The sequence below is a fragment of the Rhipicephalus microplus genome, chromosome 3, assembly GCF_043290135.1.
Source record: "Rhipicephalus microplus isolate Deutch F79 chromosome 3, USDA_Rmic, whole genome shotgun sequence".
Classification (NCBI taxonomy): domain Eukaryota; kingdom Metazoa; phylum Arthropoda; class Arachnida; order Ixodida; family Ixodidae; genus Rhipicephalus; species Rhipicephalus microplus.
Genome location: NC_134702.1, coordinates 33,277,483 through 33,349,571, shown reverse-complemented (window position 1 = coordinate 33,349,571; position 72,089 = coordinate 33,277,483). Strand labels below are relative to the sequence as shown.

Below are 72,089 nucleotides of genomic sequence, written 5' to 3'. Positions count from 1 at the left end.
ACTCGGTACTCTACTATGGGAGAGCTGAATGCCGTCCCTCGGGCGAAGGTATTAAAACATCGTCGAACAGGAAGTGAATATAGATAGATAGATAGATAGATAGATAGATAGATAGATAGATAGATAGATAGATAGATAGATAGATAGATAGATAGATAGATAGATAGATAGACACGTTAAGAAGAAGTGCTTAACGGTTTGAGTACTCGGTACTCTACTATGGGAGAGCTGAATGCCGTCCCTCGGGCGAAGGTATTAAAACATCGTCGAACAGGAAGTGAATATAGATAGATAGATAGATAGATAGATAGATAGATACGTTAAGAAGAAGTGCTTAACGATTTGAGTACTCGGTACTCTACTATGGGAGAGCTGAATGCCGTCCCTCGGGCGAAGGTATTAAAACATCGTCGAACAGGAAGTGAATATAGATAGATAGATAGATAGATAGACACGTATTGATAAAGAAATATGGATATATATATATATAGATAGATAGACACGTTAAGAAGAAGTGCTTAACGATTTGAGTACTCGGTACTCTACTATGGTGGAGCTGAATGCCGTCCCTCGGGCGAAGGTATTAAAACATCGTCGAACAGGAAGTGAATATACATAGATAGATAGATAGATAGACACGTATTGATAAAGAAATATGGATATACATATATAGACAGATAGACACGTTAAGAAGAAGTGCTTAACGATTTGAGTACTCGGTACTCTACTATGGGAGAGCTGAATGCCGTCCCTCGGGCGAAGGTATTAAAACATCGTCGAACAGGAAGTGAATATAGATAGATAGATAGATAGATAGACACGTATTGATAAAGAAATATGGATATATATATATATAGATAGATAGACACGTTAAGAAGAAGTGCTTAACGATTTGAGTACTCGGTATTCTACTATGGGAGAGCTGAATGCCGTCCCTCGGGCGAAGGTATTAAAACATCGTCGAACAGGAAGTGAATATAGATAGATAGATAGATAGATAGATAGATAGACACGTATTGATAAAGAAATATGGATATATATATATATATATATATATAGATAGACACGTTAAGAAGAAGTGCTTAACGATTTGAGTACTCGGTACTCTACTATGGTGGAGCTGAATGCCGTCCCTCGGGCGAAGGTATTAAAACATCGTCGAACAGGAAGTGAATATACATAGATAGATAGATAGATAGATAGATAGATAGATAGATAGACACGTATTGATAAAGAAATATGGATATACATATATAGATAGATAGACACGTTAAGAAGAAGTGCTTAACGATTTGAGTACTCGGTACTCTACTATGGGAGAGCTGAATGCCGTCCCTCGGGCGAAGGTATTAAAACATCGTCGAACAGGAAGTGAATATAGATAGATAGATAGATAGATAGATAGATAGATAGATAGATAGATAGATAGATAGACACGTATTGATAAAGAAATATGGATATATATATATAGATAGATAGACACGTTAAGAAGAAGTGCTTAACGATTTGAGTACTCGGTACTCTACTATGGGAGAGCTGAATGCCGTCCCTCGGGCGAAGGTATTAAAACATCGTCGAACAGGAAGTGAATATAGATAGATAGATAGACACGTATTGATAAAGAAATATGGATATATATATATATAGATAGATAGACACGTTAAGAAGAAGTGCTTAACGATTTGAGTACTCGGTACTCTACTATGGGAGAGCTGAATGCCGTCCCTCGGGCGAAGGTATTAAAACATCGTCGAACAGGAAGTGAATATAGATAGATAGATAGATAGATAGATAGATAGACACGTATTGATAAAGAAATATGGATATATATATATATAGATAGATAGACATGTTAAGAAGAAGTGCTTAACGATTTGAGTACTCGGTACTCTACTATGGGAGAGCTGAATGCCGTCCCTCGGGTGAAGGTATTAAAACATCGTCGAACAGGAAGTGAATATAGATAGATAGATAGATATATAGATAGATAGATAGATAGATAGATAGACACGTATTGATAAAGAAATATGGATATATATATATAGATAGATAGACATGTTAAGAAGAAGTGCTTAACGATTTGAGTACTCGGTACTCCACTTGGGAGAGCTGAATGCCGTCCCTCGGGCGAAGGTATTAAAACATCGTCGAACAGGAAGTGTAGATAGATAGATAGATAGATAGATATTATTCGTAGTAAAAATTAATTAGTATTTCTAAAGATGCCGTAAAATATCAGCGTGGCCTCTCGACCAGCCCACGTGCAGCTCCCCGCGGGCTGTTTTTCGGTGCATGCCTTGGCAGTACCCAGACGCGTCCCGCGAAATTTCTTCAATAGAACGTTTACGTATACTTAGAGACTTTGAAACCAAGCTTTCAGTTCAGCTGCTGAGAAACCGATGCTGTTTGGACTCTTCATGACACACTTTTGGCCTTAGATGAGAGAAACATCACGATTATCCCCTTTACAATGACACCACTGCTACAATTATTATCTGCGGTTATTATATGTAAAACTAGACGAGAGAAGCATCGCGGTTGTCCCCTTCACAATAACAGCACTGCTACAAATAGAATCTGCGGTTATTACATGTGAAAATCACGATCAATATGACTATGGCGAATGTCGTTGTATTGTTTCCGGAATTTTGGACCTTCGGGTGTTTACCGTGCAGTGAGATTTCACCGAATTTATCTTTGGGGCGCTTGTGAAGGATGGCTTTGAGACAGACGGGAGACGGGCGTGACAAAACAGACACACTTTATACAAAGGACGGATGACGGAAATACACAAAACTCGCGTTAAAGCACTCAATAGCACTCAAAAACTATAAATATTTGAACAACGATTCGCATACATGGGCAAACGCGAACTGTGTGTATCTCAGTTCCAATTAATTGCTACTTCTAGCCGCTAGCCCCTAAGCCAATATGACGTCAACAATCGTGACTCATTGGTCCTTGCTGTGTCGACGTTTCATCGAGTCCTCCGTCGTTGACGGGCAGTTCTACTTCTTTGTGGCCTTTACACGTGCTACCCACACAGCCGCGACGCACGTGCAGGGACCCCTGCCGCATGCAAGTGGGGGACAAATAGGCCAAATGGCGACGCTCTTTCACCCTCCGCTTGGGTGCGGCAGGCGTGCCGGCACGTTCGTTGCGGCTCTGCGGCGAGCGCATGGAACGGCCCTCATGTCGCTCTTGGTTGCTCCCGCTGTACGAACCGCTCGTCCTCATCGCTGGTGTCCGGGGCCTCGTCGCATTATCGGGCTCGTCAACGGCGTCTTGACTGTTCCAACAAGAATGAGAACTGTCGTACACCGGCGCCCAATTTATGCCCACTTTGATGTAGTTGATATTTTGGAGTAATAAAGAAGTATTCATGTTTACAAATGACTAATTGATTCGATGATAAAATATAAGAAAACACTGTTTCATTTTGATATCAAAATATTTGAATACTCGCGCACACACCCCGTAACTACGTCCTTGCAAGTAATGTACCCACTGCATTCCATTTCACAAAAAATGGCAAGGTGTCTTTTTTTATGTTTATTGCTGGTGCTTGATTTTGTAGGCTTTTCGTCACTCCACGTGTTTGGAGTTCGATTGACCGTTATGACATCTTAAGATGGTTTGTGCATATGCTGGTGATAAATATGAACCCGTTCTATTGAGAAACGATACGAAGGTACACGCCATGTGCGGTGTTTGCCTTGAATTTTATAATTGTTTTTCATGCCCTGTCTTACGTGATGTTTATGTTTTTATAACGCCGAGGTATGACTAAAACGCGCGTTTACTCAAGCCAATTCAAATTAAAGCATCCACTGCATCGAGGTAACCATCATCATCATCATCATCATCATCATCATCATCAGCCTGTCTACGTCCACTGCAGGACAAAGGCCTCTCCCATGTTCCGCCAGTTAACCCGGTCCTGTGCTTGCTGTTGCCAATTTATACCCGCAAACTTCTTAATCTCATCTGCCCACCTAACCTTCTGTCTCCCCCTACCCCGCTTCCCTTCTCTGGGAATCCAGTTGGTGACCCTTAATGACCAGCGGTTATCCTGTCTACGTGCTACATGCCCGGCCCATGTCCATTTCCTCTTCTTTATTGCAGCTATGATATCCTTAACTCCCGTTTGTCCCCTAATCCACTCTGCTCTCTTCTTGTCTCTTAAGGTTACACCTACCATTTTTCTTTCCATTGCTCGCTGCGTCGTCCTCAATTTAAGTTGAACCCTCTTTGTGAGTCTCCAGGTTTCTGCTCCGTAGCTAAGTACCGGCAAGATACAGCTGTTATATACCTTCCTCTTGAGGGACAGTGGCAATCTACTTGTCATAATTTGAGAGTGCCTGCCGAATGTGCTCCACCCCATTCTTATTCTTCTAGTTACTTCAATCTCGTGGTTAGGCTCTGCGGTTATTACCTGCCCTAAATAGAGGTAACCATCGATTCCTAAAGAAAGTAGTGCAGCAGCAGACCACCTACCGAGACCAATTCCAACGCGACCGCTGCGCCCCATCTACTTGGCAATGGCGGAGAGCCGCTCCGCAACACTGGAAAGCCACGCTCTTTGCCAACTGAGTTAATCCAGAAACGGTACCTAATGGAGGCGGAAATGTTGTAGGCCCGTGTGCTCAGATTTGGGTGCACGTTAAAGAACCCCAGGTGGTCGAAATTTCCGGAGCCCTCCACTACGGCGTCTCTCATAATCATATAGTGATTTTGGGACGTTAGACCCCACATATCAATCATCAGAAACGGTACCTACTAGACAAATGTGATATCACCGCGATGTGGCCGATAAACACTACGCCATGCTGTAGATTTAACGCAAGCTAGCACGCTTACGCGCTTGCGCTGTGAGAACAACGCCGAAAGAACATGTTCGTGTCTTTAATCAAAGGTACCCTGTTCCTGAAGCAATGCCGTCACTTTCTTTCACTTTTTTCGGTGCCCAGGTAAACACCATCGAAGCCGTCAACTTCACCAAATGGAACGGCTTTCCTTCTCTAGCAGTGTCTGTGTCCATGTGCACACGCGTCTACAAGGCAGAGATGACTGTTGCAATGGACGCCCCCTGCGTGCGCAGCAAGTGGGGTGTCAACACAACTCTCAGTGTGAGCAGTTTGCAAATGTTATTCCATGCTACCGGCTATTGTGGGCGGTATATTGAAGACTGCCGCTCTCGATTTATTGAAATGATTCTTTTAGAAAAAATGGGATGGTGCAGGCCCTCTTCGAAAGAAAAACAACGCGTCACCAGACCACAAAAGAATTCACAGAGTTACACAACTTCTTGGTTATGGCTTGAAGTCGTTGAAGTAGTTATCGCATCTAGGCACATCGCACTGTCGTGCGCCAGATCAGGCTTGCACTCTAGTAGAGTACAGGGCATAACGAATACGCAGATCATAACACGTAATCCATCGTTTGGCAAATAACAACGAATGATTGATAATTGATTGTTAAGTTGATGGATAGATTGAAAGTATGAATTCAGTAACGACGGCATTTTGAAATCACTGTTGAAACAGGATCTTTAAGCATCTGCTCCAAGTTACCATGACTCTAAATGATTACATTATTGCGCCTCAATAGAAAATGAAGTCTTCTTGTATTAAACATCGCCCTCGCATCAGCATACGTAGCGATGGTTAGTTTACGAATACTCAAAATAGACCTCATCGATCGGCTTTGCAGGAAAAATAGTGAGCCTATATAAACAATGTAGTTGGCATATGTTGTAAGTCCATCTTGTTGCGTTTTATGTATCGCAGTACTGCATGTCACTGGAGCCATACGAAAATCCAACTGTCGACGCCACACAAAACGTGGTGGTCGGAACGTCTAAGGGCATCAGGGCCAAGGACGCTTTAAGCACCTTTGAATCCCGACTCACCATCATCTCGAAGGTAAAGCAAGAACACATTGCATGTATGCGGCTTTCATATATTGCTGCTGAGTCCGGTGTGTTATCACAAAGGTGGGAAATGGAGAAGTCGTGCCAATCTATGTCAGAAGCGTTATTGAAAGCGTGATCAGTTGTGCATATAATTACTGGGATCATGATTGCTTAAACTTAACGTACCAGCTATAACAAACACTATTCATTATTTCAGTAAATCTTTTTCGTGTTACTTTTAGGGGCGAAGCCTATCGAGACTGCATAATGTTCGTGAAGTACCTTCCTGCTTTTACTGCACATGTAGCGCAGGTTAACGTGAACAAACTGAGTGAGCTGTGAACAACGAAAGAGTTATCACAGGGCTGTTAACCACAACATGCAAATATAAGTCCACAACGCCGTGAAAACGCCGCAATTCAACCAGACACAAATAAGAGCATGTGACAGAAGAAAGTGTTAACAGGAGCAACATAAAACGTTGTTATGCAGAGCAAAACTATGTTCACAGCACCATCAAAGTGGCGAAGAAGCAACGCCAACAAGTGAACAAACCGAAACATCTAAACAACATAAAGATTATGAAAAGAATGTTAACCTGGATAAATCAACTTAAAAGGCCGAAACACTGTACGAACACTGACATTTATTCAGCCATCAAACAAAACGTAAAACAGAAAGAAAGGTCTACAAAAACATGACAAAGTGCCATGACTCATATTCCGATGCCCATTGGTTCACGCCATCACCAGCCTTCACTTGGTGGAAAGAGTAAATTTTTTGTTTGTTCTTTATTTAGTGAGCTAGTTAATTTGTTTGTTTGTTTGTGGGCTTACACCAACCTTGGATATTGCGAAATTTTGCTGATCTCACTGATTGAATGCAGGTCTGAAAAAATTGCCTGCTGTATATATATATATATATATATATATATATATATATATATATATATATATATATATATATATATATATATATATATATATATATATATATATATATATATATATATATATATATATATATATATATATATATATATATATACGTGCACGTAGGGCAAACGTTTCTTGACTCATCACTTCTACTCTCTCAGTACAGTGCACTAACAGGAAAGGAAAGGCTGAACGGCGAACTCTAACGATGCATCTCCTTTCAGAGGCCTCCCCACCTTTACATGCGCCCACGCATGCGCACTCCTGCTTTTTGTCAAGCTCTCTCTTGTAAACTGGAAGGATGTATGAAGAATCGCCGGTGCGCATAATGATAGTTTAGAAGTAGGGCCCGTTATCCCTTTATCACACTCCCGCGATAATGTTTATAGGCTTAGAAACGAGTCTTCGTCTAAAGCACACAGAAAACCGCGAAGCTGGCTTCTCAACACACAGTGTCTTATTTCGGAGAAGTTAACCTCCACAGGCGACGCTGGCCTTCGCCAAGTGTGAATGAAATGGTAAACGGGTGTTGAAAACTTCCCGCAAAAGTTTTTCTCGAGAAAAATATCAGGTAAGGTTAGTCCGAGTTCATATGTCGTGAATTTAGTGAGGAAGAGTTAAATGAAGAACACAGTGCTTCTATTCGGGGCATGAACCACACATTTAGCTTTTTCACTCTTCAGTTATTCGCACTGAAATCAAACCGTGGTAAGGAATAAGCCCTGAAATCGGTTAGACACTGAAAGCCTCAAATACGTCTTTGCCATTTTGGTCCTTAGGCATGACGCAGAAAAAACAACAGCAAAAATGTGTGCTTACTTGTGCAACTTTCTGAAGACACCCGAGAATACCGCGTTACCGTTTTTTCCGGCTAAAGCCATGAGCCGTTCCGCCGCGTCGTAAGGTGCATTCGTCCGTACAATCAGTACAATAGACTTTTCTCAGCAGATGATTTGCGCACGTGCGGGTTTCCGAGAGCGACGCTGCCGCCATCTTAGTTGGAGTACAGCCACGGTCACGTCTCTGTAGTGCGCGCCATTTGTCGCTCGGCGGCGCGACACCTTGAGGTGGTCTCGGGCGTTTTGGGCTCTCAGGTGGTGTGTCGGGTGCCTGCACGGCCAAGTAGTCGGGCTGATTACGTCAGAGCCCAAAACTGCCTCAATATGTCGCCTCGCAGAGCAAGAACCAGTCGCTCGCGCGCCACACAAACGTAACCGCGTGGCTGTACTTGAGGCGCTGCTGGGGCGGCTGCTTGCTGCGTAATTCTAGTATATTGGCGTTTGGCACGAGTGCTATGCGTATAAAACGAGTCAGCGAGGTGAAAACTTTAGCCCGGGCCTCCGGTGCATGCTGCTGCATTTCAGGTTACAGTTTACGTCATTGTGTTAAAAAAAAAGCAGACGGAGCTCACATGTGGCTACGTCATCCAGGTGTGTTGAACCGCTTGCGTCGCTTCACCGAAGTTATAATTAAAAAAAGGTAATTCAGTTCCAGTTGCCACATGAAAAAAAAACGTCTTTAATTAACGTCAGCACCCGAGTGATACAAGGTACAATATGTGGAATAGAACTACCCCAAACAGCGTGATGCCAAGACTGGGAGAAAACAAATTGATAGGACAAAAAAGAAATGAAGCTTTTCGCACTTATTTTTTGTACAAGCAACACCTTTCAAGTACGCCGTGCTGTCAACGCAGGTCTTCTATCGCAGTGATACGTTAAATGTGAATGATTATGAAACGGTCTCCGTCAAGCAAGTAATGGAAGCGCGTCTATGGGACGGTGACTGGCCACATGCCGTTTCAAGATTTTACCATCGCACAAATCTTGTGAACGGCAAAATATTGCCCATTGCACAAGGGGAGGATCAATCAGTAATAAGGTACGGCGACGAACAGGGCGGATGAGCTGTACTCCGCCGCGCTACTGGCAATAAGCTGAGCAGATCAACGGCTCGACGCTGATATCGCCGCTCGGTCATCCGCTTCACAACTGCAGTTCGCCCACGCTCGCATAAGACGCAAAGCTTTGCTGTCGCGTTCGTGATATCCCATTTTGAAAGGATTGGGGGGGCCATTACGGCAACGTCATTGGCTGCAATGCTAGCACGGCATAATTTTTGCTGTGCACATGCATGACGTTCAGCGGTATACCGGCACAGCAAGTCCTTAGAAGCATCGTTTCTATCTAAGGTCACATTCAAGCAACATACTTGAGCTATCATTGCTTTTGGTGAGAGGTCTCTTTAGATGATCTCTAAATTGCACTGAAAACACGTTGTATCCAGTTTGCCTATATACGCTGACGGCGATCACCCCGGCAAGGGAATGAATGTGTTGCATGAAAATTTCCTGTCCATGATCGGCCCGTACGAGACGCTGAAAGCTTAGGTTGCAATATTGCATTATTTATAGCACTGATAGGTTATCATGCGTTGTGTTAAGTGCACTGAACTCGCGCATGCTTAGAAACTACCCGTTGGAAGAGCTTCGTATTTGCCACTCCATCGAAATTCGTTGAATGTCCAGTTTAATATCCCTTGAACGTGAATTATCCGAGTCCTTCCATACCAGGCTGCTCTCGGAGCACTTCAGCACACACGTGAATTCAACGATCATGATTTGTTCAAATAGGGCTGCTAAAGATCATTTATGCAGCTTGCCGATGCAGCCGTACGTACAGAATACTCCGAGTATCGACATTAAGTGCACCAGTGGTAGCGTAGTGGAAGTCGCCGTGAGATCGGTATATTTTTACAAAGTTTAAACAGTGCCAGTTACCGCTTCTTGCCATTATAAACTTGATGCGTGTTTATCCGACGATGTGTATTACTTGACGCGTTTTGGGTTGCTCTATATAAGCACCGCACAGCTCGTCTTGTTGCTATACCGACAAACTCCTATTGCAGCTCTGTGACATCAATAAGATGTTCGGGCACCTGGACCTTGGTTTGGCCCTCTTCGACCTCGAGTGCGAAGACTGGGAGCTAAAGTGTCCGGCGCCCACCGCCGGCATCTATTCGACGTACCGATTCCGGAACGTCAGCCAGCAGACACATATGCTGGCGAGGATCGGAGTGGCCAACGCGTGCCCCTAGCTGGTGTACATTTAGTGCAGCCCGACGCCTACAGTTGATCGTACCTCGCGTATCGACGACCACGATATAGCCGTGCCGCCATCTAACGCACTCACCCTCGTGGATTTGTGTGCGTGTAAGCAGCGGGAAACAGAACTGACTTTACTATTTCATGATTCAACATTTGAGAATTTTGTACTCACGCGCAACTGGCGCAGCTTTTCTTTTTACTACTGACAATATTTATTTTCTCCGTTTTCTCTGACTTTGAATAGTCAGATGACCGTTCGTGCGAGTTTAGCTACGAATTCGGCACATATGAACGCTAATATGGCCAAGGAGAAGATTGTGTTCTTTTCTGCGCGTGTTTGGGAATGCACTGCAACATATAGAGCTGGGCCGCACGTACCTTTTGCTAACGATACAAGCATACGCATGACTCTTCTAATGTAGACCCTTGCCTAGGTTTGTTTGCTAGCTGTGTTCTGGGACGCTTGAGGTCTATACGCGATCGGTATAAGTTCGTAATGTGATCACACGTAATAATAACTGTACGCATGTATATTTCAGAGAGGGCTGAGTTTTGTACCAAAGATCGTCATCGTGTTGCTTCTTCTAACGCCGATGAGATATCCTTCGAATAAATAATCGCGTTTAAAGCCGATAGTCTCAATATGCCTTTCATCGAGAATCACTCTGCGTAGAGCACAACCTTCGTCATATGTTTTCAATTTAGAAGGTAAATCATTGTCCCAAATGAGCAGTCAAATGAACAGATGAGAAGGGCGATCACTTTGAAAATGTTCAATAGCAAGACTGGGGGTGATCAGCCTTCGGGAGCCCCATGTCAACCAATTAGGGTTTGCAAGTAAATCCTACATTTTGTAACTATTCAGCCTGGTGTACCCCTCAATCTCTTTGATAATGCCTGTTGGGTGCGAGATACATGTTCCGAACATGTAATAATAATGAGAACTAACCGGCAATGATGCCAAGGAATGTGTAGAGGTGTTACTGTAGACGTAATTGTAGTGCGAATCTGAGGAAATGTAGACGAAACGAAAACTTGTCACCTGTGGGAACCGAACTGGGCAACCTTCGAGCAGCACAGGTTCGAATAATGACGACTATCACTTATCTATTTCATTGGCTAATAATCTTGTTAATCTCTGATGATGGCTCATGCCCACTACCTGTGATTGCAAAAAGTGAGTGGATATTGAAGGAAAACTAAAGTGCACAACTATTTTTCGCGTAATAATAAAGTAAAATTTCACCACCACAAAAACACCACGCTTACCGCGACACAGTGCTCGGTAAGCGACAAAAACTAGCGTGCTGTTATGCCAGCGAGTCCTCGTCAAACGTCCGTGCCTCTAAAAAAGGCAATCTGGGTCAAGGCCAGCCCGCAGTCCGCCTGGCGCGATCAACTCGACGGCGTGAACACGCGCGGCGCCTCTCTGGCCCACGTGCATTGAGTCAGCTGCGCACGTGACAGCGAGCCGGCGTCCTCGTGTCTGGTGGTCTGACGCATGGCGCGGCGACCCCATTGGAGGAATCTGCCCTGACGACCAGCGGCGCTTCTGATTGGACATTTTGGTTGGACCCGGTGCAAATAAAAGAAGCCCTGCGGCGCGTCGCGATCGGCGGTCCTACGAGAGAGGAGTCCCCATGTCGGAGAGCCGACATGTGTGTGAGTCGGCGGTCTTAGGCGAAAAGTTGACCTATGTATTAGAGAGGAGAGCTCGGCTCTTCGAGTCTCTGTCGGCCCCAGTGCCGAAATTGTAACGCCTCTGTATATATGCTGTACATAAACCTTGTTTAACTCACCGTCGTCTCGTCCGCTCGTCTTATCAGCTCTGCGCAGAAGCAGTCGCGAGCTGATAAACATACGGTACCAAACGGCTGGTGACCTTCCCGGCGGAGTGGGAAGCAGTGGCGCCTTCGGGACCGTGTTGGCGTCGCCGTCTTTCGCAACAGTGGTGGCTTCGGCGGGATCGGTCCGTCTTTCGCAACAGTGGTTGGCAGCTGCGGGATCGATCGGCGTCAGCGACATCGATGCGGTGAGTGCCTGATGTTTTCCCCTCAGTTCACCAGACTACTCTAGCTCAGGTTGTAGTAGTTTAGAGAAGGGCTGTGTGAAGCATTGAAGGGAGCTTTGATCGTTTCAAGCCAAGTCGAAGCGCTTTGAAACCAAAGTTAATGCGGAGGGGGTTAACACGGGAGTGTGCAAAATTGCTTGCGCGTCTTACTAGTAGGCTTATAGGGGGTACGGCAAGTAGATTCTTAACAGGGGCAAACAGCAAGAGGCTAGTGTGAACGATGGAGAACCTTAAAGTGAAGGAACTCATCGAAATTTGTAAGGTACTCGGCATTACTTTGGGCCGTGAGAAACGAAAGCAAGCGATCCTTGAGATCATGAAGGATGAGGGAGTGTCGGCTGAGGAAGTCGATGAGGCCTGGGTGGATATCAAAGCACGCCGCGAGGAGGCTGAAATGCGAGAAGCTCGCGAACGTGAAGAAGCTGAAAGACGAGAAGCTCGCGAACGTGAAGAAAGGCGAGAAGCTCGCGAACGTGAAGAAGCTGAAAGGCGAGAACGTCGCGAGCGCGAGGAGGCCGAGAGACAGGAGCGCCTCGAGATGAAACGAATAGAATTGGCAATCCTACAGTGTTCGCAGGCGCCTAGCGCAGCTTCTCCGACGATTCAAGTCAGCGGTATTAGAATTCGGGATCAACTGCCACCGTTCGTAGTAGGCGAGGACATGGCGAAGTATCTCGTCAAGTTTGAACACGTCTGTGAGCGAAATGCTTTGGAGCAGTCTCTTTGGGCGCGGAACCTGCTAGCTCTTCTTCCCGGCGAAGTGTCCGACGCGATAACTTGCTTGTCAAGGGAAGCGTTTGAGAGCTATGACGAGGTTAAGGAGGTGCTCTTGAGACGTTATAAGTTGTCACCCGAGGCTTTCAGGCAAAGGTTCCGGTATGCTAAAAAGGGGAATGAGTCACACGTTGACTTCGCGTTTCGTCTTAAAGCCGATTTGATTGAATGGCTCAAGGGCGAAGGTGTTTATGACGACCGCGATAAAGTGGTGGAATGCGTTGCATTGGAGCAATTCTACCGCTGCATCGAGGAGGATGTCAAACTTTGGCTGCAGGACAGACTTGGGGAAGTACGGTTAAACAAGGCAGCAGAGTTAGCTGAGGAGTATTATACTCGCCGAAAGTTGCACAGCAGGGCGGTGCGCGTTGAAAAGGATGAAAGGAAAGAGGGCTTTTCAAGGAAACCTGATCAACGGAAACCCGTTCCGCACCGTAATTTCAAAAAGGACCCGTCTCTTACGAAGGACAGTGTAGGGGAAGGGCAAACAGAAGGGGAGAAATCGAGTGAGGTTTCTACCACACAGGCATTTGAATCGGAAAACAAACGGAAGCCGCTAATCTGCTACAACTGTAAAAAGGAAGGGCACATCGCGAGAAACTGTCAGGAAAAGTTTACCTTCGCAATCCGAGAATCAGAAAAAAACATTCGGTTGTTGGAGCCGTATCTCCAAGAAATTAGGGTCAATGAGAAAACGTGCCGAGCACTTAGAGACTCAGCGGCAACCATGGACGTTGTCAATCCTTCATTGGTGTCTCCGGATGACTTCACAGGAGAATGCGTGGGGGTCAGGCAGGTCGCCGAGGAGCAGTGTGTTCGCTTACCAATCGCCACGGTTGTCATTAAAGGCCCGTTCGGTGAGCTTCGCACCGAAGCGGCTGTGTCTGCCGCGCTAAGTGATCGTTTTCCTTATCTTTTCTCCAACAACTCGGAGCAGCTTCTCAAAGAGCAGGGCAAGTCGTTCTTCCCCAACTTAGCGTGCATGGCTCTCACGCGATCGCAAGCGCGGAAGCTATCGCGGCAGCTTGATCTGGTTCAATGCGGTGAACTCTCAAGTGACCTTGTCGGCGGGTCGACGGAACCCCAGAAAGGAAAGTTTCCGCATGAGTCATGTGAGCAGTCACGCGAGCGGCCCGTCGTCGAACCGACCGGCGCGGTTTCAGTAGAAAGGGGAGACGACATGGCGCCATTGAGTCAGAGCGAGAGGGTTGCAACGCTCTCGCCTGTAGCGGAAAGTTGGAGCGAGCTGCCGAGAGTTGATCGAGAGACGCTCATTCGAGAGCAGCGTGAGGATCTCTCGATTGAAGCGCTAGTGGAAAGCCAAATTGAAGCGCTAGTGGAAAGCCAGAAAAACGCGGCAAAAGTGCTGTCGAAGGAGCACTACGAGGAATCGGTGAAGAAGCGTGCTTTTGAAGTAGGGAGTCAGGTAATGCTGCTGCAGCCGTTCAAAAAGAACAAGCTTGAGGTTGATTGGGAAGGGCCCGCCACAGTATTATCGAAGCCTTGCGATTCAAATTATGAAGTGAAATTAGGAAGGCGGCCGGACAGAATTTACAACTTGATGAAACCATACGTTCCACATCAAGCGGTCGTAAATCTGTTGTTGAATGCTTCAGAGGAAGAGGAAGCAGAAAATTTGAGTTCTAGTGAGGTAATCGAAGGGAGATCGAAAGTAATCCGGGAGCAGATAAACCTAGAGCCTAGCTTAAGTGAAGGAGGACCTGAGAAAGAGGACCTGAGAAAGATTGTTTCCGAGTTTGGGTATGTGTTGTCGGACCGTCCCGGAGACACGACGGTGATCGAACACGATATCGAGCTAAGCGGTGAGGAGTCAATCAGTAGCAAGCCGTATCGTTGTTCCCCTGTGCAACGTCGCAAGTGTGAGCCGCTCTTGGTGCCGCATAGGTATCGTCGCCTAAAAGTGGCCGGTTACGGAGGTGGAGCATGTTGCTCCACAGCGCAACTTTGACGTTCGCTATCAAAAAAAAAGGAAAGCTAAACGCTAATGCAGGTGCATTGAGCAGTGCGTTCTAGCTAGTACCTTCTCAACCTTTCGGTTTCTCGCTGGCGATTCGGGGCAAAATTTTGACCTCATCACGACCTGGGCTGAGCGCTCTCGTTCAGAGTGATCTCAAGGGGCCAACTTTGTGGTAGTCTAATTCGTTACGTTGTTGTACGTGGGAAAAAAATTGAGTTGTCATTTTAAGAGTCTTGTGACCCACATGTGCCTCTTGATGTAGAGGGAACAAAATTCCGATAGACACGTAGATAGGTATATGTTGTACTATACTTTGTCTGGTGTTCTGTCGGGTGACCGAAGGCACTTGCGTGTGTCGTGTGTTGTCTGTTGTCGATCCGTTCTTGGCAAGTTGCAGAACCATCGACAAGTGCTGAAACCGAAGATGGTCAGAAGAGACGAGCGAAGTTGGCCAGCAAGTTGTGGCGACAAGCCAGTGGAGCTGGGATCCGTCGTCAAAAATGGGATGTGTTCCCGGAACAGTCTGGAGCTGTAGTCTCCCCATGGCCCTGGAGGCGAACCTGGAGGGACTTGGCGAACGAGCGCACCTGACATCCGAGCCCCGTGGAAGCAGCTCGTCTTTCCGGTGCATTGTCTGGCGGCGGGGGTGCTGTTATGCCAGCGAGTCCTCGTCAAACGTCCGTGCCTCTGAAAAAGGCAATCTGGGTCAAGGCCAGCCCGCAGTCCGCCTGGCGCGATCAACTCGACGGCGTGAACACGCGCGGCGCCTCTCTGGCCCACGTGCATTGAGTCAGCTGCGCACGTGACAGCGAGCCGGCGTCCTCGTGTCTGGTGGTCTGACGCATGGCGCGGCGACCCCATTGGAGGAATCTGCCCTGACGACCAGCGGCGCTTCTGATTGGACATTTTGGTTGGACCCGGTGCAAATAAAAGAAGCCCTGCGGCGCGTCGCGATCGGCGGTCCTACGAGAGAGGAGTCCCTATGTCGGAGAGCCGACATGTGTGTGAATCGGCGGTCTTAGGCGAAAAGTTGACCTATGTATTAGAGAGGAGAGCTCGGCTCTTCGAGTCTCTGTCGGCCCCAGTGCCGAAATTGTAACGCCTCTGTATATATGCTGTACATAAACCTTGTTTAACTCACCGTCGTCTCGTCCGCTCGTCTTATCAGCTCTGCGCAGAAGCAGTCGCGAGCTGATAAACATACGGTACCAAACGGCTGGTGACCTTCCCGGCGGAGTGGGAAGCAGTGGCGCCTTCGGGACCGTGTTGGCGTCGCCGTCTTTCGCAACAGTGGTGGCTTCGGCGGGATCGGTCCGTCTTTCGCAACAGTGCCTAGATTCGCGCATCGGGCATTGAGGCCCTCCAGAGGAAACGCGCGAAAACATAATGCATGTGGACAAACTTTGAGATTCCCGCACCGAACAGCAGGACATCATAAATTTTGAAGGCATCTGCAGGTTCCTACTTGGCTTCTAGTTGATGAAGTGCATTGTCATCTGTGAGTGCCATATACATAGCCAACGTCGCCAAAATACGAGAATTCCATTTCAAAAATATTTGACGCCACGCGCGCATGTTCCGGCACAAAATTTAAAATAATTGAAAATGAGCCCAATGTAGCCCAATTAGGTTTAGCAAGTCTGCAAATGAATACTGCATTTTGTAACTATTCAGCTTTATGTACCTCAATCTCTACAATGTTCTGAGCTGAAAGGGGAATTATGGCAATAGTGACAAAAGGGAAACATATGAAAATAGAGTTCTCTAAAGGCAGTTTGTTAATCTGACCCAAGTCTTTCTTTCTCTTTAGTGTCGCATTGACAGCGGGGCTGTTCAAGCCGACCTTTAGTCCGCGCGGAACGGGGTAGAAACTATCGTTATCACGAAGCTGCATGCGCTCCCTTCGTGGTCGTCTTCATCTGCTTTGCTCTAGAAACACGTGCACCGATTTGCACGGCGTGGGATGCGATCACTCTGTTGGACGAGAAAACGATTAGGAGAGAAAGGAATTGAAACAAGAAAAGGTCACTGATATAGAAAGCTTAGCTAGGTCTTGATATTAATAAGTATGCTATTCGGGTTTTCCGGTTAACAATCCAGTGAGAATATCTCTGACTTACACGCTGAAGGATATCCCGCAAGTGGCAGCATTAAAATACCTCGGAGTCACATATAACGAAAAACCAAACTGGCAAGCTCATATTAATTATATCACAACAAAAGGAGCATCAAATTGGTGTATTGCGCAGGCTGAGCAACCGCAGATCGGGTATGAGAAGAAACACACTTTTGATGATCTACAAAACGTACGTGCGACCGGTAATGAAATGCGGCTGTGTTCTTTTTTTTTCCGGTGTGCCAGCATACCAGCTTCGGCCACTAGTCCTATTAGAGCGAGAGGCTTTACGGCTGTGCTTATGCTATCCAGAATATGTGGCGAATGCAGTATTATACTTGGAAGCGAGAACACCACCCCTGTTAAACCGATTTAACCTACTTATGGTGCAGACTTTCTTACGGTTGTACGAAACACTGTCTAATTGTACTCAAATAATTTTCGTCTTCGATCCCGATACATTTTTCTCCGAGCACGGGCCTAGATTCCGCAAGTCACAAATCATATTTGCACAAACATTACCCGATTCCCTGAATGTACAAATCCCGTGATGTGCGTCCTTTGACCATGGAACGTAAATTCATAGACATTGTCTCCCACGATATTTTTGCGAACCGCGCGAATTTTTACCTCACGGAATTTTGAATGAACTGTTAGAAGAGCTTCTAGGTAATCTGTTAACGAAAGTGGTCATTGCAACAGATGCATCGCAAACTGAGGAAAAAGCTGGCATAGAAATATTCTCCCCTTAACTTGATGATCTTTTCCGTTACCTCTGCTGGATTTTATCCCAATTTTTATAGCTGAATTTATGGCCATCATACGAGCTCTTCAAAAGTTACCTAGTTTAAATACAGTATAGTAGCAATCATCCTTGACTCATTATATGTGTGTTCTTCTCTGTCTGCATCTGGTGAAACGCCTCTTCTAAAGCTTTTCAGAATACTAGTTCCCACGCACCTACAATGTATCCACTTTATTTGAGTACCAGGACACAAGGGTTTGTTTTTAAATGGGAGCGCTGATTTTTTAGCAAAGGTGGCGCTTTTGAAACCAATCATTCCGGTTTTCCCACTGACAACATACATTAGAATTGCACGATTCCGCACCTTAACTTTCAAAAAATGCTTATCAGACCCTGCATTGACAGCTTCTTCAGAATATAAGCACCTATTACTTCCCTGGAAGAGTGAGTTATCGTGGTCGAGAATAATGGAAGTGGCCATAACCAAACTTCGCTGCCGGGTTACCTCCCCAACTTTTACCTGCACAGAGCAAGACAAGCGTTGTCTCCTCTGTGTATATTCCGTAGGAAGGAGGAAACAATCAGTCATTACTTTCTATCCTGTCGCCGGTATACGTCATTGAGAAGTAGATTTATAGTACCACCTCTTTGAAACTTGGGTCTGGAAATATCCGAATCAGTTGTTCTATCATTCGGCGCCTCTGCTCTGGGCTACAGTCACAGGGATGTTTACTACGCCATAGAGGAATTTATCACTCAGACTAAAAGAAAGTAGAACTAAATTCTTCATTCTTTTAAACACTTGAATATTAAAATAGAGGTGTTGTACGTCAAGAAAGGTTCAGACGTAGCTTGGCAAAATGTCCTTTATCAGGCAGGTCTGGCTAATGGCGAGCGGCGTGCGCGAGCTACTACTGCAGCCACCGATCATCATCGTCTTCTTCGTTGCCAGCAGAGCGTCCGTTACTCAGATTCATTAATTCATTACAATTACTCCCCGCGAAATAAGGAGCCATCCTGGCGACCTATGGACAAGTAAACACGGGAGGGTCGTAGCAGGGCTTAAGTCTCGAGACGTGGACAATTTCCTGGCCACGACGACGTTGGTCAGAAGATGGTTCCAGTGGCTCGATGAGGTAATTCACCGGTGACGTTTTTTGTAGCACACGATATGGGCCGTGATACTTGGGGACCAACTTGGTAGAAAGGCCAGGTGTAGCAGAGGGAACATGCAGCCAGACGAGTGAACCTGGATCGTAGGAAGTGGTGTTATTTGATGCGTCATGGTGGTGCTTTTGGCGTCCTTGGTCTTGGGTTGTGAATGCTCTTGCCAGTTGGCGGCATTCCTCAGCGTATGTAGCGGCTTGAGACAAAGTCGTGGACTCTGAGGAGTCAGGTTTGTACGAAAGAATGGTGTCCATAGTGCAAGAAGGTTCGCGTCCGTAAAGGAGAAAAAAAGGAGAGAACCCAGTAGTGCTTTGAATGGCGGTATTATAAGCGAACGTGATAAACGGGAGCACTCGGTCCCAATTGGAGTGGTCTGACGAGATATACATAGACAGCATGTCACCAAGGGTGCGGTTGAAGCGCTCTGTCATTCCATTGGTCTGGGGATGATAGGCGCTTGTAGTGCGGTGAACGACGTGGCACTCACGCAGCAATGCTGTGATGACGTCTGACAAGAATACGCGACCACGATCGCTCAGTAACTCCCGAGGTGCTCCATGACGTAATACGATGTTGTGAAGAACGAAAGTCGCAACGTCTTTTGCTGTAGACGAGGGAAGGGATGAAGTTTCGCCATACCGCGTGAGATGGTCGACGGCAACTATGATCCAGCGGTTACCGTCAGCAGTGTTGGGAAGGGGACCATAGATATCGATGCCGACGCGGTCGAATGGTCGGGATGGGCATGGTAAGGGTAGCAAGGTACCACTGGCGTGACAAGGGGGAGTTTTTCGTCTCTGGCACGTCGAGCAGGCCCGAACGTATTGTCGTATAAAACGGTACATGCCACGCCAGTAATATCGGAGACGTATGCGAGAATAAGTCTTCAGGAAACCTGCGTGGCCACATTGGGGGTCGTCATGAAACGTGGAACAAATTTCGGATCGCAGATGACGTGGAATCACGAGTAGCCACTGACGTCCACCGGGTGCGTAGTTGCGTCGGTACAGCACGTCGTCGCGAGTGGCGAAGTGCTCCATTTGCCGACGCAACGTGCGAGAAGGGGGGAAGCCGTCCGCCCAGCCAGGATGTCTAGAATCGAAGCAACCCAAGGGTCCTTGCGTTGCTCAGATGGCATGTCGGCGATGGTGACGGCAGTGGCATCACAGGTTATACTTTCGCAGCAGTCCGGGTCAGGGGGTAGAGGCGAACGGAATAGGGCGTCTGCGTCCGAATGTTTCCGGCCGGAGCGATAGACCACGCGAATATTATATTCTTGGAGGCGTAATGCCCATCGGGCGAGGCGACCGCTTGGATCCTTCAATGACGACAACCAGCAGAGGGCGTGGTGGTCAGTCACGACGTCAAAAGGGCGCCCGTACACGTAAGGTCGAAATTTTTCTATCGCCCAAATAATGGCGAGGCATTCCTTTTCAGTGACAGAATAGTTGCTTTCGGCTTCGCTAAGAGTTCGGCTTGCGTAGGCAACCACGGACTCTTGGTAGCCGTATTTCTTCTGTGCAAGAATAGCGCCTAGCCCGACACCACTAGCGTCGGTGTGGATCTCTGTGGGTGCCGATGGGTCGTAGTGTCGCAGAATAGGCGGCGACGTGAGGAGGCGGCGCAGTTCATTGAAAGAGTCGTCACAGGTGGCAGACCAGGCTGAAAGGTCTCTGGAGCCGGCGAGGAGCTTGGTCAAAGGAGCGATGATCGTCGCGAAATTGCGGACGAAGCGCCGGAAGTAAGAGCAAAGGCCTATGAAGCTTCGGAGCTCTTTCATGGTGGTCGGTTTGGGAAACGCTGAAACGGCTGTAAGTTTGGCAGGGTCAAGAAGAATGCCGTCTTTTGAAACCACGTGGCCAAGGATCGTAAGCTTTCGAGCGGCGAAATTGCACTTCTTCAGATTCAGTTGCAGCCCCGCGGCAGAAATACACGCGAGGACTTTCTCGAGGCGGGTTAAATGGGTTGCAAAATCAGTTGAAAAGACGACAATATCATCTAAATAACAAAGGCAAACGTTCCATTTGAGGCCTCGAAGGATAGAGTCCATCATCCGCTCGAAAGTAGCTGGCGCGTTGAAGACGCCGAAGGGCATCACTGTGAATTCGTAAAGCCCGTCGGGCGTGATGAAAGCAGTTTTTTCACGATCGGCCTCTGCCATGGGTACCTGCCAGTATCCAGAGCGGAGATCTAAAAAAGAGAAAAATTCGGCTCCCTGTAGGCAGTCCAAGGCATCGTCAATGCGTGGCAGCGGATAGACATCCTTGCGCGTGATTCGGTTGAGACGCCGGTAGTCCACGCAAAACCTGATGGATCCGTCCTTCTTCTTCACCAACACAACTGGAGAGGCCCAGGGACTGCTTGACGGTTCGATTATGCCACGTGTCAGCATGTCGTCAACCTGTTCATTGATGGCACGGCGTTCGGTAGTTGACACACGATATGGACGCTGCCGTAATGGCGTCTCTTGACCGGTATCTATACGGTGTACAACAGATGACGCTCGACCTAAGGAAGGCTGATTGTGGTCAAACGAGGCTCGAAAACGCTGTAGGAGCTTGATCAGCTGTTTCTGCTGCCCAGGCGTGAGGTTACAATCGATGGACTTGCGGAATACATCCATAGGTTCATTAGCGTCAGTTGCGGGTGTAATGGCACAAGTCGGTAGAAATGGCTTGTCTGGATAGATCGGGTCTTCGAAAATACAATTTAAGGTCTCGAGGCTTCCCAGACACTCACCGCGTAGCAGGATGTACGGGCAAGCAGAAACGTTGCTCGCATAAAGTACCGCCGAACCATTGGAAAAGTTGATGACGGCAAACGGGAGGACGATGGTTCGGTGTTGCACACTAGCTATAGTTGGTTGGAACAGGAGCGTCGAGTTAGTGGCAGCAGGGGAAAACACAGGCACTAGGACGGCGGACAACGGCGCGATGCGGACGTCAGCTGCGGCAAACACTTTCGAGGGACTGTGGTGGTCGATATCAAGGCACGGATTCGTCAACGTGAGTTCAGCACGAGCGCAGTCGACGAGAGCCTGATGGGTAGAAAGGAAATCCCATCCTAGTATCACGTCGTAAGATGAACGTGGGAGAACAACAAAGTTGACGGCGTACCAAACATCTTGAATAAGAACGCGTGCTGTGCACTGAGCTGTCGGCGCGATGAAATGGGAGGTGGCTGTACGCAGAGCAAGATTCGTAAGCGGCGTTGTAACTTTTCTCAAATCGCGACACAGTTTTTCACTAATTACAGAAACGACGGCGCCTGTGTCGACAAGTGCACGTACAGCAACACCTTCTACTAGCACATTAATTTCGTTGGACGGACAAAGAGGAGGTCTTAGAAAGTTCGACGACGACGCAATTCTTGCCTCCGGAACTGCGGCTGTCAGTTTTCCTCTCGAGCGGGGCTCGTGCGCCGAAGCATCGGGGAGACAGATCGGCGACGGGGTGGTAATGACCGGCGAGAATCGACGGGGCGTCGTGGGGACAATGAGTTGGTGATAGGAGAAGATGGTCGCTGGGGATTCTGGGCAGCCTGGTAATTTGCAGAATTCCCATGGTCTGGAGGCTGGAAGTTGCGACGGCGACAGTAGCGTGCTATATGTCCCACGAAACCGCATGCGAAACAGATGGGTCGATTATCCAAGGTGCGCCATGGGTTAACGACAGAAGGTGCAGGGGGCGAAACGGGATGGGGTGCCGTGTATGTAGGCAGCGTCGTAGGGTAGGAGGACCCGGTGCCCCGGTATGCGCCAGAGACAGGTGGGGCTGGGGGTCTAGCAACGACGGCAGCGTAGGTCAGCGGCATAGGGACAGGTGGCGATGGAGGCAGTGCTTGCGTGACCTGTGTCTCAATGACCTGGCGTAGACGTGGGTCTAACGAGGTCACTGGCGCGGATGCTTCGGCCACAAGAGAAAGCTGACGCGCAACTTCCTCACGAATGAATTGTTTGATTTGGGGGAGTAAGACGGTGTGATCAGCAGCGACGTCGTGTACGAGGGCGGAAACTTCAGCCGTATCTTCTGCAGCCCTGCGCGTCGAGACACGCTGCTTACGCAACTCGTCGTACTCCTGACAGAGGTGGACAACATCGGTGACGGTCTGTGGATTCCTAGCGACGAGCATCTGGAAGGTGTCGTCGTCAACTCCTTTGATGATGTGCTTGATTTTGTCGCGTTCGGTTAGAGATTCATCGACGCGCTTGCAAAGGGACAAGACATCTTCAATGTAACTCGTAAAGGTCTCGTCCCTGCGCTGGACTCGACTACGGAGACGCTGTTCCGCGCGAAGCCGGCGCACGGCGGGACGGCCGAAGACCGCGGAGATGGTGGTCTTGAAGGCGGACCAGTTGGTAAGTTCGCCTTGGTGGTTCTTGAACCAGAGGCTGGCCACATCAGCGAGGTAAAAGCGCACGTTTGTGAGCTGGTCGCAGGCGTTCCACTTGTTGGAAGCGCTTACGATTTCGTACTCGACGAGCCAGTCCTCGACGTCTTGTTCATCATTGCCGCGAAAAATTGGTGGGTCGCGTTGCCGAGGCGCGCCAGTACAGTAGACTGTCGTTGGTGAGGCAGCTTGAGAAGGGCCAGGAGCAGTCATGGTGAACGGTGAGGGTAGCGTCCGATTGCGAAGTTCCAGGTTGATGGGAACCCCGGCACCTCCACCACTTAAAATAGAGGTGTTGTACGTCGAGAAAGGTTCAGACGTAGCTTGGCAAAATGTCCTTTATCAGGCAGGTCTGGCCATAGCCTCCTCTATAACTTTGTGCCCGAGCGGTCGGTCCCTCAGCGCCGTCCCCCGAGCTATTATGGGATGCGAGCGCTCCTGGCGGAGCGCCGAGGCGCAAAACGAGAGAATGGATGGCAGCTATGGAGAAAAAACCGGCTTTGAGTAACTACCGAAAGGGCAAAAATGAAATAAGGAGGGAGGCATTTTACGATAATTCAAGGGGAAGCGCTTTACTGTTTGAAGCGAGATCGGGTTGCCTTAGAACGCGTAGTTATAAAGCAAGATTCAGTAAAGAAGAAGAACAATGCACATGCTGCGGGAAAGATAAGGAAACGGCGGAGCATGTTCTGATTGAATGTGGAGATATCCACCCAGGTGTACGTTTGGGCACGAGCCTACAGGAAGCCTTGGGAGAGCCTCGACAGGGGGAAGACGTTGCTCCCAACGCCAGATGTTGCTGCACTAGCAATGGTTGGTGGCTATATTGCAAGAACAGTCCACGAAACCATTTCCTGTGATGAATGCTTCACTTTGGTGACTAAACCAAACACCTCTGCGCCATCGGATGCATTAATTAGGCACCAGGACAGAGGTGGACTCCTGTATCCGTCAACTGAGCTCGTAATGGTTCTAAATTCTCTAAAGAATTACGCGGAAGTTTTCCTCGCAAGAGCGAGAAAGATGAATCAGCCACTGAAGGCTGCCGTTGACAACGCCGCGCAAATACTACAGAAACGTGACAAACTCAAGTGCTCGACCCCGGGACATCATAAAAAACTTTTGGAGGTTGTGCTCGTGAAGTTTCTCCGCCCACTTTTTCTGAACTTCGCGACGAGTGTGACTGACAAACACGACTTGGCAAAAGATTTTCATGTCAAACCATTGTCTCGAAAAGTGCTCAAGCTTTGAGCGCGAAATCAAATAACAAAGCTCACATTGCATTCTGCATACAGTGCTTGTGTTAAAAATTTGGTGTGTGCGCACTTCTTAACGTATACGCATAATCCAATGCAATGTAGACGGTTTCTAGACCGTCATAAACGCAAGCGTGCATAGGCCGCGTCGTCTGCTGTTATTATGGGATCGGTGCGGCATCTGGCGGCGAGCGCCAAAACTATAAGGGACGGATGGCGCGTATGTATTTAGCGCTAATGCGCGGGCACAAAAAAATATAGGAGGCTATGGTCTGGCTAATGGCGAGCGGCGTGCGCGAGCTACTACTGCAGCCACCGATCATCATCGTCTTCTTCGTTGCCAGCAGAGCGTCCGTTACTCAGATTCATTAATTCATTACAACTTGAATATTATTCTTCAGTAATTATTTGTTGTGTAACCTATCTTTAGTATATGCGAGTAGAATTGCGAAAAAAAAATTCACTTAACACTCGGTCAGTCCCCTGCATTGGGTAAAAGCCATGATGATGATGATGATGAGGAGGAGGAGAAGAAGAAAAAGAAGAAGAAGAAGAGGAAGAGGAAGAAGAAAAAGCTTTGAGAGAGTGAATGTGTAGAAACAGAAAAAAAATAAACCAGAAAAATAGGGATAGAAAGAGCAAAATAAAAAAAATTGAGAGATCGAAAAAACAGAAATAGAGAGAAAAACTATAAAAAGAAAATGAGAGGGAGAGTGATAAGAAAAAAGAAGACAAATGCAAAAAAGCAGGTAAGGAAAGAGATATGCGTTAGACCAAGCATTTATGATTTCCTAGGTCATCGGTAAAGTTCCTACTATATAATCTTCATTATTCTAAAACTGCACAATGTTTGATAAAACTTCTCAATTCGTGGCCAATCCCCCACAGTGGGTATACGCCACTGACAATAAGTTAAGAAGTAAAAGAACAGGGTAGATGATCTATAGTTTCGCATTTCCATCGAACTAACTTCTACTAGTGAGAGACCGACTCAATTTTTTTGTTTGGTAGGGCTACACTGCTATAAAGCAATAAGATAACAATTTTGTTACGCATTCTTACTAATAAAACATTGAAAGCCGGCAAAATAGTCTTTGTAGCACGCACTGTTAAGTACGAAAAAAATTGCCCCTGTGGCTATGACTGCTAACAAAAATAATTCCTCGACGTTGCTACTTTAGAACAATCCATCATCACAGTAAACCACGTAATCACGATCATCGCAATCAGCAGCGCCAAGACGGCTCAATCTCCCACTGTGGGTATCAGTCACTACTGTGACTTCTACTGTGACTCATACCCACAGAACAAAACATTTTGAAAAATATTGAACTTATTATTCATTACTCATAAAAAGCTTTATTTTGTACTATTGAGTGAGCATAAAAAATTTCATTCTAAAATTTATTTTTCTTTAAGCTTTATTACTTTTCAACTATTTAACATTTTATAAAATCCCCCAAATCTCGGTTTATACCCCACAGTGGGTACGAGCCACAGGAAAAGGAGAACCAGAAGAAGAAGAAGAAGGAACCGTTTAGGCTACGGGCGCTTTCTATGCCGCCGGACGAGTGGGCCTAGTGGAAATTTCTCGCACGCTTGCTTGCTCTGGGGGTTTGGCTGAAATCTGAGTAGCCTCTACTGAATTTCTTCTTGGATAGGCGTATCTAAAGCCTTAGCATTGATTAGCTAGTACCCTTCTGGCTAGTCAATCCAGACAGATGCCGCTTTCTTCGCCTGGACCAGGGACTTATCTCTGGTCTGCTTCTCTTTCACCGCAGGAGCTACCAGTGGACCAGTTCCTACGCAATGGCGTCGCTTCCGTTCCTGTGGCCCTAGTCCCAAGCAACGACGGAGTCATTAAGTTGAAAAACCCTAAAGTGATCCAGTCGGAACTCAAAGCAGCGACAACTCACTATCACACCATCACAGAGGTCCGGCAGTTTGGCAAGGGAGGCATTGTCTGCTTTTCTCCTGACCAGCTCTGTGTCAAAGACTTACTTAAATGCTCGATGTTCGCTACCAATCCGGTGAGCGCCTTCATTCCTCCTCACCTAGCATGCGTCAGAGGTATTGTCCGAGGCGTAGACATCAACATGACTCCAGCTGAGGTCCTAGAGATGTTCTCTGAGGCAGGTGCTATTGCAGTTTATAGATGCTCACGAGTTGTAGAACAGACAAAGATCCCTACTGAGTCTGTAATTGTCACATTTGCCGGGTCGATTCGCCCCACTGAAATCAAGGCGTGGCCTTTAATATTCAGAGTCGAACAACTGTCACCTCGTCCCCTCCAGTGTCAGAAATGTTGGCGCTATGGACACACTTTAAAAGGATGTAGGTCAGCTCCCAGATGCCGAAAATGTGGTGAGGCACATACTGCAAATGAATGCAATTGTACTGAAGAAAAGTGTTGTCTTTGTCATGAGCAGCACTGCGCAGATAACGCTAATTGCTCAGCCAAAGCGCGGGAGACTCAAATTATGGAAATTGTTGATCGCAGACGCTGTTCACGAAAAGACGCCATCGCTGAAATTCAGGCAAGAACCCAGGGATATGCTGGTGTTGCAGCCCGACATAATGCAACTTTAGAAGCTTCTCTTTCAGTGTCCATTGCAGACATGATTGAAAAAGCGATGGAGAAAGCTATAGATCGCCTGGCCACCACCCTTTGTGACTCCTTATCTCATATTGTAGCCACTCAGTTGCCGCAAATATATGGGACACCAAGAGATATGAAGGATACTTCCCAAGACAACGTAACTCTCCCACCAAGTGAAGCAGACGCAGAGTCATCTCCTTCAGGGGTACAGGCTGCAGGGCCCTCTTGTACAGACAACCAGAGGATAGGTGAAGACATACTAGAGGATGGTCAGGATTATGATGATATGGACATGGACATCAAATCACTAAAGCGCACTCGATCCCCTGTCTCCAAAAATACTGGCTCTTCAAAACATTCAAAAAACAAAAAATACCAGAAGGAGAACCTATCGAAGAGCGATTTTCTTAAAGACAGCATTTTAGATAAGGTAGTTGCCGAAACAATTCTGTCAAAATGATAGGTTCTATCAAAATTCTTCATTGGAACTGCCGATCTATTCATTCAGCTAGTACAGATTTATTGTATTTATCTTGTAAATTCAATCCAGACATTATTGCACTGCAAGAAACGTGGCTGTCAGCACATAATTCGTTTTACCTACCTAATTTCCGGTCTTTTCGCCTGGATCGCCCATCCAAAGGTGGAGGTTTAGCGTTCTTTGTCAATAATAAAATTAGTTCAAAGATCAAAACTTCGTACAAAAGTATATCCCCCGAATGTGAAATTTTCGCTTTAGACATCACCTTGCCTGGATGCTCTCCCTTCTCTCTGGTAAATCTTTACTTTCCTCTGGGTGTACAAGACACGCGATGTTTAGACATGGCTGTTAATTCGTGGTGCACAAAAAAAATTATGGTTGGAGATTTTAATTCTCACCACACTAGTTGGGGTTTTAGGACTGATCAATGTGGACAACGCTTGTGGGACTGGTCTATAGACCATAATTTATCATGCCTCAACGCTAGAACTCCCACATTTATCCGAGACCGATCCCGCTCTGCCTTAGATTTGAGTTTTATAAGCTCGGGTATTTCTAGCGTATCTTGGACTACTCTAGACTGCGCCACCAACAGTGACCACTTACCAGTACTGTTTGAAATTTCTTGCCCCATTATTCCATCTTACTCCCAAGCTCGAACCTTTATCAATTATTCCAAATTTAAAAATGACCTAGAAGTTGCCTTGACTACCACCACTGAAGACAACGATGAAAATAAAGCCATGAAATTAAGTGCGGTAATTAAAAGAACGTTCAAAAAAGCAGAATTTTCTATTGAGTCTGATACGAGAAAGCCTTGTAGTCAGTGGTGGAATTCTGAGTGCTCTCGTGATCATAGACGACGACAAGCGGCTTGGAAGCAGCTAATTCATAATCAGTCCCCCAAAAATTGGGCAGATTACAAGTTTATTGCTGCTACATTTAAGCGCACCGTGGCTAAAGCTAAAGAAGACTATGACAAAAATCATTTCGACTTTCTTTCCAAACCTAGAAATAAGAAAGCGTTATTCCGATATATGAGATCGCGCAAAATTCTGCCGTCTCTAGCTAACTCTGATTATGACAGGTTATCGACGGAAGAAATGACTAATTCGTTAGAGGCAATCGGAAGAGGTTTAGCTAACAGATTTTCGTCGACTTTGACAATCAACTGGCAAAAGTCCTCTATAAAGACTGACTACGAAAAAGTGACATTGTCCGAAATGTCAAGCGTAATTAGAAACTTACCCTCTTCGGCTCCTGGTCCTGACGGTATAACAGTTCCTATGATTAAAATTTTATTCCAGATATCACCCGGCGACGTCCTCAACCTTATAAACTATTCCTTAAGCAATGCCTGGATACCACATGACTGGAAAATAGCTAGAGTGATTCCCATATTAAAAAAACAAGGGTCAGGTTTTAACATTGACAACATCAGACCAATCTCTCTAACATCTCACCTGATCAAAATTATAGAGAGAGTTCTCAATAATAGATTAAAAGTTTGGATGGCTGACAAGCTAATATTGAAACCATTTCAAATAGGTTTTCGTAGCGAATGCTCAATTTGGTGTGCTCATGCCGACTTAGAGAGCCGAATACAGCTTGCCCGAAAAAGACGACAATACGCGGTACTAGTAACACTAGACATAGCTAAAGCTTATGATAGCGTTGAGCACTCAATTTTATTGAATTCTTTACACGAATGTGACTTTCCGCGTTATATTGTTGATTGGGTAGCAGAGTTTCTAAAATCGAGAGAATTTTATTGTGCAAAGGATGGATGTCACTCATCTAAATTCAAACAGCAACGTGGAGTACCTCAAGGGGCGGTCCTATCTCCGCTGTTATTCAATGTGTTGATGAGCTCAATTCCCATTGAACGAGATATCACTGTCTACATTTATGCAGACGACATTGCATTTTTCGTTGCAGACAGTGACATTTATTCTTTGCATCAAAAATTGCAAAAGTACATGTATTCTCTTGAAATTTGGCTGCATTCAATTTCATTGTCTCTAAACATCAGTAAAAGTGCGCTCCTGGTGTTCCCTATAGCAGATTCTATTCAAATTTCAGTACTTTATAATCAGGAACCGATTCCACAAGTAGAGTCTATCAAATATTTGGGCATTATTTATAACGAGAAACTTAACTGGAGCCCTCACATAGACTATATCGTGGCAAAGGCACAACGAGCTTCAGGCTTATTGCGAAGGTTGAGCAACAGAAAATATGGGTTACGTAGACACACCTTATTAATGATATATAAAATGTACATGCGCCCAATACTCGAATTTGGGTGTATATTATTTTCGGGTGGCCCTACGTACAAAATTAAACCGTTAGTTCTATTAGAGCGAGAAGCGTTACGGTTGTGTTTGCGACTCCCCAGGTATGTCGCTATTAATGTACTATATCAGGAAGCTCGCATACCAACTATTCTTTGCCGATTCCGTATCTTAACAGTACAAACATACTTGAAATTTTATGGCTTATCAGCGAGACGGTCTGCATATGCCTTTATTAGTGACCCCGACGCCTTCTTCCTCGCTCACTGGCCACGCTTTCGTACTCCCCAGATTATTTTTGTACAAAAGAAACTTGAAAGCATAAAGGTGGATATCAGATCGGTAATTGGAACCAAAGCATTAAATCACAATATTACGATAGAATGTGATGAAATTTTTCCCCCACTATCTAAGTTTCAATCTTCGAGTTACTTAAATGACAGGTTAGAAGACTACATAGCTCATGCGGAAATAAAGAACATAATAGCCACAGACGCTTCTGTGAATAAAGAAAAGGCAGCAGTAGGAATCGTCTCAGATTACCTCGGTTGGTCATTCTCGGTAAGACTACCAGACTTCACTCCGGTTTTCGAAGCTGAGCTCCTGGCTATTATTTTAGCGCTACGAAAACTTCCTTCAAACGAAGAGAGTGCAATGATAATTACTGATTCTCTTTCGCTGTGTACTACTCTCACAGCTTCAGAACAATCAAGAGCTCTAGCGACATTACAAACATTAGTTCCACCTCATGTGAAGTTCCTGAAGCTAGTCTGGGTCCCGGGACACTGTGGCATACGGTTGAATGAAATAGCCGATTCACTATCTCGAGCCACACTTGATGGCCCTGTGATCTCGGTACTACCAGAATCGGAACACATAGTGTCGATCAGATATAGAAAATGGGCTATTTATACGGATATTATGGAAAATATTACTAAATATACGGACTATCAGCACCTAACATACCCCTGGAAACCTCAGTGGAGTCAATCTAAAAAGTTAGAAGTTATTTTAACCAAATTTCGATGCCGTGTCCCTCCATTAAACTTTTACCTGCACAGAGCTGGTCTGGCGATATCCCCCCTGTGTCCATTCTGTGAAGAAACGGAAACAATAGAGCATTACTTTATAACATGTAAAAACTATTCATTAATTAGGAAAAGACTTTTAATTGTTCCTTTTCAAGCAGTAGGTTTAAATTTAACTGCAGATAATGTTCTAAGTTTCGGTGCCTTTAACTTGGGACATTGCCACAGGAGCGTATTCGATGCTGTATGCAATTTCATTCGAGAATCAAAGCGCATGTCATAATAATGCCTGCTTAAATATATTTCTGACGACACTTGTCTAATTTTGAATGAAATTTGCATATTCATTTGATTGTGACCGGGTGAGATAAGCTCGATTGTCTGGTCTACTCAAAATTTCTGTCTTCCACTGTAGTATTACCTCACCTTTTCTCTTCTTGATTCAATCTTCAATTATTTGTTTAGTTTAATATTCCTTTTTAGTTAATTATTATTTTCTATTACATCATTAGTTTTTTCATTAAGGATAAACCTTTTAATATATCTCATTTAGGATACTTCTAGATTTCATGGCCAATCCCCCATAGTGGGTATGTGCCAGTGCGAAGGGGCAACAACAACAACAACAACAATAGGCTACGATGGGTAAGCTGCATTCTCTGTTAGATGACCGAGTTTAAACGGAGTCATAAATATCTGCTCAGGTTGATTGTGTGAACCTGCTTAGTAGCTCAACGGAAGTTCGTATTGTGTAAGAAATACATCTGTTTGCTTGCGATTCAATAAGGTAATCGTGTTTTTAGTAACGCGAGTTAGGCCTCGCTACAGTGTCCACTTGCATTGTGCTTCTCCCTTGACATTCACCTACGTTTTTTGCTCTTTAGTGACATCCATAGCGTTGCAGTTCGTCTCGGTGTTCCGAATATTCAGAAACACCTTAATAAAAACAATTTGATGCATCTTACACTACGTGAATGCGCATGATATGGGAGCGTAGTTCAAATAAGCTGACGTTCAATAAACTTTCATATTAATTATTGAAAACTTATTAAGTCAATTCGAAAATTGTGAGCAGCTTCATTCGCTGTGGTTGATCCACCACGGTGGTCTAGTGATTTTTGTGCTTCGACTGCTGGCCCACAGGTCGCGCGTCGAATCGCGGCCGCGTCGATCGGAAATGAGCGACGCCCTTGTACTCTTATAGAGTTGATTGATATGCGGGGTTTAACGTCCCAAAACCACCATTTGATTATGAGAGACGCCGTAGTGGAGGGCTCCGGATTTTTCAACCACCTGGGGTTCTTCACCGTGTACCCAAATCTGAGCACACGGGCCTACAACATTTCCGCCTCCATCGGAAATGCAGCAGCCGCAATCGGGATTCGAACCCGCGACCTCCGGGTCAGCAGCCGAGTACCTTAGCCACTCGACCACCGCGGCGGGGCCTCTTATAGAGTTGCACGTTAAAGAACCGAAGGAGGTGGAAACATCTGGAGCTCTCTATTGCGGCGTCTCCCATGCTCATGTATAATCACATCGCAGTTTCTTCCCATGAAACCCCGACAATTAGTGTAATATTATTCGTTGCGGCACCTGACGTGGCAGATCTCGACAACGATCTCTTACGTACGTGGCCTCTGAAATTCTTTTGGGGAGTGGGCGAAAGACAAATTTAACCCGAGGAATAAGACACGGTACAGAAAGGACGACATGCGAGTGCCACCACTCTGCGCCTAAGAATGAGGATTATGGTCGCCTCAAAATTTTAGGGGCGAAATGCCTTATATATGGTATCAGCGTGTCGGTGTGCATTGTCGTGCGCTGCTGTCCTGGCAGTCCTTTAGCTTTTCTGCCAGGCCACCCCCTCAGTGCACACGCCGTGCGGTGAGAGGGAGTGGTCGATGCGCGTGGACTATGGAAACGATCTTTTTGCAATGCTTAACCACCAGCTCGCAAGTAACGACAACGCATCTTCGCAGGTGAGATACACCGCCGACACAGGCAGCATCTGCCAGAGATTTTCTTGGTTGAACATATTTACAGCATATCCACGAAGTGAATATAGATGAGTGGGGTGAAGTTTCTGTCTGTCTGTCTTTCTGTCCGTCTATCTGTCTGTCTGTCTGTCTGTCTGTCTGTCTGTCTGTCTGTCTGTCTGTCTGTCTGTCTGTCTGTCTGTCTGTCTGTCTGTCTGTCTGTCCGTTTGTCTGCCTGTCCGTCCGTGCGTCCGTCCGACCAACCGACTGACCACCCACCCGTTTATTTCTATCACACTGGAGCACGCATCGGACGGACGGATGGATAAACGCTTCACCCCACTCATCACCATTCACTCCGTTGATATGCTGTGAATTCCTTGATTATCAGCGTCATTTTTTCTTTTTAATCATCAACAATACAATAACCACTGACGACACCTAGTGATATTATTCCTAAGGACACATACACGCAACACCATCTAGTGAGCGATTTCTAAACCTAATCAGAAGTGGCTTCTACATGAGGGAACGACTCGCATTCTAAGGAGCTTCGCCCTATAAAATCCGCCTGCTCACACTGTATAACCGTTCACCGTTGACCCCAAGTAACAGCTTTTCGGTCGGTTTCAAGTATATGTTTGTTCTAGTTCACAATAGACCCCTTCACCGTTTACAAACACGGCCCCTTGATGACTTCTGGTTTTCTCCACCGATGTGCCAAAATAGCATCGGTGGGCAAGAAGAGCTTTAGAAAATAGACCGCTGATTTTCTACACTTTTGTTCTCATATTTTGCAAAATATATTCAAATAAATGCTCTTTTGAGCTAAACTATAAATTAGAAGAGATTTCCTTAAACATTTCGCAAGTTTTCTTGATCTGGAAAACTGAAGAAAGACATTTATTACATTGAAAAGGAACTTGAAAACACGCTTTCTGCTTAAATATTAGCAGCCGGTAAATGAGGTGACCGGAAGTTTTCTAGGGTACAATGCTTGTGACCTTGAAACCGTCTATAATTTCGAGAATTCGATAGCAGCACGTGTTGTACACGCAAGACCCTTTCGGCAATTTCAATGATCGCTATCTAACACCAAAGCAGACAGCATGTTTTTAAAGTTTTACGAAAACGAGGTAATATAATTTTTTGGCTGTCAGGTAAAACGAAGGCACTTAAGGTCAAATGCTAGATCATGTGATATTGTATTTAGCTTAGAAAAAAACATTCTTTGAAGTATTTGTTCAATAATTGTGGTAAATGTGGTTGGAACGTGTGGGCTGCTCACTAAGGCTTTTGTTCCGCGCCGATGCTACGACTTAGCTACGCCAACTCGAAAAACCGGAAGCTATCAAGCTTTTGTGTTTGTAAACACCGAAAAGGCCTAATCTGCAATGTAGAGCCGGAAGAACATATTTCTTGTGAGTAATTGAACAATGAAGATTCGCAGCGTACACGTTAGCTAAAAGCGAACTGTGAGTATATCTCTGTCCGATTGGAGCCTTTTGTCCCTCGTAGGACATTCGCAGTGGTTGGAGTTTGACACAGGACAAGAGAAGGGCTCAAGACGAGTGCCAACTTTCAAAAATATTTTATTCTAAGAGCTTTGTTTCTACTGCCTGGAAGCTTCAAACTTTAGACCTTTTCGTAGTAGTTTCGAAGCTATTGGTTTCTCAATCAACCTGAACTCAGCCATCTGGACTTGTTCGTTTCACAGACTGGAAGACCTCCGAGTCCCAGAGTAACTTACAGTCCGGTACCACGATCGGAAGCTTGTGTAAGTGCCTTCGAGTGGCCGTGAACCTTTTCCATTGTCTTCTTCCACTGGCTCTTTGCATCAGCCGATCTCTCCTGCCTTCACTTGTTGTCTTTTGACCTTGCTATCGCATGCAGCCAGAGGAAGCGAGTCGAGCGTGACACGTGGCACAGTGACCGGATCGGAATGTAAGCGTCCTTGACAATGCACAACATGTCCGTAACAATTTGTTATAACAGAAAGATGTTTTCATGAAAACTTAACTCGATATGACCGATGTATCGGTCGCCTTCACATATTCGATTTTTTTTTTTGTGTTTGCAGATACCACACGGTCTACAAGCCAATGGCGTAAGTTTGTTCCGTTAGAGCTAATTGTGGGAAGTGAACCTTTGATACGTTTCGAACTAAAATTTATGAAACGAACTAATCGAATGGACTATAGACCTAAAAAAAACATTCTGACCTTGCGCCTTTTGCATGAGCATGTTTTTGTTTTTGTTTTTAGGAACATCAGCGACCGCACCGACATCCGTAGAGGAGATAGGTGAATACGCGTTCTTTTCACTCTTTTCAGAAGACCTATTGGATCCGTTTCATTTCATCAGGGACGGGCAATCGAACTTTAAACGTGAACGAATTTATGGAGTAGCGTAGTTACAATTACCTGTTGTCTTTGTTTCTTGCATGCTTGCATGAACCTCGAGAACATAAAGCCTACAATTTAAATACTCTACAAAACGCAGTTATGTTCTAGTTAAAGCCTATGATTGCCTTTTTGAAACGGTGAGAAATTTTGTATACAGAACAAAAATTACCATACGTACAAGCGACCTTTTTCCTAAAATACAAAATTTTGCTTCAGAGATGTGAAAGTTCAAAATGAAATGATAATGTACACACAAAGTGCTTAAAATGAAATCACTTCTTAGGAAGCTTCCGGCAAAGGCAGAAAAAACTAAGAGTCTACTGTAGTGATGATCATCTTCAAGTGACCCCAACGATTCTTGTGCAAATTTGGGAAATAAATGAAATTAAAGCACCTATGGGCTTTGTCGGGCAGACCTTGTTGTTCACTGCAGACCTTTGTTTAATATTTTCCTAAACATATAGAATCATTCATAAGATATCTTGAAAGCGAAAGTCATGTTATTGCGATTTATGAATCTGTTCAGACTGAGTAAACAGCGGCAAAAAGCATAAATAATTTCAATTACGAAGCTTACAGCCTGTTTCCATTCGGCGTCACGTTATTTGTTTCCCTACAGTCCAAGAGATCAACTTGTCTGAGGCTAATGGAGCGCGTTTGCATGTCTTTGTGATCGATGCACATCTAACCATTGATGACATGCTTTTTCTTTCAGTGCAAGTGTAAGCATTTGGCTTTGCATCATTTCAGCTAAGGACTCGTAATTGAAAACATCGCCTGAAACGTTTGAAAGCATCGTAGTTGTGGTCGTGGCGTTGGTCTTTCTTTTGTTATCTCGTGAAAGCCCCAACTCCGGATGTAGCTCTCGTTGCTGCGGCTAGCTCGCTGACCGAAGATTGTGTATGGTGTCACATTTGAAACGAAACGCCGGCCTTCGATACGTGCACCGCTGCCAGAAAGACGTAGCCGCGAGACAAGCAACAGCTCGCTCTCAGGATTTCGTGCCGGCCAGTTGTGTCCCCGCGATCTCTGAGGGCAGCGCAGCACTGGCCGACTGGCTCATCCTACGCCATTCTTTAGCGCTGACAAGAGCTCTCGCTGAAAGTTGCCCCGTCCTCGGACTCCTGTGACTGTGTCCATCTTTCCTATCTTCTTATTTCCGTATACGGGTCTCCCTGTCCTTGCCTCTATCTCTATCCCTATACCTTTTAATTCTTCCTATCCTTTTAGTCCCACCTTACCCCCCTCCCTCGTGAGCTACTGCTGAGATGTCGCACAATGATGCAGACAGTTACTGGGCTCACGTCTATCTTCTTTTCTCTCTCTTAAGAATCACTTACACACAAGCAAGTAACAGAACGCCTTTAATGGCGACAAATGAACACTGTACTGTCCATGATGATGGTATAGTGCTGCACGCACTTTTTGGCGCTCGCTGAGGAGACAGCAGCCCAGAATCACACCTTCTTCTTCTTCGTCGTCGTCGTCTGCTATCTCTGACAACCAACCTTCACGGTCGGGGCTTGGCTCACGACTGGATGGGGGCGTTCGGCACATCGAGAGGGAAGCGCCTCTACCAGATGTCACGGGGTCGGGACGCGTACGAAGAGAGCAGACCGTGCGTTCAAGTTAAGCTGTTTTGTGGACCTAACTTGTGGCCACGTAAAAGGAAAGTTAGACTACAGCAGTGCACTGATTACCGACGAAAAAAGCGCCAGTCTTCGATCAACTGAAATATAAAGGGCGTTGAATTGACAAACGTTGAAGCGCGTCAGAATTTATACACGCGCTGTCGCATAATCCAGCGCTATCGCTGCGTCTGTTCCAAAATAATCTGTAATGTTTGTATTGTGGGCGCAATCTTGACGAAATGATCTACGACAGCCGATGCTTCTCGAACACTGCAGGCGTGGTTCGCGCTGAAAATTACAGTGCAACGGGGTGTTAACAATACCTGAGGAAGAATTGTGGCAATATCGTAACTTGCTATGTGTATGAAACGAAGGTAAATGAAACACTGGTTAAGCCTAACTCTTGCTTCGATCTTCCCGCATAGCGGTAACGCGATGACGAAAACCCTTGCCCTCAGAATTAGATGTCCTTTGAAATTTCTAAGCGTAGCAGCAGATGAAAGGTTTCTTTTTTTTTCTTTTTTTCTTTACAGCCCACCGGCCACGTACGCTCCTCCTCCGGACGATCGAGATTTTTGGCGGTACGTGCGCCAGCACCCCTAAATAGCAAGTGTCGTCTTTAAGCCGCCATTACATGGTCACCCAACTATTTGCGGTTTTACATGAAAACTAGGAGGAGGTTATATAATATGAGTATACAGATATAAAAAGCTGGACGCAAAAAAAAAACTTCAGCACAAAACAATGCCCAGAAATTGGCTGTATAAAACACCACCCACAGCCAAGGAGGTTTTGAAACCTCCTTGCCAGCAGCCAGTGGCCGCCATTTTGTCATGGTGCGTGTGACGTTATACACTGCAAGGAGGAGAGGCGTCGTCTTCCACGAAAAGTTTAAGCTGCCATAAATAGTACTATTTCAATGCCTAGCCAAAGAACGCTAAATGTGCAGCTCACCATGAAACAGTATTGTTTCGTGGAATGCAGAGGCTCACACAGCTATAGCTGCTACTCACGTCGCGGTTCCCGAGTGCGCCAGTCTTGCCCGGCTCTTGGGCAACCTGCGTGCACATCAAAATATCCAATAACCAGCTAATACCTATGTTACACAGGCAACCTAAGCGCGGTTACGACCAACCACAGTTCGCCGAAGTTATACTAAATAACTCTATGTTCTAGAGAGCTAGAAACGCATACCGTGTTTCTCGCGACAGAAAAACGCCACGCGCGCTCGCGGCGTGCACTAATGGCGAGTGGGCGCCGCCATTTTCTCGCTAAGCCAGGTTGCCAAGCTCGGTTTCTCAAAATTGCGGTTAGCGGCATAACCGTGGTTCCGTATGCCGTGTAACATGAGCGATCCGCGGTTAACGTAACCGCGGTGTAGGCTGCCTGTGTAGCAAGGGTATAAGTGCTCGACCAAATGAGTAAAAGTTTCGCTGGCATATTTCTAGATGCACAAGCATTAAGCAACAAAACACAGATCATGTTCGAAAGTTGGGTGTCGTATAGCTCCTTTAACGTCGATAGTATTTGACAAACTGTAGGAATCACTCTAAGCCGCCGCAAGAAGCTCAGAGACCAGCATCATCCACTGTATCAACCCAAAAATGTGCTTCTCACAGATGAATCAATAAAAAAAAAATTGGCAGCATATCCACGTAGTGAATGATGGAGGTTTGGGCGAGGCATTCGTCCGTCCAGTCATTCTTGCTTCCGCCCGTCCATGCGTTCATCTGTGTGACCGTCCATGCATCCATCCGCCCGTTCGTGCGTGCGTCTGTTCGCGCGTCCGTCCCTGCGTTCTTCCATGCATCCGCCCCTGCGCCCGTTCATGCGTCCATCCATGCGTCTCTCTGTGTGTCCGTTCGTCCATCTATTCAACACTCCAAGTACCACCATCTCGCATCTTTTCATCACATATTCCCCATATAGAAGCACCGCCATCCAGCGCACATTCCAAGGACTAAACGAGAGGTGGCACACGCACAGTTTCTTACGGCTTGCGCTTCGGGTCAACTTCCCACCTTTAACCATATCGAGTTCATGGTATATACTAGTTCACTGTATTCATGACACTGCGGCCCAACGCTCGCTAAACCTTTCTAAAACCAGGGAGGTTACGCTCAGCGAGTATAACGTAGCAACCTTTTCCTGTCAGATAGTGCTCAATGTACATGCCAATGGCTACTGATGGGGATCGCAGCGTACACGTTAACTAAAAGCCGAATGCTCCTGTCTCTCATTCCCCATTAGCAGCCATTGACATGTACATTGAGCACTATCTTTTATTGTTCAGCAACGTACAGAAGAAACCTCTCACCGGCACCCCCTTGAAAGTCAAAATGTTATACTTGTTCCATACTACAACGGCTACGAGAGACGAACGCGTGCTTATAAGGAGCTTCGGCCCTAAAATTCGCAGCGTGCGCGTTAACTAAAAGTCGAATTCTTCTGTCTCTCATTTCTCCTTATCAGCCATTGGCATGTACATTGAGCACTATCTGACAAGAAAAGGTTGCTACGTTATACTCGCTCTGCGTAACCTCCTTCGTTTTAGAAAGGTTTAGCGAGCATTGGGCCGCAATGCCATGAATACAGTGAACTAGTATATACCATGAACTTGAGGGGGTTAAAGGTGGGAAGTAGACCCGAAGCGCAAGCCGTAAGAAAGTGTGCGTGTGCCACCTCTTGTCTAGTCCTTGGAATGTCCGCTGGATGGCGGTGCTTCTGTATGCGTACTATATGATGAAAAGATGCGAGATGGTGGTACTTGGAGTGTTGACTAGATAGATGAACGGACACACAGACAGATAGATGAATGGACGGACGCATGAATGAGTTCACAGACAGATGGACGCATGGACGAACGCAGGGGCGGATGCATGGACGAACGCAGGGACGGACGCACAAATGGACGTGTGGGTGCACGAACGGACGCACGCATGGACGGGCGGATGGACGTACGGATGGTCACACAGACAAACGCATGGACGGACGGAAGCAAGAACGAATGGACGGACGGATGCTTTGCCCCACTCTCCATCATTGACCCCGTGGAAATGCTGCCATTTTTTTTTTCATTCTTCTGCCCTGGCGCCCTTGGTTGCCGAAGCAACATGCCAGGCTCACATGCTTTCCCTCGGCATATGGGGCAAGTTTCTACCGCCTTTACTGCTTTACTTCGATTGAACTTACAGTGCTATTTCCTCTCTATCCGTGCAGTCTTTTCTAGTTTTTACCGATGTTGCTTATGTTGTAAATGTAAATACTCGCCACATATCTGTACTATGCATACTGCGAGCTATAAGTTCACCGTTACTCTCAAAAAGACATTTAGTTTGGCTTAGCAGTGGTGTCGAAATTCCCGACGAAATTTACTAAGGCGCTAAAGTTTCTTATCTAAACGAGAGACACAAGCGTGCATCTCTACCATGAAGCTATGTGTTTGTTACACCTCTTACGCTGCTCCACGCATCCATTAAAATGCATCACCTCCGCATTCGCAAGGGACGGCTGAGTGCTCTCCCATCGTTGAGTACGAAGTACTCGAAATCGTTAAACATTTTTTCTTAACACATTCGTTATCCACGGCTCTATGCTTCTCACAGTAGACTACCAAATATTCCAAATCCTTAACAACTATTTCTAATCACGATTTTTGTCGACGCGGCCCATCACGGGTGAAGTCCATGGGACGGTTTATGCTATACTATAGTAGAGTACCAAGTACTCAAAACCACCAAACACATTTTATAAACCCACGTTGACACTGAGAGATGCTGAGAGTGTGGGTCGGTGACGTCCCTGCGCTTTCTACATCAGTACCTCTCGGACACGGTGGACTGCTGGTCTGCGAACCTAAGCAGTCGAAGTGGTCGAGGTCAGGTTTATTGAAAGACTTGATTGATTAATCTGTGGTGTTTAACGTCACAAAACCACCATATGATTGAGATACGCCGTAATGGAGGGCTCCGGAAATTTCGATCGCCTGGGGTTCTTTAACGTGCACCCAAATTTGAGCACACGGGCCCACAACATTTTCGACACCATCAGAAATGCAACCGCCACAGCCGGGATTCGATCCCGCGACCTGCGGGTCAGTAGCCGAGTACCTTAGCCACTAGACCACCGCGGCGGGGCGTTTAAAACGAGACCAGCTTGTTTGACGCAATCTAGAACAACGCTAAGCCGATGGTTGTGCTCGTGGAATGTTTTGCCGAGAATAATTAAATCTTATGACAGGTAGATTGCCACTATCCCTCATTAGGAAGGTATATAACAGCTGTATCTTGCCGGTACTTAGCTACGGAGCAGAAACCTGGAGACTTACAAAGAGGGTTCAGCTTAAATTGAGGACGGCGCAGTGAGCAATGGAAAGAAAATTGGTAGGTGTAACCTTAAGAGACAAGAAGAGAGCAGAGTGGATTAGGGGACAAACGGGGGTTAAGGATATCATAGTTGAAATAAAGAAGAAGAAATGGACATGGGCCGGGCATTTAGTGCGTAGATGGGATAACCGCTGGTCCTTAAGGGTAACAAACTGGATTTCCAGAGAAGGGAAGCGGGTTAGGGGGAGACACAAGGTCAGGTGGGCAGATGAGATTAAGAAATTTGCGGGTATAAATTGGCAGCAGCAAGCTCATGACCTGGTTAACTGGCGGAACATGGAAGAGGCCTTTGTCCTGCAGTGGACGTAGTCAGGCTGATGATGATGAATTACATCGTCTAGAAAACATGCACATATCTTCCATTTCAGATCGCGAAGGATGGAGTGCATGAATCGCTCGAAGGTAGCTGGGACATTATATGAGCCAAACGGCATAATGTTAAATTCAAATAACCCGTCAGGCGTGACAAAAGCAGTCTTCTCTCTGTCAGACGGGTGCATCGGTATTTGCCAGTATCCAGGCCTTAGGTCGACGAATGAAAAGTATGCGGCCGAGTGCAGGCAATCAACATCATCATCGATGCGTCGTAGCGGATACATGTCTTTTTTTGTGACGGCGTTGAGGCAGCGGTAGTGTACACAAAGTTGCCAAGAGTTGTCTTTCTTTTTTACCAATATAACAGGAGCTGCCCAAGGACTGCTTGACTCTTGAATAACGCCTTCCTTCAGCATGTCGTTGATCTGATCGGCGATCACTTGCCTCTCTGACGGGGATACACGATAGGGTTTCTGGCGTATCGGTGTAGCATCTTCCGTGCTGATGCAGTGGTGCATACGGGATTCGGCCAACATGGAACAACGCTTGTCTTGAGCGAAATCAAAGACTCCCGCGTAGCATGTAAGCACCTCCTTGAGGACATTCTTCTCGGAAGAAGGCAACAACCTATTGATCATACGTTTCATCTCGGCTGAGTAGTTGGGCGCAGTCTGACTGACGGCTGGGACTGTGAGACCATTAAGACGTCAATTGTGGCCTGCTCCTCAAACGTTTCCAGTTGTAATCCAGCTGGTAGAACAGGCTCCGAGGCTGCGTTGAGCGCCCACAAACAAGCATGTCCGTCGATGGCTGTAAAGACAGGCCGTGGCTTTAGCACATTCTTCTTGATGGCGTTTGTATGATCAGGCTCGACAAGTCCAGTGCAGCGTCTTTAGCGGACGTGAGAAGGGCATACGGGTACAAACACTGCAGTCCGACCAGGGATCGTCACATTTTCAGACGACGAAAGCACATCGATGGGCATAGTCGGCAGATCGTCAACTATGACAGCAGGCAACGTACTTTGTAGAAGAATCTCTCCAGTTCCACAGTCAAGCGTAGCGCCGCATTCATAAAGGAGGTCTATCTCTAAAATGGCGTCATGAGTTGCACGAGCCAGTACAGTGAATTCAACTCAGAAAATTTGTCCACCAATCGTGAGTACTGAGTACGACTGAGCGAATACCAACAGGGCATAACGCTTTGCCTCCAACTCCACGAAAAGTTTTCTTTATGATTTTACGCGAACCAAGAAACGATACTTGAAACAGACTCATAACCGAAACAGCAGCACCAGTGTCTACAAGAGCAACAGTATCTACACCGTCTATACACACACGCACTTTGTCTATCGATATCACAGCAGAAGGAGGAATTGGCGAAACTGACCTTCTCGCGACCGCACCTCTACCGGTCGCACCAGCTAGTTTCCCAGCTGATGCGGGGAAGGCGACCGACGACGCGGAGATGGCGACTGGCGGAAAGGTGTCGGAGGCAGCTTCGCTCGGAGGCGGGGGACTCGCTGCAAAACTCGTTAGACCATCGCTGTCGGGGACGGTGGTCGGCCGGGTGAGCGGTTCAGGTTTTGTGCATACAAGGCGGGTACGTCGAAAAACGTGGTGGCACAGGCGTTTTGTGCATGCGAGCCGGGTACGTCGAAAAACGTGGCGGCGAAGGCGGCCGGCTGGGACAGAAGCGCAAAATATGCCCTGGGAGACCGCATGTGTAGCAAACGGGGACTTGTCGGCTTACATTAGCAGGAACAGAGGTGGCAGAAGTACGCGGATACGGGTCGTGCTCCGCAGGAAGATTTCGTGATGACGCATAGTAGTCTTCTGCCTGGATGACGACGGTCGGAGGTCCCCAGCGGCACGTCGAGATGATGACATCTGGTGGTGGCCGTGACCCGTCAGGGAAAACGGAAGCTGCGGGGTGAAATTTGCAGTTTCTGTGCGTGGTTGGTTTTCGGTGTGGTGCTCTCGCATCCAGTATGGAGGTGGTTCGGGGCACGGGGCAAACGAGCATTGGTGGTGAGCGTCACCTGCTTGAAGCCGTACGAGCTCTTGTCAAACTACCCGACTTACGAGGAAGGGAATGTCTTCGCAGGCGGCAACGACCATGCTTGCAACAGATGGGAACATTGTCCAAGCGCCCGAACTTGGGTAAAATTCTCCTGGTCTTCAACACCTCAAATGCGCGACACTGCTGCCTGAAAATAGAAGGAGTGTTCAAGTTTTCTTTGGTTATCTGAAAATTGTACATGTCCTTGGCGATGCCTTTTAACAAATGACTGACTTGGTCTTCGTCAGACATATTTGCGTTGATAATCCCGCAAAGCTTCAATACATCTTCAATGTAGGTTGTGGACGTTTCGCCGGGCAACTGAGCCCTACGTGAAAGCGTTTGCTCAGCTTTCTTTTTCATGGAACTCGTGTCCCCAAAGCAGGCCTTCAGTTTCTCAACAAATATATCCCAAGGGGTGAGGGCATGTTCATGGTTCTCAAACCAAAGCAAAGTGGTCCCGGTAAGAAAGAATACTACGTTCACGAGCTTCGCTGGCACGCCCCATTCGTAGTAGTAGCTCATACTGTCATAGGGTTTTAGCCAAGCGTCCACGTCTTCGTCAGTTTTACCTGAGAATACCCGTGGTTCAATATTGTGAAAGACGCCGTTGTGGAGGGCTCCGGTAATTTCGACCTCCTGGGGTTCTTTAACCTGCACCCAAATCTGAGCAAATGGGCCTACAACATTTCCGCCTCCATCGCAATTGCAGCCGCCACAGCCGAGATTTGATCCCGCGACCTACGGGTCAGCAGCCGAGTACCTTAGCCACTATACCACCGTGGCAGGGAGAACGCAGAAGACAAGGATAATCGCCTAAGTTGAACTAACTTTATTTTTTCTGCATTCTTTGGAATCTGCAGACAGTGACGAGGTGATTATTCTTGTTATTACGGAAGTGATGTACTTATATACTGTCTATGACGAAAAATAAAGTTGACTGTTCGTGCTAGTCCGTGAATTAGGGGTCACCCCACTAGGGGGTCGAGTGGCTAAGGTACTTGGCTGCAGACACGCAGGTCGTGGTATCGGATACCAGCTGCAGCGGCTGCATTTCCGATAGAGGTGGAAATGTCGTACGCCTGTAAGCTCACATTTAGGTGCTGGTTAAGGAACCCCACGTGGTCAAAATTTCCGGAGCCCTCCACTACGTCTCTCATAAATGTAGTGGTTTTGCTACGATAAAATCCACATATTTATCTATCTGTGACACCTATGTCATTGTGTAGGAAGGCCGATGCGGTCTTTTTTTCCCCAAACTATCAATCGATATAACGCGGACATCGTTGGCGCACCTCCTTTTCCCATACTAACAACAACAAAAACAAAGATAACCGAATACATTGAATTGCCGAAAAAAGCTTTGTATTTATCACTGCCTAAAATGTTTTCAGGCATCAATGAAAGCTGTTACGAAAGAGCGCTTATACCTACACTCGGGGATTGTCAGCATGTGTGTCCTTAACTGCTTTATATCACTACCGCATTGTATCATATTCATGTTATTTACAGTGTGCCTGAGAGAAAGTGTAATCCTTAGGGCTCATTTTCTGTGCCGATAATATTGAGAACTAATGAATTATAATGCCAGGAAAAATGTAGGGAATGTTATTAGAAGTTATTGTAATATAAATATAGCGATAAAAATTGGACAAAAGATAACTTACCGCCAGCAGGATCCGAGCCTGCGACCTTCGAATGACGAGTCCGCTGCTCTGCGAGTGATTTACGGTGACGGTCATCCAGCAGGTCCCACCGACTGATGGTCCCACGTTTAAGTGCACATACATTCCCTATAAAGTGTACGGGTGAATGACCCCAACCGTAGCTCCGTTGTAGAGCATCGGATGCGTCATGCGAAGGTCGCACGTTCGGATCCTGCCGGAAGCAAGTCATCTTTTCGTCCACGTTTCTTTCTTCGCTATTACATTACAATTACTTCTAATAACATCCCCTATACTTTTCCTGATGTTACGGTCTCTTAGTTTTCAATAATACAGCGTGTTTGTTGTTTTTAATGACGTTGTTCTATTATGTTAAGTCCCACAGAGTCTTTTGGGAGCATGAATGAATAAATGTCAATGCCTCGCACGACGTGTTCTTCAGGTGATCATTTTTTTACTCAAATAAAGAATAAATGAAGATATCGTGGTTTTGTGTTGACGCCGTCCCCTTCCACTTCGTTGTGATAAAATTTATGAAGTTGCAATTTTCGTGCTTGCAAACAGACAAATTTACTTGATAGCGCGAAACGAAAACAGCCACTTAGAGTGGCACATATTTTGTTTCGTTCTTTCTTTTTTATGTGTAGGTAGGTGTATCCAAAACGTTTGTGACGCGCAGGCAAACAATTCCGTTAATTGCCCGTCTCGTACTATACTTTTCAGTGACACCGTCGCCATCATTGTATGTCTCGTCTGCTTCCTGTTGCTCGTGCTTGCTACAATGACCTTTTTCTTATTGACGGTCCTCAAAGGCAAGCGGAGTGCTTTTTTTCAATTTCTTCTATGCTGGCTTTTTATGGGGCGAAGTAGCGATTGAACTATCTCTTATGGTACTCGTAAAAGAGCATCGACTATACGCACAATGTGCGAATAATCGATGGTCCATCTCACGGCCTCGACTTTTCATACTTACTTCAAATGACGCTCCTGAAACCATCTTGGCTTAGAAGGTGCATTGAATAGCAGCTATTAAACTCAATCTTTCTGTTTTTATTGTTTGAAAACTCTCAGATTGTAATGAACAAATGTTGGAATGCTGCGAAGAAGTTCGGGCTTGCTGTATCGGTGGTATGCTAGAATTCGGTCACCAAGTTTTTTTCTTTTATTTTTACCTCAAGTGTATTGCCACGGTTTGCAGGTTATCCCAGTACCTTGCCCCCGACAAGCTCTATAACTACTACTACGACGACCACTACGACAGCTACGACGACCAAGACTACTACCCCGACTACCACAACCACTACTACTTCTACGATGACCACCACTACGACGACCACAACAACAACTACTACTACAACAACTACCACCACTACGACGACCCCGACCAGTACTACTACCACTACAACGACGACCACTACCACCACTACGACGACCACGACCAGTACTACTACTACTACAACGACGACCACTACCACCACTACGACGACCACGACCAGTACTACTACCACTACAACGACGACCACTACCACCACTACGACGACCACGACCAGTACTACTACTACTACAACGACGACCACTACCACCACTACGACGACCACGACCACTACTACTACCACTACCACCAGTACCACGACCGCAACTACTACCACAACGACCACTACCACGACTACTACCATCACGAGCACTACCACCACAACAGGTACGCCACTCTTTGCATGATTGTCTAAAAGCATAAGGCGTTAAAGCAGTATCGAGGCAATTTATTTGTAGCGAGTGCACAGAACGCTTTTATTTTTATGAGATGCAAGAGCACCGACATAAAAACTAGCCATACTTGGCACCAGAATGGAGCCGCGTTAGGACTAGATTTTTCTTGTTTGGATAAAGACGCCTTGTAAAACTTTTCCAAGTAATCATCGAATGACTTTTTTTAACACAGCCGCAACTTTATTCAAGATACATGTAATACGCACTGAGTTACAAGGAACTATCGTAATCTTTCAGCGCATTCTCTCTCCTTTCGTAAGCGAGTGGCATGAAAGCAACATTTGAGTGGAACCACAACGGGCTGGGAACCTATGTCCTTTCGTCAGCGCTCGTTATCACCGGGAGCGCTTTCTCATTGTATGTTTTTTCGAGCACGGCTGGCTTTCAAGGTAATATCGAGGCGCGTGGCGGCATCCCGCAAGGGACGCGGTACTAATGCAGCTCAAGCTGCTTAGAGCATGATGAAGCACAAACACTGCGATATTTTACAAGGGTACAAGAAAGAAGAGACTCAAGTGGCTCAATAAGGCTGCCGCTTCAAAGACCATGTTCTTCGACATCCACGTCACTCAAAGGTGCTGCAATCTGTGTCCTCAATAGAATAGAGGTTCGTACTTCCTCGTGCAAAACCAACTATCCCAAGCCTTCACTTTACTGCTTAAGTATATTAATGATCGGGAACATTTGGTTTATTGCACGCTCATTTGGCTTTATGGTGTCATTTTGTCGGGTGACCAACCAGCGATGTATAGCTAACTACGAGAATTAATTGTAAATTATTTGCCTCTTGCTACGCTGTAATCTTTAGCTCACATGTTCTGCGGCGCCTCGACCAGTAAGTAATCATGAGCGTCTTCTGCCCATTATCAAAGAAGTGTGGCAGGGCACTTTAGAAAGTGTTTCTTTCCGGTCATGCGAATAACAATTGCGAAGCATTTCTTAGCGAACTTCGGCGACCTTGAGCATGCCTATCTATCTATCTATCTATCTATCTATCTATCTATCTATCTATCTATCTATCTATCTATCTATCTATCTATCTATCTATCTATCTATCTATCTATCTATCTATCTATCTATCTATCTATCTATCTATCTATCCACCTAAGACTTCCGACAATCCTGGCCGTTTCGATAACGGTAACAATACCAAAATTGGTAAGCCATAGCCTGACTGTAGGAAGGACATATTTGAATAGTCATAACATGAAAATCATGAAATTTATGTCATGAATTTCATTATTTACATTTTATGGTTCCGCAGCTCTTGCGGTAGTTTCGTTCACATGGCATGCTGCAGAACTGGTATGGTATGACATGATTGCATGCCAAACACAAGCGACCAATCGCAACATGAAAATTATGACATACGTGTTATGTAACAACATGACTACATGCCACGCTCATGATGCGCTTGCGGCTGTTTTGCTAGCTTCACTTACGCCAAATTTTCTATTACGTGACGCCAATGGATGACGAAGGTATGTGACTGGTGCAAACATGGTAATCATGAGAAGTGTGTCATGCGAGAACATAACTACATACGACAGTCAAGGCACCAGTACATTTCGACGTGACGCGGTGCGCGTGCTCACCGGCGTTCATTTCGTCGCGTGACGCCGGCGTAGCCACGCCAGGCGCTGGCTTGCCGCGCTGCGTTGCTTTGACGCATGCTGGTTTCAGCGTGTCCGGCATCCATTCGTCACGGAAAGAGGGAGACGCAGTGTTGTCTGGGTAGCGCATCTACGCGAAATGCAGCATGTCGCATTTCGCGCTGGTTGCTGACGGGTCGCGCTGGCGGACGCTGGTCGCGCCAGTCACGCCTGGCGTCAGGCTATAGAGTGCTCGCGTTTTACAAACGTAGTGTCGCTGTGCCCAGCGTGCGCGCACATCCACGCCACATTGGAGAACATTGGGCGCCTCATGATGCGCTCGCGGCCGTTTTGCTAACTTTACATATACCAAATTTAGTGTTACGTGACGTCAATGGATGACGAATGTATATGACTGGTGCAAACATGATAATGCTGACAAGCGTGTCATTTAAGAAAATGACAACATCGCTCTCATAGCGTGCTCGTGTCCGTTTTACTAGCTCTGCATATACTGAATTTAGTGTCACGTGACGTGAATAGATGACGAAGATAAACGATACATCCAAACATGATAATCATGACACGGAACTCATGTACAGCATCGTTCACCTCCACCTTATTTTAAAGTGACGTATCATTATTTCTGATTCGTGCTTCGCATATCATGAATTCCCACTGTATACGTGGGATGTGCCATTTTTTTTATCAGCTTCTTTTTCTTTGTTCAGGCAACTCTGTGGGACAGATAACGAGCATTTTTTTTAATTTCGTGGTTCTTTTGAAACCCTTGCTTGAACTCAATGCGAAATAACGCAGAAAGCGGCGTTTTTTCGCGTTCTTTAGAGTCCTATGCCACGGTACGACCGATGGGAAAGCACAAGCTGTTCTGCGTCCTTGGCGACTACCTCAGGTATTACGACTACGTGGAAGTCAATGGTCTATGCGACTACGCCTTCTTCACGTTCTACGGCAAGTACCGTGCACAGTTTGATGGCCGCCCAGGACCTGCAGTGACGCTTATGTTAAGAATATCGCACAAGTCGACGAAAACGGCCTTCGGCATTCACGTGTCGCAAAGGCAAGTGCTTCATTGTCGTAGTTCTCGAAATACCATTCCTGATCGAATGTATAAAAACTTGATAGACGCGCACACAAACATACACGAAGGAAAGTGTGCATTTAAGGATTGTTTTTTTGTTAGCCACAGTATTAAAGAGTACAAACAGACAACAATTCCACAGAAAGTATTGCGGATGTTAGAAGTAATCATAAGGCAAATTGGAAAAAGGAAAGTGGACGAAATTGTAACTTGCCACCGGCAGGATCTCAACATGCGACCACCGAATAACGCGTCCGATATTTCGCAACTCAGCTACAGTGGGGGTCATCTCCCTGTTGTTATGACCATCGTTCGGAGCTTGGGACCCCTCGACCAGCGACACACACGACGAGAAAGAGCCCCTCTGGCGCCAACTTGCCGTGCAGTGATCACGACTCAATATTGAATGTTCACGTGCGCCGTGCATGCTCGTACCCCTCGCCTGTTGTGTGTGTGTGATTGGTGTTCCACTCAAGAAGGAGGAGCCCGACAGGCCTTATAACGACGCCGCAGGGTGCTGGACGTCGCTCTGGATCATGTAACGGTTCAACCACCACGTTTGTGGTTTGTGAACTCCTAACCTCATGCTGTAAATAATTGTAAATAGTGCTATAAACCTGTTTGTTTTTCGTACCCGCATCTTGTGAGCGTCCGTTTCCTCAACCCGAAGCTACACCACGCTACCACAAAAGACCAGGCAGCCCCCGATCTGCAACAACTGGTGAACAGCGCCGAGAGCCACAACAACTGGCCCCAGCGGTGGGATCCACCACAAGTGGTGATCAGCGCTGGGATTCGAAGCGACTACTGGTGAACAGCGCCGAGAGCCGCAACAATGGGCCCTCAGCACCGCGATCCACAACAACTGGTGCCAGCGGTGGGATCCACAACAACAGGTGGCAGTGGTGGGATACGACTGAGCACCGTGATCCGCAACAACTGGCCCCAGCGGTGGGATACGACTCATCACCGGCATCCACCACACTGTGCGCTTGTTCATATGTGCATATAAACATGGAAGCGTTTACACGTGGGAGCATCGGACGTGTTATTCGACGGTCGCAGGTTTGATTCCTGCAGGTGCCCAGTTGTCGTGCCGTTCTTTCTTCACATTTACATTACAATTACTTCTAACAATATTCCTTAAACATTTTATGGCATTGCTGTATTTACTTCTCATTCACAAAAACAAAAATATGTGCCATTTACCATCACTTGTGCAGCGGAACACGCAACGCTACGAGGGACGTTTCCGAGCAATATGGTGAGGATGCTCTGCAACTTTTTTGGCACACCTATAGCGTATATCACTACGGCGTTCTCAACCTCGAGGTAAAGCCATGGGAAGCCTCGACTATGGATGGAAGGATGAAAGAAGTCTTCGAATTCCTCAAGGTTTGCCACTTTGGTGTGTGTTTACCTGCCACTGTGATGAAAGTAAGAATAACATTAATGAAGAGGCAGTGGTTGAACCCCCACCAACGGAAATTCTTGCTACAGACATAACTTTTGAGACCACCGAAAAACTGCTGATTGTAATTGCGGAAATGCCGATTATGGTAGCGACTTCTACTCACCGAAGGCAACAAATGAGTGATTGATATGTGGGGTTTAACATCCCAAAATCACCATATGATTACGGGAGACGCCACAGTGAAGGACTCCGCAAATTTCAACCACATGGGGTTCTTTAACGTGCACCGTAATCTGAGCGCACGGGTTTACACCATTTCCACTTCCATCGGAAATACAGCACTGCAGGCGGGATTCAATCCCTCGACCTGCGGGTGAGCAGCTGAGTACCTTGGCCACTAGACTACCGCGGCGGGGACTGTAATTAAAGCAATATTTTGGAGTTGATTGCTTGGCTCCCGAGGAGCGTAGTTTTTAAGGCGCCCATTGCATATATATCACACCACGGTTGGGCTAATGTTCGATATTTCGAGAACATATATAACAATTTGATGTGCAATTCATATTGAACTAGGAAATACCATACGGGTTTAAACACTGTCTCAACTTTAACACACTATGAGGAGTCTATGTGGTGAAGGGTACAGCGGGGCATTTACGTTGAGGAAGTGTTTTCGAGGAAGTTGTGGCACCCGTATATGGAAGGTAGGCACAGCTTGAGATTCCTGGTGCATGAGAGGCTGGGGAATGACTTGGAGTTTGAGTGAAGATCCTCTCCCCCTGTCAGTTTCGCCTTATGTCCGTCTCCTGATGGCCCTCTGCAGTCAAGTACAAATTATTGTACACAAGGCACAATAATCTGGAACTCGGTGCAAGGCCTATCTTCTAGAATTAGTTTAGGTAGAAGTTTCATTTGGTGCAATAATACAGCCTGCCGCGGTTCATCGTTTGGCTTTACGTATTCCTAAATAATTTTGGTATGGCCCCACTTGCAGGTAATGAGAGAGCGCCAGCGGCAGCTGAAAATTTCGTTCCCTGGTCCTCCTTCGCCTCGTCGCGGCTTTATAGTACTCGGAATCCGCCTCTGGCCCGCCAACATGGTACCATTTCTTGCCGCAATCGGCGATGCGTTTGAAAAGTAAGCAAGAGTGGTACGAAGGTAATGCAGTATTTTTGTTATGATGACGTATATTATTTTGCTTCAACATGCCGGAATGAAGCGAACACAGATAAAGCTTCCAAATGATGTGAATTTACCACATGTTCACTTGTCACTAAGATGTCACTGTCATAATCTAACTTGATCTTTATCTGATCCAGTCAAATGTATGTGTCCATTAACACAGGTTTTTTATGGTTGACGGCTTGATACCACTGACGCACATCAACGAGGACGAGTTCAACGGCGGTTACAAAGAGTGCTGGATCAGTGGAGCGGCGCCGTACCGACTCGCTCCGAACAGCAACAACTCCAACGTGCTGGGCATGGTGAGATTCCACAAGTTAACAGCGAGGTCAAAGAGAGCATGCTCTTCTTAAAGCTAGCAGGTTGTTTTCTTTTTATTTTGGTATATTTATATGTGATAAGTACAGCGGCTGGAAGAGTCAGTTCTACGTTCGATCACTCTTAGCTGTGTACCGCGGACAGCTTAAACGAACAGGATGATTTGATTGGTATGTGACGTTTCACGTCCCAAAACCACCATATGATTGTGAGAGACACCGTAGTGGAGGGCTCCGGAAATTTCGACCACAGGGGGTTCTTTAACGTGCCCCGAACTCTGAGCACACGGGCTGACAACATTGTCACCTCTATCGGAAATGCAGCCGCTGCAGCCTGGATTCGATCGCGCGACCTGCGGGTCAGCAGCCGAGTACCTCAGCCACCAGACCACCGCGGCGGGTCCCAAGCAGGATGATAGGCGTGAATGTGGGAGGAGGGAAGTAAAAGACCTAGGCGAAAATTTCAAATGTCTTTTCCATATCGGGAATATAGCGGGAAGTGTAGCTGACCTACGACTTTCCTTCCTTTTTTCTTTCGTTTTCTGTCTATTTTCTGGTCTATTTCTTTCCTTATTTATTTCATTTTTTTCTGTGTTTCCTTCTCTGTTTCTATCCTTCCTTCTTTTTTGCTTTCTTTGCGTGCTTGCATCCTTCATTTTTTCTTGGTTACTTTCTTCCTTTACACTTTTCTTTTTTATCTTTCATTCATTGTTTCTTCCTTCGCTTCTTTCCTTTTTTCCTTTTCTTTCATGCCTTACTTTATTCCTTCTTTATTTTTTCCCGTTCTTCTCATTTTGCCTCTCTTCCATATTTAGGAGTTTTTGTGCTTTTTTTTTCTTTCTTTCTTAAATCTGTATTTATCCTTTCCATCCATCCTTCCTTCTTTCATTCCTCCTTTCCTTTTCCTTCCTTTTTCTAGTCTGTTTCTTCTTTTTGTGTTTTTTTTTCTTATTTGTTCATTTCTTTTTTCGTTCCCCTTTTCTTTGCCCCTTCCTTCATTCCTTCCATTTTTTCTTTCCTTCTTTATTTTTCCATTCCTTCATATTTTCTTGATTTCCCTCAGTGTTTTTTTCTTCCTTCGTTTTTTCCTTCTTTCCTTAGTTTTTTTTCATTCCTTCATTCTTCCTTTGGTTCTTTCCGAGTCACTGATGGTGGTAAAAGCAAAAACAAAGGGAAGGATGAGGACACAACAGGTGGCTGAGGCACCATCAAGGGAGGAAAACTCACAAAGTATATTGTGGGGATGCCGCCACTGTATAGTTCCACATGACAAATACCATGGTATCGAGCCGTGGTTACGCGATGAATAGATAAAAACTTCGGAGCAACATGCAGTCTTTATAAGGACATAATTTAACAGACGCCAAGCCTTTTTTAAATTACACTTTTATTGTTAAATTCGAGGGCCGTACTTATTAATATTTGATGTCTGAGAAACGCAAGTCCACGAAAATGTGCTCTATCTTCGCAAAATAAAAGCATTTAATCCTATTCCATTCCATGGAAAATGCGCTTAATTCTATTCCTATATTCCATTCCTCCAAGCTTTGTCGTCTTTATTCTTATTCTATTCTGTGGCCACGAAAATATGAAATGATTCCAGATTCATTACAATTCCGGAGTGGCAACTTCACAACACTGAATGGTAGATGGAAAGGCGTAAAGAAGCCAGAAGACTGCAAGCGTGCATTTATTTTTTACACAAAGAAACAGTTTATTATTGCTATTCACCATATCGAACCACGGATGGTATCTTCGCAACACCAAACTAAATAATTTTACGGGTGAGCACCATGAGAACAAATGGCTGGATATTTCGTAATGTTATGCTGTGCAGTAAAAGCTTTCCATGTGGAAACAAAATGCGCGATAACACCCTTTGCTGCAAAAACCATGTCCAGAGGTGCATGCCGCTCGAATAAAGAAATGACCACTCGCATGATTATAACGGTGTCGTTGTGACTGAATTCATTAGTGAACTAAAGTACATAACTCTTAACGTGTTTTGCAACAATTTGTGATGAAAGGGCGCCGCAAGTGCTGGGTGGAACACTCAAAAAGTGACGGTACTGTCAAAAACGCTCGTACAGCGGCACGGCATGTCGAATCGGAAATCGATGCAGACAAAGGAGATTTTTAAAAAATTGGCAGCATATCCTCAGAGTGAATGATGGACAGTGGGGCGAAGCATTCGTCCGTCTATTCGTTCTTGCTTCCGTCAGTCCATGCGTGCGTCCGTTCGTGCGTCCGTCCCTGCGTTAGTTCATGCGCGCGACGATATCTAACTTCTCTGTGCAACATCAACAACCTAACAAACTGCTCACAGTGTACCAACAACGCCTCAGTACAACCAGATCATGCACCAGGGTCTACCACCATCTCGGGCAGCAACTTTGCTTTCGACCGACTTCCCGGCCACTCTCATACTGACATCGCAACAGGCGATGACTTCAAGTTCGACAGCCTCTTGACCCCTCTTATACTTCGTGTCAGCAGGTGGTGACTTCTTCTTCGACGGGATTGTCGACCCCTTTCGCCTCAACGTCGCAACGGGCCGCAACTTCAATTTCTACCAGCCTCCAGACCGCTCCCGCACCCACATCGCAGGCCGCGATTCCACCCTCGACAGGCCTCCTGACTACCATGTCGCCTCAACGTTGGAGCAGGCCGCAACTTCGCCTTCGACCGGCTTCTCGACTCCTCTCGCTTACCAAGCCGCGACTTCACCGTCGACCACCCTCACGATTCCTCTCGCCTTCTCGTCGCCCCAGGCGGTGCCTCCGCTTTCGACGGGCGTCATGATTTCAACGCCAACTAGAACTCCAATGCGTTTTGGGTACACGCTGAAAAACCGTCACTTTCCACGCGATCTACGGCACTCGAGGATTCGCCCACAGGACATGCCGTGGAGATTTCTATGGCCAAGGGAAGCCCCGAGTGCGCAATCGCTCGCGATGCTGTGACGGACGCCGGCGGCCACAGAGCACGTAGACTAATTTCAACTGCCTCCGAACACTGCCGAGATTCCCGCTCTTGGCAACGTCACTGCCCGACAAAACCAGAATGCTTTGGCGCCATCGGCATCCTCGTCAAGCGACGAAGAAGAATCGCCATCGACTTCGGATTCACTTGTGAGCTCTAACCGGATACACCTGGGTGGCGGCGATGGCTTCAAGTACTCCGCCATAGCTCAGAAGCTTTCAAACGAAGACGTCAGCTCGACGCACGTAATCATTCGTAACCCCCAGACAGACTCCGACACTCCGCTTCTGACAACAGCGCTCATGAACGTGTCTCCGACGCCGTCGAAAGCGGCCAAGATGCCCCGGCTTGATGGGGCCGCCACACGAAAAGGCCAGAATGCTTCTGCATCGTCGTCGTTCTCATCGAACGAGAAATAGAAATCCTCAATTCCGGAGTCTTCGACCCACGCCGATGCGTTTTCCTACCAAACACACGCGAGAGACTACCTGACCCCTCCCGTGGACAAGCAGAAAATGACCGCACTGCACCTACAGAAGCTTCAGATCCAACACCAGGAGCAGATGATGAACATACTAAAGAAAGCGTGCAAGTTATCAAGAGACTTCGCGAGTTTACAGTAGCAGGGCAAGATCAAACTCCTCATAATACAAGTGACGCAAGAAGTCCGAAAGTCCCCAGTATGACCTGAAGATGGCTAACAACGTGACCAAGTATTCTGGACATCATAGCAACATTGGACGACTTCCCGTGCAAGACAAGTCACCGCCTCCCCAAAGCCCTCCATCGTCGCCGTGTGATAACACGACCTTTTCTATCGTTCGCATCTTGCTTGTTCATGTCCGCCTTACACAGTAAAATTTTTTACACCCTTATGGGTGTAAAAAGGGTGTTTTCAAGATTTACACCCTCTTTGAATGAATTTAACACCCTTTTTTTGCTGGTACACCCTCAGAGAAGGGTGTAACGGGAAAAAGGGTGTTATTATGCCGTTCGTGAGGGTGTTGACGAACAGAAGGGTGTACACCTATAATTGTTGGAATAATAATTGTTCCGTTTAACGTCCCAAAGTTGTCATATAATCATTAGAGACGCTGTACCGAAGGGCCCCGAAAATTTAAACCACCTGGGGTTACTTAAGGTGCACCTAAGTCTAACTACACAGGTCTCGCACTCTTTCTCGTCCATTAAAAATGTGGCCGCCGTGAACTGCCGGGATTCAATCCTGCGACTTGCGGGTCAACAGTTCAGCACCATAAGCACCAGACCACCGGCGCGGGAGTGCACGTGCAAGAATCGAGCTGCATCCATGCTTGCAAATCAAATACCACGCATAGCGCAAGGAATGCATGCCTTTCCTAAGATAACAATGTCGCAGGGATGAAAAAAATCAAGGAAATGATTGAGGCATTGACAAATTTTACAGAACACTAAGAATAATTGAGAAAATGTAAAAGAGACTAACTTCTTCTCGCACTGTATGATTCGACATGCTTTGCCGCTTTATATCGTCCACATTATATGTGAATAAATGAATGGGCTACTGTCACGATCTACGGACAGCACATATTCATGTGTAGAAGCAATTGAGAAAAAAAAAAGGCTTGAATTAATTACAAAAAACCCTTGCTCGGTCAAAAGCCGTTCGAGTGCAAGTTGTTTTCACAAGATTATCGAAGACGAGACGTGCTTGGTCCAAAAAGAAAACAATGCACTACCTTCTGCAACCATGCGGGAGCACGGGAAGTGGTTTTTTAGGTGAAGAAATAAAGGTCAGAGAATGGCACGGTCAGTGCACGCAGCGCCTTTGCGAAGCGAAGGGGAGAAGGGTACGAGAGGAGGAAGAGACACGCCTCTCGCCCCCCCCCTACACACAAACATATATATATATATATATATATATATATATATATATATATATATATATATATATATATATATATATATATATATATATATATATATATATATATATATATATATATTGTGGGACCTGCGACCCACGCCGTAAAATTTGTATTTGCTATCTATTCTCTTTGACATCCCCTCGGGGGGGGGGGGGGTGAGGTGATCAGCAGGGGGCCCTGCAACCCCCGTCGAGTTAAAAAATTTACGTCGAGTTACAGTGCTCCCTCTCTATTTCTCTATGTACCTATAGGGATTTACATTGCCCCCTAAGTGACCAAGGGTTGCCTCCGCCCCCCTTCCCCCGTGGTGGGCACGCCTATGCATAGGCACCATCAATCATTGCAATAAAATTTTGTGTGTAAATGTGTGCGTCAACCATAGTACATTTCGAAGTCAAGAGCATGAGTGTTTTAGGTGATTATTACCGCTGTTCTTCATTTGTTAAATATGCATTGTACCTGCAAGCGTTTCAAACTTCGCGCGCTAAAGTCACGTGTTAATTTCTTATTTCGTTTTTTCGTGAAAATAAAATTATTTTTCCTGTTTTGTTTTTATTCTGTATATATTTCCGTTTACTTTTTATATTTAACCGCATTACTTAAGCATTTTACTGCGCCTTTGTACGTCTGCGGAGCTGTAACCCCGAACTTGTTTTGGCGTGCTCGCTAATCGGGCGCTGCAGCTTGTCGGTTCTGCATCGTTTTTTCTCGTTTTTTGAGGTGTGCTTGTGCGCTGCGTTCGTGTTTTGTGTTCTGCCGGTGCTGCCTATTACGAAGATGAACTCTACTCAAGCGAGGACGTGTGGCGTCGCATTTTGGAACACTCGCCAGGTACGTACCACATTCCTGCTGTCGGCGCTTTGTCAACACCGAGAGCGTGATAACGACGCCATGCTACGTTTTTCGTTACATGTGGGCGATAAGTGAAGTTTTTTAACGTAGCGAACCTGTTTGTGTGTGTCATTTCATCAGTATGAAGGCGTTTTTGTAGGAGGTCAAGCGTGGGCGAGCTTTTTCTTTCGATTCAAGCATGCTTCGGTGTGTGAAGCACATGGCGTGTGCCTGCGCAGTGGGAATTCGGCGGCGGATTTGTGCGAGTTGTGACGGCGCTCGCCTCTGTCGGCAGTGGTGTTGGCAGGGAGCCCTGCTCGCGATGGACCAATATTTTGGTTAAATAATTGTTGGGCGAAGACGGCGTTTGTTAGCTGTAAGCGTTGATTACGCCTAGAGCGCGTATGTTTGGATCTCTTAACTTGAGGATTTTTTTTTTTTTTGCATGCCTGTTCATATTGTGTGCTACAGGAGTCAACGGGTTCATTTGTTGTACGTTTCATACGTTGTACGTCCAAAGCAGTTTGAAACGTTTCGTATGTTGTACGCCCTTTTTTTAAACTGCTATCAGAAATTGCTGCGGGCAGCCGAACGTATGCCGGTGTATGCATCCACGCCGGCACGCATCTTTGAACTACCGTGTTATTCGAGTTCGCGCGCAGCATGCTGCCTCGTCTTAGATACGGCTCGCAAGGCTTGCACGTATGTACGCTTACGTGTTTATGCAGTCCGTTTAGTCAAATCTGAGCTTACGTTATACACTCGCAACATAGGTTGTCTGATGCGTTCGGAACCCATGAATTTTGAGCCGTTCGTTAAACTTGAACTGTATTTCCGAACAAACTTTTCATGGCTTATTGGGGCCGAATAACTGTAGCTTAACTGTGCGAGCCCTAATTCGATCAGTAGTTCATGCGGTAGAGCACATTTTATTTTATTCAGCTTGTTTTCGCTATGCTTAGATTTCATTATTTTGTGGTGGTTTATTAAATATTGTATGTGTCTCGCCAAAACTTTGTGTTCAAACTTCGCTAAGCAATTTTACTTGTACGAACAGTAAGAACAGTTTAGACCATCACCTCCAATGGCATTTAATAACAGATGACAAGCTTATGCCGATCTGGTCAGAAACACACATGAAAACATTGAAAAACCACACATTGGCCTCGAATAAAAGCACAGTCTTTGTCACTTGTGAATAGGGCTTTTGTGTGGGGGCCAAAACGTCATGATTTCAATTAGGGTCAGCATGTTGTTTTGTCTTCACATCAGATGACAAACTTCAGTAAATTCTATAGGCATGCGCTACAGTTATAGAAGGGATCTGTGGTGTTTGGAGAAACAAATATATCATTTAACGCTCAAAACTTGCAATAATGTTATACATCATAGTATGCATACATAAGGCATGCACGTGTTGCTGTGAAAATGGAAAATTGGACAGTATGTTCATCTGACAATCATGAATATAGACTGCATGTTTCCAAGCTGTTGGCATTGACGCAATTAAACAACTTCAGAAATCAGTCTCGTCAAACGTTTGTTGTGTATTGCTAAATCGTGACCAATGCCTTCCAGTATTCTTGTTACTAGAGATCGTTGCAGAAGCTTGCATGCTTTATTGGGATGGTATTTAGCTCAAGATGGGTGCGTTGTATTAGCACTTCCACATTTTTTCCCATTATTTATTAGACAGCCTGTAATGAGGGGTATGTTAGGGATGAGTGAGGGGCACTGCCTTTTTAGCCACCTGGAATCATTCAATTAACAGCCATAATTTAGCAGTTGACATTAGTAATTTAGTGAAACCAATTTTCTTCGTTATCGGCATAATCGTTCTAATGTAGGCAGCCAAAAGAGAGTTGCATTAGTTGTGTTCAAACTAAAATTCGTAATATAACTTTATGTGTTACCTCCAATGGATACTTGATCAAAGTGCATACCGTCATGTACGCACTGCCCTATTATTGAATTGGCATGTATACGCACTATGCCAGAGCGCTATTCAAGTATATTTTGTGACAGATCTGTTATGTGAAAAATGCATATTCTTTCGTAAGGTTGCACCTATGTTCGCCAAAAACATTGAGGATGTTTTTGTTGTAGCATGTCTGGTTTTCGTACATCCTACTCTTTTAAAACAAAACTTTCCAGATCATTCTAAATTGAGTTCCAAATTCTGCTTCGCTAACAGACACATCAGTAAATTGTTTTTTTGTTTCTCTCGCAGTCTATACATGCTCGTCGTAGGAAGAGAGTGTGGCAGACGTCTGGACTAGCCCATCATCCAAGGCTGGCTCGTGGAAAATTTGACTGCTGGTGCACATCAGTGGCGCATGGCTTCTGTTTCTTCTGAAAAGCGAGCTGCAGAGAGCCACCTGGTAGCTGTATTCAAGGAGCACAAAGGTTCAGGGTGTTCAAAGTTAACCCTTTTGTTTTTCCTTAAAAGAGAAGTCAGCGCTGTAAGTTATCTATGTAAAGCCACCTCTGCTGATAGCTATGTATCGAGGAGGATGCAATGTGAGACAATAATTATCACTGTCAGTGGTGCCATTAAGTTTTATTAATCAACTTAATAGTGACCACAGCAGGAGATCATGTATGTGTTAAATATTTGAGCCAGTCACATTTCTACATATTGTCACTTGTAAGAATTCTAGCATGCCTGTGCTCAGATATCCTGCTGGAAATTTAGTTGCGGCTTGCATTATTATGTGTGCAGGACAGTGAGCACTAGCACAGACTCTGATTTCATGCATTTAATCTGACCGTCGGTGGAAGGCATGGGCAAACATTAAAATGGTTACCCTTGCTATTCGCTGGCGATAGCAAGAACCGACTGCTCGTTCCGCTATGGAGTGATATTTTGCTAAACCTCACTGCCTTGCATGCGTAATCATGAAAAGCAAAATTAAACTTGCAAACGGGATATCTAGGAGCATAAACATAATCAAAAAAGTTTTCCAAGTGGGACTGTGTAGAAACACGACTGCCTCCAACTTTTTAATGCAAACATACCTGCTTATTTGCGTTACTAAAATTTCAATATTTTTGGTTGATAGGCCAGATGACAGCATTATTTTATTACTTTGTGTCCCCCTGGACACAATCTGCCAAGGTGTTTTTCTGTTCCTAAGGCTAAAATTCAATGTAACTAGGCAGTGCATTTAAGAATGTGTCAGTGCTGCTTACTGAGCTCTTTATTGGATATTTTGTTTTTTCCAAGATCTACTGAGTGTGTTGCTCGCCAGACTTGCATGTCATGTTAATTGATGCCTTATGTGCAATTGGCCATTTAGAAACACTTTTTGTGTTGTGATAAAAAGTAGCACATTAATGATTTTATCTTCAGTGTAACCTTCACTGAATATTTTATATTAATATATTTTTGTCACTGTAGTTATTTCATTGCCTTTGGCAAGTTCAATTCATAAGTACAATCAAGTGTTTTCCCACTGTCATACTTCATCGTACGTAACTTTGCCAATACCAAACCATGTCGGATATTTTACAGTGATACATACTCATGTTTAACATTGTTAATGATAACTGATAGAAGGCATACTAGAATATTGTAACGTGAGTCCTTGGATCGGAGGGTTGAATGGTGAATTTTTTTCAACTACATAGTAATATCTGCTTGCTTTATTTCATGTCAAGTGTAATGAGAATAACATTTACCGAGGTTAACGTGTTAAAACCATGATATAATTATCAGGGACACTGGAGTAGAGGGTTTCAGATATTTTGACCACCTGGGGTTCTTTAAATCCATCCACGTCTAAGCAGACACGTGTCATGCATTTCCTCCTTAATCGAAATTGCAGCCACCACAGCCATGGTTTGATTTTGTGGCCTTCAGTTTAGCAGTCAAGGGTTACTTGAAGCGTATATTAGTTGTGGGCTGTGGTCTTGCTTCCATGATGCGTCTTAAGTACAGCAGTTTGGTGCCAACCAGGCATCTCTACTAGTGCACTGGTGTTGTGTTTTTGCATTCGTAATTTACTGCAATATTTAACTATTTTATCAAGATGCATTTCTGAGCAGCTCTGCGAAGTGTGTGCTGGTGCTTATTACATTCCTAATTTTTTGTAAGAGGTAATGATTGTTGCATGTATTTTGAGTTAGATATCAAGTTACGAATTTTCCTTCTTTTATACTCTGTAAGAGTGTAAAGCCCAACAAGTCACTCTGTTATACTTTGCATATTGTACATCAGATGGCTAAATTGTGTGTGCAGAGCTTATATAAATAGCCCATAGTGTTTTGAATGCCTTGAAAACTGCCTTAGGATCAGAAAAAACTTGTGAAGAGTGGGATAGTCTGGGTGAACAGTGGAAGTTCCTCAGATAGGCTGGCTGATGTTTCGATAGGAGGACTTATGTTCTTCAAAAGTGCCGTTTCTTCTCATCCTTGGCATGTTAGCTTTAAGGGGGTTAGTAGAGATGTCATCTCCTGGTGGTGGTGCGTGTCTTTGTTGGCAATTGCTGCCGGAAAAGAAAAAAAAACTAGAAAGCAAACAAGTGCAGTCCTCACTTCATTTCAAGTTGACTGGTAGCAATTCACAATGTTCTCGGAGGGTAGAGAAAAAAATGGAAGCAAAAAAGAGGAAACACGCAAAGTAGGAGCGGTGTGCTGCCGCTACAGAGGCAAAAAAAGCGAAGAGCTTTAAAGTTTGAAGCCAGCAGACAGTCCCCGCGTTTGGCCATCACAAAGGGTTGCCGACGATAAAGGCCTATGCTGTTCTCGAACATCAATGAATGGGACTCGTAAGAAAGCGGTTACGAAAAGGCGCGAGAGAGAAGCAGGCAGCTACCTTTAAATGCTAAGATTTCAAAGGTAAGCGACAACAGATGTGTTCGGAAGAGAATGTGTTTAATTGGGAAAGTCATTGGTTAAAATATGCTTTCACTATCCCAGTAGGTGCCCCGCTCAACAGAATTGCCTCAAGAATTTGGCGGCATGTTGGCAGAGAAATAGAGAAATTCAGAATGCAAAGGAAATAAACATCAACGAGAGACAGCAGAAAGAAAGGAAAAAATTAAAAAAAGGCGGGTTGGAGGTAGATGACACGCTAGTGTTAACAGACGAGGAAAGGAAAAAAGAGACGCAGAGAAATTTGTGGCTTGGCAATGACTTAAGGGTGCACGGTAGTAGTGTTTTTTGAAGCGACAAAAAAAGAAAGAAAGCTGTGGTTGAAAGGTTCTGGCAAATAAAAACTTCGTAGTTGTGTGTGTATAGACACATGTATATCTATATTTATAATTTAAAAAATTTCGAGAGAACATCAATAGTACACTTGTAGTCTAGGAGCGATTCCATGTAATACCGGTTATGTCTATTTGAAGGTTGAACCTTTCTCATTTCTAATTGCTGTCGTAATTATGCTATGGCTTTCAGCGATTCCAAATTGCGACGTGCTACATTGATTCGTGATCGGTGTAGGTGCTTACATTTCTGTATCAAATGTCATTCCATGTATTTCCTCTCTCATGGTGAGCAGAAATTCGTAGAACATAAAGCTATGCTTGGTCGAAATTGTGGCCCTGTTGGTTGAAGTGACTGGCTACTGCTTTTGGTAAATTGTGTTTTGTGTCTGCACAGTGGTCGTTCAGTCTTACGTGAATTGGCTGCCCAGTTTTGCTTATATATTGTCTGCAGGTGGCGCACTTAAGACAGTATATTAGGTTGTTCGAAGTGCAGATGAAGATCGATGGGACCTTGTGAATGTAGTCAAATTTTGTGCTTTTTAAGTTGTTAGCCAGCTATATATTTTTACAGGTGGAGCATCTGGGCCGGCCACAGGGACCAGACGTCCTAGTGTTTGCTTTAAGTTTTGCGGGAATTAGAAATGCGTGGCACGTGGCATTTGCAACGCTAACTTAAAGACATGCTTGTTCACGCAAACTTAGACTAGGACGTCTGATCCCTGTGGCCGGCCCAGGTGCTCACCCTGCAAATATATACAGCCGGCTACCAACATAAAAAGCACAGCATCTGACTACATTCTCAAGGTCACATAGAGCTTCACCTGCACTTTTAAACAACCTAATATACTTTTCTGAGTGTGCCAGCTGTAGAAAACAATATATAGGCGAAAGTGGGCCGCCAATTCACGTAAGACTGAACGGCCACCGTGCAGACACAAAGCACAATTTACCGAAAGTAGTAGCCGGTCCCTTCTACCAACAGGACCACACTTTCTAAAAAGCAAAGCTTTATGTTCTACAAAATAATTTCCGGTCACCACGAGAGAATAAATACATGAAATCATAATTCATACACAAATTTATGTCCCTACACCCATCAGGAATCAATGTTGCACGTGGTAATTTGGAATCGCTGAAAGCCATTGCATAATTACGGCCATATTTAGGGACTAGAAACGTTCAACCTTCAAATAGACATAACTGGTATTACATGGAATCACTCCTAACCTACATATTGTAATAATAATATTCACTCTAAATTTTAAAACTTTAATTATAGATATACATGTGCCTATATACACACAACTATGAAGTTTTTATTTTCCAGAACCTTTCAACCACAGCTTCCTTTCCTCTTTTGTCGCTTCAAAAAACACTCCTACCGTGCACCATTAAGTCATTGCCAAGCCACAAATTTCTCTGCGTCTCTTTTTCCTTTTCTCGTTTGTTAACGCTAGCGTGTCGCCTATCACCAATCCGCCTTTTTTTTTTCATTTTTTCTTTTCTTTTGTGTTTCTCTCGTAGTTGCTTATTCCTTTTGCATTCCGAACTTGCCTATTTCTCTGCCAACATGCCGCCAAATTCTTGAGGCAATTCCGTTGAGCGGGACACTTATGGGGATAGTGAAAGCATATTTTAACTAATGACCTTCCCCAATATACACGTGGTCTTACAAACACATATGGTGTCGCTTACCTTTGAAATCTTGGCATTTAAACGTAGCCGCCTGCTTCTCTCTTGCGCCTTTTTGTAACCTCTTTCTCATAAGTCCCATTCAAAGATGTTCGAGAACGGCATAGGCCAATCAGCAACCCTTCGTGATGGCCAAACGCAGGGACAGTCTGCTGGCTTCCAAGTTTTAACCTCTTTGCTTTTTTCGTGTCTGTAGCGGCCACCCATTGGCAGCACACCGCTCCTACTTTGGGTGTTTCCTTTTTTTTTTTTTTCTTTTTTTCTCCACCCTCTGAGAACATTCTGAATCACTACCACCCAACTTGAAATGAAGCAAGGACTGCACTCCTCTGCTTTATAGTTTTGTTTTTCAGGCTACGATTGCCAACAGGGACACATGCCACCACCAGGAGATGACGTCTTTACTAACCCCCTTGAAACTAATATGCCAATGATGAGAAGGCTAGGCACCTTTGACGAAGATAGGTTCTCCTATCGAAACTTTGGTCAGCCTATCTGAGGCATTTCCACCTGTCGGCCCTCGTTTTGGTTTTGTTGTGAAGAGTGTGTTTTTGAGAAATGGATGCTGTCTCTATTACCTAGAAAGATGCTGAAAAATAAAACTTGCAATTTTAATATGTGGTGAAGCTTCATGGGGTGCGGGCTGATCTGTTAATTATTTTTCTTTGGCAACCGACCTTACCTGTTCGAATATTGGCGGTAAAATGCTCTAACGGTAGTATGTATGAAATATCATAATAACTGTGTTTGCTTTCAGTTGAGAGAAAACCTGTGTTGTGGTACATGTACTTGACATTTATCTTACGCCAATATATGTCTGCTTTTAGGAAGTGGGAAAAGATATTTATCAATAAGTGGAAACGATGTCTGCCAGAGCAGCTCTGTTATTTTTGTATAATCAGAAAGTTTGAAATGAACTAAGTGAGGCTGAACTCGCATGGTTTTGCGATACCAAGTGTAACTGCAAATTAAGTTGCTGAAATATGTATATGTCTGCATCCTGCATGGGAAGTGTGCACTGTTACGGGTAATAATGTTTTTTGAATATAATGTGTTCGTGTGTCTACACAAACGTATGCATACCAAGCACCTTTGCTGTATCGACTCACTGAGCCACCAATTGATATACCCCAGATGTTTATGCTATTTAACACTAAATATTTGTATTTAATTGTATAACTATAGAAGGCAGTCTAAATTTCTATAGTCGGCTTTACAAAGAAGGTTTTGAGAAATATCATTGCATTTCAGTAAGCTTGCTTATACACACACACACACACACATTTTTTCATCCACTTTTCTTTATTCTTTCTTCTTATTTACATTCTATAGGTTCTAATAACTTCCCCTGTACATTCCTTGGCATTACTGTCTGTTAGATCTCATTAATATATATATATATATATATATATATATATATATATAATGAGATCAAACAGACAATATTGCTAAGGATAGTATAGGGGAAGTTATTAGACCGAATTGTAATGTAAATGTGAAGAAATGTGGGTGAAAAGATAACTTGCCATGGACAGGAACCGAACCTGCGACCTTTGAATAACGCGTTACTCGAAGGTCGCACACCCTTTCAACACCCTCTTAAAGGGTGTTAGCTGAACACCCTACATGAAGGGTGTTCAGCAAAATGTTAGGGTGTTCAACACCCTTCTAAGTAGGGTGTATCTGAAAACACCCATAGGGTGTTCCTCTGGCGACAAGCCAGTTTACACCCTTAAGGGTGTAAAAAAATTTACTGTGTAACTTCCGCCGCTGAGCACCCGAACATTGCCGCGAGTTTGTGCGGCCGCGGGAGTGTGTTGCAAATAAAGAAGGAAGAAGGGGCGGCGGGCACGAGCACGAGCCATGGGCGCTGGCTCGCTCAATTCATCCCTTGACCTTCAACGCAGCCAGACGATCGGGTCCGGGTCCCCTTCTTGGTTTCTCACAGGCACCACCAGGAAATAGCATGTTCCTGAGATCTTTGGAGGGAAAAAGCTGGCTTTCATACTGCTAGGAAAGCATTGCGGGAGCTTCAACTTCAGTAACTATTTTTTTCAGCCTCCTGGATGCAGACGGGTGCTGTATCACTGTTTCGCCATCTACCTATTCCCGCTGCACAGTGCGAAACCATTATGGCACGAAAACAACGTTGCCTCTGACAGCGAGCTAATACCATTGGTGGTCCTAAGCAATCGGCAGCTTCAGCGCGTTTTTTTTTTCATCGGTAGTGAAATGGCGCGAAAGCCATGGTAAGCGTGCTCTAAAGGTCGTAGCCCCGCCCATTGCAATCACGCGTGCCCCCCGCCCTTTCTGGGAAGTTGCCTGTGCGCGCGCGCTTAACTCGGGTCTCGGGCGCTTTGTACACCTCTCATGCTTTTATCGAAAATTTGATTTGAAGTTACAATATATGAAGGTCATTTCTCTCGATGCCGCGGTCACCTTTATGAAGCTATAGCGCGCTGATCACACATGAAGAAGCATTAATTGGGGCACTTGGTGGTCATCCTTTGTTTACTTCGGAGATAATTTCGTGCACATTTCTTACTCTTCGCTGTGATATTTGTAAGCGCGTGTATGTTCTGTGTATGAAAAGAATTCTGTATCATGAGCCTGAGTCATGGAGAAAGAAGTATTTGAGGAGGAGAAGCTTGTGCAGTCTTGCGCACGCTTGTGCAGTCTACCCCAGCCATGAGCCCAACTCCCTTGCACAGTTTGCTGCACAACCAGGTGCAATGACAGCGTACGAAACAACGATTGAGCTAAATATTATACGTGTCCACGCATTGAACACTCAGAAAAAGAGCTACGAATTTCTCTCCGCTAGTTGGACGCGTCACCAAACCCCCGTGAAGTGCTTGATGGTTCACTCGCCTGAACGACGGCGAAAACAAGAGAGATCCGCGCTCTACGAAAAAAATATCCCAGTCTGCGCTACTGTTGCGTTAGGAATTGACACGGACGTAGATGGCTTCAGTTTTACTGATTTCGCAGCTATCGCAAAGCAGAATGGTGAGAGCGCTAAATGCAGGCCGTTGCGAACGTGTTGGGTATGTGAATACTCGCGTTCTCCACAGCCGTTCGCTTGAGTAAGTGGAATAATGTAGGTCTCCTGTTATTGTTTCGAGTAGCCTTGACTGAGAACCGTGGTAACTATCATTATGAAGCTTAACAGACCCTCTGTCCGCGGTGCGCGACGTGCAACAGTACACTGGTGACGCCCGGCCGCGATGAACATCACACACACTGTGACCACCGATAATCTGAAGTTATCGCCACCACACAGCATTATGCACACTAGGGCTTTGAAGTATCTAAGTTCTTTTCTTTGTTTTTTTTTTTGCGGTTGGTCTTCGGCATTACCGAAGCTATCTCGGAGGCATCGATTTTGCCTTTCGTTGTACACTGAGAAAGTGGACACACATGTACCCCCATTTACAGTATATACACACGGAAGACAACCGTCAACAGAGCATTCCAGCATGCATAGTAAAACACTTCCATGCAAAGCAAGCAACTGCAATTAAGAATGCAACTGCAAAGCGAAAATCACCAGGGCCATTCGTGCCGGATAAAGCGAGCTTCGTACCACTGATCGCATAGATTCTTCGTGTATGCACTCAGTTTAGTGCTTGCTTCGAACTCGATACTGTGGAGTGCTCGCTTGCGCCTAAATTATCAGGTGTAGCAACCCCGAAATAAATAAAACATACTTTGCATTCTGGCCGCATTTAATTTTGATGAGCTTCCTACTTCTATGAAGCGAGCTTAGATTGAAGGAAGAAGCTTGCCAGGTCCTTGATTTTCAGGAAACCACGCCCCAAGACCAACGAAAAAGGAGGGCATATGCACGTTCGCTTGCGGACGGCTCTCTGTGCACTACCCAATTATGGCCGTCGCGGTAACGGGGGCGCTGGTGGCGGCGTTTTTCGAAGCGCCGCCTGGGGAGCGTCTGACGTCTATTGTGTTCTAGCTTGGTGGCAGACTAAAAGTAATGTTTTGAGCAGGAGTTTAACGTAGGCTAGCGTGAGCGAAATGATGTCGCAGTTTTAGATCATCGAACGAAGAAACTTGACTGCATTTAGCGGGTAAATCGAAGTCTGCACACTTGAACTATGGCATAATACCACCGACACCTATCGCCCATGTGTTTCTTGCATTCTAAAGACATTTGGCACCCTTCTTGGAGTCTTATTTGCTTCTCATGAATGACAGTCATCTGGCTAGATTGCGTTTCCTTTCGTGACAGCTCGGCACTCGCCACTTTCCGCCCAAAATGTCTTTTTCAAGCCAATAGCACGCATGTGATTTACGACTTGCTAGTACGGCGCGCCCGGCGATAATGAAAGGGAGGACACACGACATGGATGGCCCTTTTGTCTCGGGATAGAAACACATCCCAAAATACGCTTTCTTGTTTTGCAGGATTGTAGAAGAGCCCACAAAAAAAAACGATCCAGAGATCTCATGAAAAAAAAAAGCGAGTGAGCGAGCCAGACGTTCGTCATTGTTCTGTGGGAAAAAGACGTCCCAAATACGCCTGAAGAGACTCGTGGAGCGGAATTACACTATACCCAACCAATCCTTCAGGGCGGATACCTCTCCTGCATACTGGTAACTCCAGTGCGTCATCACCTCGCGAGGATGACGTGGACGATGTTCGAGTTTCAGAAAGTCTCTTGCAGAGTGGAACGTTAACTTCCTGCATCATAGGTGTTTCTTCTTTTTTTTTTTTGTAATCAGTCGTTGCAAGACCGGCCGATACGAAATAGGAAAAGGTTGCGTAATTAATTGTATACCATATGCGGCACTGCAAAGGTGTCATGAACCAGCCTTACGCTCGTGTATATAGCTGAAGGATTAGTTATCAAAACAGCAAAAGTGCAGCTAATAAATTTGCATAAGGTATCGGAGAGATATCGTGGGCTCTACGAAAAGATACATGAACACTCCCTCGGTGCTCTTTTATGTATTTGTTTATTTGCTGTGACTTACACAAATTCTGTCTGCGAAGACAATTGCGTGGCGCTATATAAAAGCTCTAACATTTCCTGAATGACATATATATAAAAAAAACAAAAGATACCAAGAGCGAGACAGCTAACAGCTAGTGCGAATGCTTACAGCATGCTGTCTGGCACGCGCCGTTCATTTTTCGAAAGGCCATCTGCTTCGCAAGAGCAACATAGGTGGCGCCATGCTAAAAAAAGAGTGCGAACGAGAGGAGACTGAGGAGAAACGAGAGCGGGGGAGGAGAGTGTCGCTAGTTTACGAAGTTCTAGGGGTTTTACCTCCAAGCTGCCACGGCTTTCTTGTCTTTTTCTTTTTTAGTGCTCAGTGGCTTCAGTTGCGCAGGCGGCGCGGACCATTCGCGCGCGCTTTTCGCACCGCTACACAGGATAGTGCTTTGTAGAATTCGAGAAATGCTTCTTCAGGATGGGGTTGAAATGTGTTCTACTGAATTGTAGCAGTGGTTACGTATCTTGCAAGGAGAAGGTAATTACCTTCAAAGTTCCTATTGACCCGGCTAAGTAGGAAGTATGGGCTCGCACCATACCAAGGGAAGGTCGCGCGCTGACACCTCATGACTACGTCTGTGAGGAGCACTTCTCGGTCAGTGACATTGACCGGCGGCGCTATTATGGCGAGCTTGGTGGCGAAGTTCGCCTTGAGAAACCGAAACAACCAGAGTTCTTACCGGACGCTGTGCCTTCTATCTTTCCGCACTGTCCTGCGAAGTTATTGCGAAGTTATTGAAGAAAAGCCTGCCCTCGACCTTTCAGAGTTCCGCAAGATCTTCCAGAAAGCTGACAGTGACCCAACGCACTTTGAAAAGTTAAAGGCCAAGTTAGACGGACTTGTCGAAACAGATGACTGGGACTTAGAAGATGCTGTCCTCCAGGATAGCCAAACAAGAAGTCGTCGACGCGGTCTTGCACTACATCAGAGGATTTCTGTCAAGAAAGATGAAAACAACGCTGCCGTGTGAACTTCCCAGAAAGTCACTTTCTGCTGCGACACCAACGTTGCCACAAGCATCTCTGACAATCTGCAAATCAGGAGGTGGGTTAGCTCATCCAAACACGCGGCTTTACGAGATGATTCACTGTGCAGAAGACTTCTGCCTCAAAAACATGGATTATAACGACGTTTTTTGGGGGGAACTGTTGATCACGTTCTTCAAAACTTCGACCTCACGTTTCCATGCCGCGAACACAAAAAGGACGCCGCTGTCGCCAAAATTCTGCACTACTACGTGTGAACGCGTGTGAGACTACACTGTGCAAACGAAGCACGAAACAAACAGAAAGGGGCCCAGGAAAAGAATAAAGCTGTCTATACTATCAAAAGACTCACTTTTGAGAAAGGATGGTTTCGATAAGCGTAACGTTTTTTTTTGTTGTTGTTTCTGATTGCGCGAAGATTGTCAATAAGATGTAGAAAACCCTTTTCACGCAACCTAATCTGTACACTAAAAATCAATTGAAAGTTCAGCATGTGCGTAGGTATCTTTCAGTTGTCATGGTACATGACAGTGCATGACATTAATGTATTTTTTTCGAAGCATCTTCCAGTAGTGTTGTTGGTCGAACAGTTGCATGTCATGGTGAATGCGCAAGACATTTACACCTTTTTCAATTTCGTGGTTATCGACAACGCTGATTTCTCTTTCAAGACCAACCGCGCCGGCCTTTCTATGAAACGAGCTTTTTAACGTTGTCGTGTCAAAATTTGCAGCCGGTGAAGACGCACACAAACATACTCAGTTGAACGTGTAGCGCGAATGGCGAATCGGAGCGGAG

The 72,089-nt window shown here is 45.6% G+C and overlaps 2 long non-coding RNA genes across 2 annotated transcripts; both read left to right on the top strand.

Moving 5' to 3' along the window:
• Nucleotides 1-34,545: 34,545 nt before the first annotated feature.
• On the top strand, nt 34,546-35,129 carry LOC142802759 (uncharacterized). Its single transcript, XR_012893984.1, has 4 exons — nt 34,546-34,606; nt 34,723-34,773; nt 34,910-34,936; nt 35,094-35,129. It is a non-coding gene; the product is annotated as an uncharacterized LOC142802759 (long non-coding RNA).
• A 23,084-nt stretch (nt 35,130-58,213) lies between these two features.
• On the top strand, nt 58,214-65,904 carry LOC142803672 (uncharacterized). Its single transcript, XR_012894220.1, has 2 exons — nt 58,214-58,387; nt 60,618-65,904. It is a non-coding gene; the product is annotated as an uncharacterized LOC142803672 (long non-coding RNA).
• The last annotated feature ends 6,185 nt before the right edge of the window (nt 65,905-72,089 follow it).